Below are 72,089 nucleotides of genomic sequence, written 5' to 3'. Positions count from 1 at the left end.
TTGTGATGGAAAAATATAAATTCACAATTGGACTGAGGAATAGAGCAAGCAAAACCCAAGAGGAAATTTGTAACTTGTTCACTGTTATGTTAATTTTATTCACTGGAATTTGGCAAGAGTTTTATATATAATCTAATTATATATAATCATATATTTTTCTTACAGTGTTCTAAGTATGGTGACTTAATTAAACTCAACTATACTTAGACTGTGTTTATCGGTACTTAAACTGTTATGAAATTTTATCAATTCATGGACAATGTCGGAGGATCTGCTCGGTTTATATTCTGAAGCTTAGCAAGATTGTTATATATGGTTTAACTATAAATATAAATCATTTTTCCATAGTATTATAAGTATAGGGAATTAACTAAAATTTCCTATACTTAGCTTGGATGTAATTGATACTTAAAATCCTATTAGCGATATCAATTCCTGGACTGTGTTGGTGAATGTGATCGCTTAAATTTATTGTAGCAGTTTACATTATTGGATTTGGATTTTGGGCTCTATAATGAATGCCTAACATTTATGAACAGGCATTAAATTTATCTTGTGCATATTCTGAAGTGTGGTTGATGACTATTTAATATTATTTTGTCGACTGTGTTCACTGGAGGATTGTATGTACCGGTATAGGACGGTGACATACTTGGTATGGATTAGTTCGAACACTAAGTTCTACCTAACTTGGATTAAGGTATGGATTAATCATAAAGGTTAAGTCCATCACCTACATATGTCATATCAATTGTGAATTGAATGATCCACTATGGTTTCAGGATGGATTTGTTATACATATATCAGACCACTACACAGATGGATGGTATTATGTATTAGGAGGAGTACAGACTTTATATATATATATATATATTATATGGTGCCGTGGTATGAGTTTGAGTCTCATGACCATGGTTAGGGCGCGTATATCACCTAGGATGAATAACTGGACATAGGTGTTGTTCCCTGGTAGGTCTAGGTACTCATGCCCACCTTAGGGTGCGTATTTGCAAGTTGCCTTCTATTCAGGCTGAGACAAACCTACTGGACTAGCGAGCGTCCTATAGTGTGTACTATATACTTATATAGACTACTCTAATTATTGTTGAGTCTTCCTAGGATGTATCTACGTATCGGATTACTATTTGGATTGTAGTAGGATCAGGACTTGCATGTGGGCCTGACCCACTTTTTTATTTTTCAGGTGTTCATCAGTTCCAGGGTTAAAGCTTGGACGAGCAGAGCAGATACAGACTTCCACTCTACCGATGACGTAGGATTTCTTTCCAGATGTTCGATTTGGATTTATCTTCAGTTTTTACTTTCATTTCAATTTGGAGTTTCAGTAGGGGTCCACTAGAGATGGATTTCCGAATTGTATGGATTGGAGGAGTTTGAATAAGTTGGTTTTAATTAGTTTAAGTTGTGGATTTCTTTTTAATTTAGTATTCTTTCAGTTTTTAACTTTTATTTCTTATTCACTTTGCATTCCGTGTTCGTTTTAAAATACTTTAATTGTTTGATATCCCTCGGGTTTGGGCTCGGACCTGATCAACCCGCGTCTTAGATCCAAGGGGTATCACACTCACCCATGCTGAGAACCCTGTTGTGGGCCATACTGCTGAAGTCCGTCCTGCTGCCCCTGTTATTATGCCATCAAACATCTCGTCCGACACTTCCTCAGAGAGCACTCAGGATGCTGGAAATTCTGAGGATAATGGGGGGCCAGCTAATGCTGTTCTGTCAGAAAAGAGTTTAGGAAAAAGGCCAATGCCTAAGGGCGGTCATGATCAGAGTGACTTCCTACCGACCCGAAGGATCAGGACGGCTTCTTTCAGGGTTACTGAACCATCGCCCCCTGCCCGGTTCTTCATTCCTGAAGGCGAGTCAGCCAGAACCTCTGGTCCAATTCCATCCGTTCTTCCATGGCGACCTTTGCTCAGCCGTGAAGATGGATCAACCATTGGCCCCACTGACTCAATATATAAGGACCCCCTCACCTCATTTGCTTTCTACAAGGGTTTCTGGACCCCCAAAGACCTTGAAATCCAGAATAAGCTATCCTTTGGTGGGATGTTCCAACTGTTCCCGACCGCTGCTATAAAGGTGACTCTTCTTCTACTGAAATATGTTACTTTTCTGTTATGATTCCTTAGTAATTAGTCTGACCTGAATTTCTTTTTCTTCAGGCAGACTCTATTCGGGATGTTCACCTTTCAAAAAACAATTGAAACTTTAAACAAAAAACTTAAGTCTCTCTCTGTGGGCCTTAAAAGGTCTGTTGAAGCAGAGACTCTTCTTGAGGCTAGAGTTGCTGAGTTGGAGTCTAAACTTAGGGACTCAGAGAAGAGAGTTGCTGACCTAAAGGCAGAGAGGACAGTCTGGCAAACGAGAGGGATTCCCTCAGAGTTGAACGGGATTCCTTGAAGACCGAACGGGATTCTCTTCATGATGAAGTTGACATCTTAAAAACTGAGAAGAGTGTGGCTCTGACAGAAAAGGACTCTCTCAAAGCCGAAAAGGGAGACCTTCAGCGCTCATTCATTGCTGAATGGTTGTCGCATGCGAATTCCCAAGAAAAACTTCTAAACGAACGGTCTTCCCTGATGAACATGATCGGCAGAGTCGAAAGGGGTATGAGAGCTCTCCTTGCTCGCTTTACCAGGACCAGTGCCATCCGGTATGCTGAAGGGTACAGAGACGGTTTTGTTGACCGTTCTCCCCCTGAAGGTAAATCAAGTTCTTGTGCTGGTCCTGTTGAACTAAATGCTTCTCTAGACATCCACGCCCCAAACAATTATCAAAATCCACCATGCGACCCAGCTGAGAACATTTTTATTGAATGCATAGAGGTCGCATCTTCAGGAATTGTCCCACCCTTTCATCCCCTGAACATTCTTCCCCTTTCTACCATCGTGCCCTCTTCCTCTGTTGCTGCCGACAGACCTATGCCTGCTGATGGGGTGATTCATCTCGACTCCCCTTCTAAGGATGATAGGGCAGATGAGAATGGAGAAGATCTTGATGGTCCAGAGGAAGATGGTGGCGAGAATGACAAGTTACAGCCTGGAGAAGATCAGAACTGACACCCAATAGCAGGTTTTTTTTTCTTTTTTTTTTTTTTTTTTAAATCTGCATGTATGGTACTACGTACCTTGAGGCCTTTTTGGTTATGAATGATAATGCTTTTGCTCAGCATCACTTTCCTCCTTTGAGTTTTCTATTTTCAGCTTTGCAGTATATTTTCACAAGTGCTTAACGTTCGGCCATGTCACCATTCTGTCCTTTTCTTACTCATTTGTGAGCAAGTGTTTGGCGTTCGGCTTGAAGTGCCAGCTACCACTAACTTGCTGAATGCCTGGCGCTCGACTTGAACGCCTCTTGCCACTTGGCTTTTTTTATTTTTATTTTTATTTTTTGAGCAAATGTTTGGCGTTCGGCTTAAAGTGCCAGCTGCCACTAACTTGCTAAATGCCTGGCGCTCGGCTTGAACGCCTCTTGCCACTTGGCTTTTTTTATTTTTTGAGCAAGTGTTTGGCGTTCGGCTTAAAGTGCCAGCTGCCACTAACTTGTTGAATGCCTGGCGCTTGGCTTGAATGCCTCTTACCACTTGGCTTTTTATTTTTATTTTTTGAGCAAGTGTTTGGCGTTCGGCTTGAAGTGCCAGCTGCCACTAACTTGCTGAATGTCTGGCGCTCGGCTTGAACGTCTCTTGCCACTTGACTTTTTTTTTATTTTTTGGGCAAGTGTTTAGCGTTCGGCTTGAAGTGCCAGCTGCCACTAACTTGCTGAATGCCTGGCGCTCGGCTTAAACACCTCTTGCCACTTGGCTTTTTTTTTATTTTTTGGGCAAGTGTTTGGCGTTCGGCTTGAAGTGCCAGCTGCCACTAACTTGCTGAATGCCTGGCGCTCGGCTTGAACGCCTCTTGCCACTTGGCTTTTTTTTATTTTTTGGGCAAGTGTTTGCTGTTCGGCTTGAAGTGTCAGCTGCCACTAACTTGCTGAATTCCTGGCGCTCGGCTTGAACGCCTCTTGCCACTTGGCTTTTTTTTTTTTTAATTTTTTGAGCAAGTGTTTGGCGTTCGGCTTGAAGTGCCAGCTGCCACTAACTTGCTGAATGCCTGGCGCTCGGCTTGAACGCCTCTTGCCACTTGGCTTTTTTTTTTATTTTTTGGGCAAGTGTTTGGCGTTCGGCTTGAAGTGCCAGCTGCCACTAACTTGCTGAATGCCTAGCGCTCGGCTTGAATGCCTCTTGCCACTTGGCTTTTTTTTTATTTTTATTTTTTGGGCAAGTGTTTGGCGTTCGACTTGAAGTGCCAGCTGCCACTAACTTGCTGAATGCCTAGCGCTCGGCTTGAACTCCTCTTACCACTTGACTTTTTTTTTTTATTTTATTTTTTGAGCAAGTGTTTGGCGTTCGGCTTGAAGTGCCAGCTACCACTAACTTGCTGAACTGGAAGAGTGTAAATTTTTAACAAAGAAGAGACTTTTTATAAAGCATGGAAATTTCATACACTTGCAAGCATGCAATATAGAGCGTACTTATTGCTTGAAATTAAACTCTACTTTTATTGGTAGTACCTTTTCAGACACGTAGCATTCCATGGCTTATTGACCACCCTTCTTGTCATAGTTTCTAGGTTATGCCCCCTTCCCTATGACCTCTGCTATTCTGTACGGACCTTTCCATGAGGAGAACATCTTTTTGACTATTCCCACCTTCCTTTTCAGAACCAGATCGCCAAGAGCGAAACCCCTGTGCCTCACCTTCTTGTTATGGTTATTCACAAGCGTCTGTTGATAAGAGACAAGCCTCACTGCAGCCGCATCCCTTTTTTCTTCCAACAAATCAATATTGAACCTCAGCATTCTATCATTCTGCTCTTGATCCCACGCCAAGCTCCTTACAGTTGGAACCAAATGCTCGACTGGTATCACCGCCTCGGTGCCATAGGCCATAGCGAATGGGCTCTTTCCAGTTGGCCGTCTTGGGGTTGTTCTGTAAGCCTACAAGACGTTCGGTAGCTCATCTAACCATTTACCTTTTTCATTCTCCAGCTTTTTCTTAATACAAGCAAATATTGTCCTGTTTGTGATTTCGGCTTGACCATTAGCCTGGGGATGACTGACTGCTGCTAACTTCTGATTGATTCCATATTCCTCCAGCAGCTCTCTCACTTGCTTGCTATCGAGATTGGTTCCATTGTCCATCACGATTGACCTTGGTACGCCAAAACGACAGATAATATTATTCCAGATGAAACGTCTTACTTGAGTTTGGGTGACACTAAGGTACGGCTCTGCTTCTACCCATTTGGTGAAGTAATCAGTAGCTAGCAGAACGTACTTATTCTGCGATCTTGCAGTCGGCAAAGGGCCAACCACGTCCATCCCCCACTGCGCGAAAGGCCATGGGGTGGCCATTACGTGCAGGTCTTCAAGTGGTTGATGTATCAATGACCCGAACCTCTGGCATTTATCGCATCTTCTAGAGAATTCTTCTGCATCTCGTGCCATGTTTGGCCAGAAGTACCCCTGTGTCATTGCTTTGTGTGCTAAGGATCTTCCTCTGGAATGATTTCCGCATACTCCCTCGTGAATGGTTCGCATAATCTATCTAGCTTCTGTAGGGGTAGCACACTTCAAATATGGACCCGAGAAGGAGCGTCTATACAACTGATCGTGCACAATGGCATACTTTGCTGCGCTGGACCTAATTTTTCTTGCCTCATCCTTACGCTCGGGGAGTGTACCATTACGTATGTAAGCCATGATTGGATCAATCCAGCTCGGCTCATATGGTATAACATTAACATGTTGAGTGCTCGGATTAGGCAGCTCTTCAAAAATGGAAGGTTGGATCAGTATGTCGACCGGGATGACCCTAGCTAAAGTATCTCTAGAACTGGATGCACTACAAGCCAAGCAGTCGGCATCTTCGTTATACTCTCTCGGCAATTGGATAAACCTGATCTGATCAAAGGCTTTCGCCTCACGTAGAACTGCAATTCGGTATGCTTCCATGGTTTCATCATTGGCCCCATAGTCCACATTAACTTGTCGAATGACTAGTTTTGAATCACTATAAGCCATCAGATTCTTGATCTTCAGTTCTTTAGCCAACTTCAGCCCAGCTATCAACGCCTCGTATTCTGCCTCATTGTTGGTCATGTTCAAACACTAGTCTTATCGCTTGGCTCAGCGTAGTTTCTTCTGGTGTTTGCAATTGAATTCCAATCCCGGCCCCCATTTGATTCGAGGAGCCGTCCACGAAGAGCTTCCACCAGGAACAATTATAATCCTCCACCGCATCTTCAGCATCACAGTTAAGTAGGAAATCCGCCACCGCTTGACCTTTGATTGCCGTCCTGGGCTCGTATGTGATATCAAATGAACTCAATTTAATGGCCCACTTAGTCACTCTCCCCGATAGGTCCGGTTTGTGCAGGATCATTCTCAAAGGGAAAGTTGTTAAAACGACGATTGGATGAGATTCAAAATAATGTCTAAGCTTCCTTTTTGCATTGACCAGCGACAAGATCATTCGTTCGGCCCTAGAGTACCTTCTCTCCGGTTCAGACATTGTCTTGCTAACATAAAACACCGGGAACTGCTTGCCCTCTTTGCAACGGATCAGAACGGCACTGGTTGCTATACTGGACACCCCGAGATATAGAAAGAGTTTCTCATTCGGTTCTGGAGCAGACAGAACCGGAGGATTGCGCATGTACTCCTTCAGGCTGGTTAGCGCCTGCCGTTGCTCATCCCCCCAGGTTTGTCTTCTGTGCCCTCGAATTGTATCAAAGAAATATTTACAGCGGTCCGAAAGTTTGGAAATAAATCGGCTCAGTCCGGCTATCCGGCCTGTGAGTGCCTGCACTTCTTTAATTGTCTTTGGCTCTGCATTTCTGATCAAGGCTTCTGCCTGCGCTGGGCTGACCTCAATTCCTCTATGATTGATCACATGTCCCAGGAATTGACCGGAGCTTACACTGAATGAGCATTTGGCTGGATTAAGCTTCATCCCATACTGGCGCAACATATCGAACACATCTTGCAGGTGCGCTAAATGATCGTTCTTCTTCTTACTCTTGACCACCATATCATCAATATAAGCCTCGACAGTGCTGCCCATTTGGCCCTTAAAAATCTTGCTGATCAGCCTCTGATAAGTAGCTTCAGCGTTTTTTAATCCGAATGGCATGACTTTGTAGCAATAAGTCCCTCGTTCAGTAACAAATGAAGTTTTCTCTTCATCAACTGGGTCCATGGGAATTTGATTATAACCGGAATAAGCATCCAGGAAGGTTAACCGCTCATATCCTGTGGTGGCATCTACCATTTGATCAATCCTGGGCAATGGGAAACTATCATTTGGGCAGGCTTTATTCAGGTTAGTGAAGTCGATGCATACTCTCCATTTCCCATTCTTCTTCTGCACTACAACAACGTTAGAGAGCCAGGCCGGGTACTGAACTTCTCTGATGAATCCGGCTTCAAGCAGCCGATCAACCTCCTCAGCTATAATCTGATTTCGTTCTAGAGCAAATCTTCTTTGTTTCTGCTTCACTGGCTTTACATTCGGATCCACATTGAGGGAATGGCAGGATACAACAGGATTTATCCCTGGCATATCTGAATGGCTCCATGCGAATACATCCGCATTCCGAATCAAGAAATTAGTCAACTCTAGTCTCTCTTCTTCAGTGAGTCTGGTTCCTACCCTTGTTGTTCGGTCTGGTTTCTCATGATCAATCTTCACTTCATGAAGGGGTTCTGTGGTCAGAACTGGTGGCTCCTCCCCCCCATCCTTACTGGGAGGAGGGTTCTGTAATTGCTATTTTGGAATGGCTGAACGGATGGGATTTTTTCCTTTTCCAGCAGATTTCAAAGTTACTGAATAACATTCTTTAGCCGCAACCTGGTCCCTGTGTATATCTATCACCTTGGTCCCATCCGGACCCAAATATCGCATCACTTGATGTAAGGTTGAAGGAACGCCCTGAATTCTGTGAATCGATCCTCTGCCCATCAAGAGGTTGTATGATGGATGAATTTCCACTACCATAAAACTTTCAGTCAAAACCCGCTCAGCGGCTTGTACTGTCAATTCCACCATTCCAATGGGTTCCACTCGCTTCCCATCAAATCCGAGCAACAGATTTCCGGTGGGTTTGAGTTTTTCGGGTTCGATCTCCAGTCGGTCGAACGTCACCCTGGGCATGACATTCGCACTACTTCCTAGATCAATCAGGACTCTCCGAACCAGGCATTCTGCAATCGTCAGACTGACGACTAGTGGATCTTCATGAGGAATCTGAACGCGTAGCCTGTCCGTTTTGTCAAACTTTATCGATGTGGACGGGTTCTGCTGGTGCAAAGCATGCACACTACCGATTCTTCTTTTCAGCTGGGCTTGGCGTAACCTCGTTCTGAGCAATTCTTCTGACTCCGTCGTTTGTTCAGGCCGGCCATGAATTGCGTTTATAATCCGGACGGGCTGAGAGTTGTGTTGGTTCGGCCTCTGGTTTCGCTTGATTTGTTTAGTCGGGCGTTTATGCTCTTGCGCCAGACCTTGAACATAGCTTGCAAATTCCCCCTTTGCGATTAGCATCTCTACCTGCCTCCTTAGGTTCCTACATTCGTTAGTCTGATGCCCAAAATCACTATGGAAAGCACAATGTTTAGTCTGATCCCTCTGTTCAAGAGGTTGCCTGATTGGCAGAGGAGGACGAAACTTATCTTTGTTCTCCTGGTATAGCCTTGCTAAGGTGACTCTGAGTGGAGTGACTGATTCCTCCTCCCTAGGCCTCTTCTCCGCCTTCCATGAGGGGTGACGTTGCGGTTGAGCCTGTTTTTGCCGGATCTTGGCTTTGGACTTCTCCTCCGTCGAAATAATTGACGTCTTCCTTGAATTAGCTGCTTCTTCCTCCTCAAGGCGAACAAAACCGTCAGCTCTCTCGTTCAACTCGTCCATTGTCTTTGGCGTATTAACCACCAAGCTGGTGTGAAACGGCGTCCCCCGGTTCATTGCGAGTTTAAATGCTTGGACTGCTGTTGACGGGTGACACTCCATTACCATGCTTTTAACGAGGTTAAACCGGGTGAGAAAAGCTTGGAGCCGCTCATCCTCATGCTGCTTTATTGTGAAAAAGGCTCGATACATCCTTAGCCGGACGCTTATTCCCGTAATACTGGCTTATGAACTTATCGCATAAGTCCTGGAAACTGGCGATTGAGCCTTGAGCCAGATTCTTGAACCAATTGAGAGCTGGTCCAGCCAAGCTCGTAGGGAAACACTTGCACATCAAAGGATCATTATTAGTATTCAAAGCCATTTTCAACTGAATATGGTATATGTGATCGACCGGAACGGTTGTTCCGTCAAACGGAATGAAGATCGGCATGGAAAACTTCTTCGGATTCGGCACGTTCATAATTTCATCAATGAATGGCGATGCGACCGTCCTTGCTGAGGAACGCAATGCTTCGTTTTCTCTTGAAAACCGTGACGGAAATCCTCGATCGGCAGATCTCCTTTCTGAGCTACGGTAATCAACTGTCGCTAATGAAGGTTGGTATGGCGGATCGAACGACCTATCCTCCGCAAATTCACTCCGCCATGGTGACGCAATCCTATGTTCATATGCCGGTGCTTCCTCCCTCATAATCCGTTTGTGATGCGGTTCCAGACGAACAGATCCTTCCCAATCCTCTACTCGGCCGACATTCGGAGGTAGATTACCGATTATACCTTCATCACGACGTGGACCACCACGATTGACATCTTCTGGATCACCTTGACGATCAGCTTCGAACAGTAAAGTTCCCTATCCTTCAGGAGGCGGCCTCGAAATTGCAGGAGCCTCACGATGCTCCATTCCAACTCATAGCTCTGCATTTTCTTTCCTCAAAGCATCGATCATGTTCATTAGCTCATCGAGCTTTGACTGCTGGCCGTTCTCCAAAGAATTCGAGTTCGCCTCTCCGATCATTATTCCAGATCGGAGCAAAGTCATCAACTGCAGGCTTCTTGACCAAATCGGAGTTCCGCTAACGCGCGCACACCAGATCTGAACTTACACTTGCCGAATTCAGTCCACTACTGGCCGGATTCAGTAATCACAACCGCGCGGTTCGCCGGATCAAGCATGGATCTGATCTGCTTGGATCAGACGCCAATTTTCCGAAATCAACCGGAACCTGGACTCGTCAAGACAGATCGTATTATTACCAATTGTCGATTCCCACAGACGGCGCCAATTGAAAGTACAAAGAATTTTTCCCTAATTGTAGAGAGAGAAACTTTACACTCCCAATGATTTTTCAACCTCTTTTCCCTCTCAATCCCCTCTATTTATAGATGGTTATAACCACCACTGAGCTGGACCTATCTTGTTCTCTTTTGGCTGGACTCGACTTCCCTCATTTTAACATGGGCTTCTGAAATGACTTTATGGACCTGGGCCCATACGGCGTGAAATTGCTCCATCCCGTTTGTCCACACCCGACCCGTCCTATGCAATGTGGATCACACCAAACCCGGGTCATTTTGGTGTCCTCACATATGTATAGGTTTTCAGGATTCATGGGAGTTTGATTACTTATCCCCTCTCTGCTGATTTGAGTTATATAGATGTAAATACATGGGCATATGTATTTTGAGTCTTATTGTGTTTGTCAAATCTGTTATTGGTTTGATTACAATGTGCAATACTTTCGGTTTTTGCAAGATGTTTACGGTTCATCACTATATGCAATTTTGTCAGATTCTTTTTGTGAAGTGGCTTAAATTTTCGTTCTTACCTTAATTGGGTACCCTCATCTTTAGTTTATCTGCTATTGTGGCTCTGACTTCTTAGCATGTCACTCCTTTTAGTTACCTATAAGTACTATTTGATCTGAAGTCAACATATCCACAGTATATTGCTTACTTCTGCGGTAATATATTTTTCAGGTGTTTCTGTAATGAGGATTGCCTTAGCTGTTGTATTTGCAGGGACAGCCTTCTTAATGCTTTTATTATTTGCTGCTTATGGAGGCTATGCAAGATTGTCAAAATTGAGACAAGGTACCATTCCGTTTCACCAACATTAGAACATATGTGAAGTGTATCAATTAGTTACATTAATATTTTTCGCGCCTTAGTGTTCTAATTCCTTAATGTTTCCTAACTCTCTAATCTAGGCCAGGACCCAGGTGTCAATTTCATATTACAAGTCCGGCTTGAATTTCAAATACAAAACACTTGAGGAGGCAACGATTATTTTGATCCATCAAGAAAACTAGACCAGGGAGGAACTGGTTCTGTATTCAATGAGGTTAATTTGATCAGTGGCATTGAACACAAGAACCTTGTGAAGCTTTTAGGTTGCATCATTGAAGGACCAGAGAGTCTCTTGGTTTATGAGTATGTCCCCAACAAGAGCCTTGATCAATTCCTTTTCGGTAACTTTCCCCCCCTCCATTATATTGATTTAACTGCAATTCTAAAATTATATCAATTTTTTAATTTCTTGATTTCATAACTACGTAAACAACATGATGAAACACTAATGAAATCATGGTAATAATTCCTTTTTCTCTTATGCAGATAAGAATAAAATTGAAATTCTCAATTGGAACCAGAGGTCTGCTATCATCGTAGGAGTACCTTCATGGAGGTACTCAATAAGAATTATCCACAGGGACATTAAAAGCAGCAATGTTCTTCTTGATGAGAATCTGGCTCCAAAGATTGCTGACTTTGGGCTTGCTCGGTGTTTTGCTGCTGACAAGTCACACCTTAGCACTGGAATTGCAGGGACATTGTAAGTGAAATTTTCTATTCTGTCCTTTTTTCACTTTCTAATCTATGATCTGTTTAACAGAAAAAAGAAAAAAAAAAAAGAAAAGAAAAGAAAAGAAAAAACAATAAGTCCCAACACCTTTAACTGTTTTTTACAGTTCTAGTACTGATAGAACAACAATGCGACATATTCTATGGCTTTTGATCAGAACTAGCTTATATGCACAATGGGATAAATGTAGAGTATGATGATCATCTTATGAATATAAATTACACTTATTAGGGCAGTGATTGTCTTATTTTGGACCTGTGATGGTGATTGTGTTAGGATTGAGTAGGAAAAAAATGCAGGAATAATTCTCATTTTCCCACTAGGCAAGCATTTGATAGAGGACGCGTCTGCATCTATGGTGCTTCTTATCATTTCAGTTTATAATGCAAGGTTTTTGGCGGTGCAAAGGGTACATGGCTCCTGAATATCTTGTTCGAGGACAATTTACAGAGAAAGCTGATGTCTATAGTTTTTGTGTGTTGGTTCTTGAGATTGTGCGTGGTGGGAAGAACAATGCCTTCATAGAGGACTCAAGTTCTCTTCTACAAACAGTAGGATTAAAGTCCCGCTCACACACTAAGCTATTCATTTTAGATTATGCATTCTGTTGTTTGATAATGTGGGATTATTATTATTATTATTATTATTATAATTTTCATTTTGGCCTCAGGTTTGGAAGCTTTACAAGACAAACAGATTGGCTGATTCAGTTGATGCTAGCCTGGAAAATGATTTCCCAGCAAAAGAGGCAGCCAATGTGCTTCAAATTGGAATACTATGCACGCAAGCTTCAGTTTCTCTAAGACCATCTATGGCTAAAGTAGTTCAGATGCTAACTAATAAGGATTGTGAATTTCCTATGCCTAATCAACCTCCTTTTTGAATGCTAGCTTGATTCAGCCTACCGGATCTTACAGCATAAGCAGTTTGGTATCGAACGTATTGACAAAATTTGAAGTGTCCGAGGCCACCACCAATTCTCCAGCATGCATAGCTCATTTGATCCATCAAGAAGTCAATAAAATTGGATCCAATCCCCAAGTCTGAAACAGCCAATTCAAGCTTGACGATATTGATTTTGCAGGCTTGGAAGTTAGAATTTCATGGGCAGAAAAGAGCAATTTGTTTGATAATCTTATTGAAGAATGAAATTTTGTACCAGTTTGTATAGAGGGATAGGAATCTCACAGCCTCATATAGATGATAAAAGCAGACAAATACTGGAAAGTTACAAGTAGCTTTGATTAGGACTATAAATTGAGGCAAGTTTATTTCTTCTATTCTAAATTTGATTGTTAAAATAAAATTAATGTTTCAAGACCAAAAGAAAAAAAGAGTTATAAATGCCAATAAATGGAAGGCTAGTATGGTCTTACATTCTTTATCAATCATTTATTAGATGGTTATAACATCTATAGAAGTGGTATGGAAAAATGATGGTAATAATAAATTATTGTCCCTTGTATGTACAGGCTCTCATGTGGTCTAAAGGAACGGACTTTTCAACAGACAAAAAGTCAATTAAAAAAATTATACTTTATTACTTTATCAAACCTAATCATAGTTAATTTACCATAATTAGTCAATACATTTATTCAATCTCTCTCCCTAATCTCTTCCATCGTTTTTGCAATCTCAACCAGCCATGTCCACACCATCACAGTCACCATCTTGACCACTATCGCCACAACATAACTACCATATACATTCTCCAAGATCGAATCCAGGTCACTATCTATTTCTCTCTCTTCTTTTTGCACTTTGATTTATTTATTTTTATTTTTTATTTTTTTGCTCTCTTTATTTTTTTTACCTTGATGGCCTGACTGTTGCTCTCTTATGTATTTTTTTCCGGCTAGACATTATTCCACACTTCGTGAATAAGCTTTTTTTTTTTTTTTGAATTTCAAAGGATACCAATTTTTTAAGGTTTGTGAATAAGCACAACCTCCAATAATGGAGTCTCAAACAAAAAGCATATATTGATTAATCCTACCATAAAAACAATAAAAAGTCTCTAAATTTGGGTTTTCTGAAACTTCAGGTATTGACTAATTATGATAAATTAACTATAATTAGGTTTGATAAAGTAATAAAGTATAATTTTTCTAATTAACTTTTGATCCGTTACTTTGGACTACATGAGAGCTTGTCTGCTTGTGTGTGTGTATATATATATATATATATTTTATATTAAATTTAATAATATCATATATTTAAAATTAAAAATTAAAAATTGCGTAGAAATTGTACTTACATGTTGTACAACATATTGGAGCAATGATGCGTGTTCGAGGATGTGGATGGATGTGCAGCACATGGCTAATACAGAGGGTGACCATGTTTGAGTTTTCCTTGTAAAAGCGCATATTAGAGAAAATAGGTACCTAATTCTCTTCAAATGCATTAATTCCACCCAAAAGATTGAGAAAACAAAATAATAGGAAAAGAGAGCTTTGAAAGGGAAGTTCAAGTGCCATTCTGTTTTCAGAACTTTCTAGAACTTCTTAGTCCATGAGTTAACCGCAAATTTTAGAAGGGGAGGAGGGTCAATTGTACTTAATCTTATTTTTGGATGAGTAAATTTCTTGTAATTGAAATCTCTAAATCATAATGAAATAATTATACTTTTAAACCATAGTTTAATTTCTGCCCATGATCTATAGGACGCGCACCTTGATAATAGATAAAAATTAAGGATTTAAAATATTATAAAGGGATGAGTTTTACATTTTTCTATCAAATGCTAAAATATAAAATTATTGTACATTTCTATACCTCTAAAAATTGTGTAAGTCTTTGTTGGGTTGAATACGATCCAGAAGAATTATCGGCAAGATCAAGGGGCTAATTATTTTTATTCAAAGTTTGTATCGACTTGATCTTTGATCTGATTATTTAGATGCGTTTGACGTGTTAATTTATAGATTTTGGGTTGTGGTTTTTTTTTATATAATTGTGCTAATTATTATTTGTATTTTTATCAATTATTTGGTTTGAATTTTAACTCGTTTTTATAATTTATTATCACCGTTATGATATGTGTAATCCATGGGTTTGTTATGAAAAACGAGACCTTCTGTGAGCTTGGTTGGACTAACTATTTTCAACCTGATTCGTTGGCCCGTTAGCAGATGGGCCCTCCAATCCAAGAAGGGAGTTGGGCACTAGTCCAATGTGTGTATGTACATTGGAAACAATGTATGTGAATAAATGAGGTGATAACTTAGGTCAATCTTGATTATTTTCCTATTTTTAAAATGAGAACTTGTTTGATTAATTTGGTTGCCTTCAGTTTTATCTTGTGCATATGAGATCCAACATTTTAGTACCTAGTGACTCTTATAATTGTAACACTATGCTGATATTTAGAAAACCCTGCGTTATTGACCGAAGATCATTGAAAATTCGTAACTTTTATTAATCTTAAACAATTAAATGTTCAACATGTTAATTGAAATTATTATGGTAAATCAGGAAATGATCCATTTAATTTCGTATAAGCATACATACATGGCATAATTAGTTACACTATGCATAACTAATTGAAATCTCTTAGTACGGAATATATATATACACATATATATACATATATTATGCTTGTTTACTTAGAAAGTAACAAATTTGTTTGGCGAGAAAATTAACGGAATCTAAATAAAAGATTGCTATCAATTAAAGGTTGCTATTCATTTGGTGCTGGTATTTATAAGTTATATATGTGTGCTTCAAGTTCATATCCCTCATCTTTCTTTTTCTCTTTAGAGTTTTTTACAAAAAAAAAATGTTTCTAGATATCTCTCTACTAAACATCTTTCTAGATTTATCTCTCACATGTAGAATGTTGTAAAGAAAAACAACATTCTACATTTCTCTGTCTAAACTTTTATTCTACGTTTCTCTCTTTAAATTTTGGCTTAATATAATTCAGACTAGATATTATATAATAAGATTATCACTGTCGTCCAAATTATATTCAATTCAATTCATCAAAACCATAACTAATATTTTGAAATCAACCAAATTACAACTACAAATTAATTTAATCGAATATATACCTCCAAATAGCAAATCAATTAAAGAAATTTAAAATTTATTTAATTGAGATTGTATTTAATCGAAAACATAGCTCTAGATAGCAAATCAACTGGGAACTAAGTGAACAGCAAACCAACAAGGACGGACAATCAAGACTTTCTAATGGTAGAGTTGGTAAGACTTTCTAATGCTAGAGTAATGCCAGAGTTGGTAGGTTCTAATGCAAGAATACAATATATTTGGGCTGGCAGAGGACGGTTGAGTGTACGCGCTTTCGGTGTACGTGTCTGTAAAAAAAAATTCTCTGATTTACCCAAAAATGCTAAACGTATTTTGTATTAGTAATTTTTATTTTTCTCAATTTAGTTCAGCGTATAATAGAATTTTAATTTAAACTAACAAATAAGTCTATAGTGTGCTACTGTGTATAACACTAATAAGATTTAGAATTAATTTCATTTAAAAAAAGGTTTGGCCAAATATCACATTCAAATAAGTTTCGAAAATTACTATCACCCATATTCCAAATATTTGTTCTGTTTTTTACTAACACTCCAACCGTCAAATACAAAGCTCTGACACCATGTAAATTAACTAAAATACCCTTTGACTTTGTCAAAAGGGTTCTTTAACTTACAAAATTAAATTAAAAGACTAAATTATCCTTACAATTTACAATTATATTCAATTATACAGTCCATCATTGTTACCCTTTTTGTCTCTCTTTCCATTATCATAAACAAAACAAGAAAAAACTAAAACTCATCTTTGTTTGCTTTTATGAAATAAATTCATTAGTGTCTTTTATGTAATTGGTGTTTCTCTTTCTATAGAACTAGTAGTGAACCCAACAACCTTCTCAAATTCTTCGTCCTCAACCAGGGTTCCAACAAATTCACGTATCGAAACCATTATACACATGTTTATATAAATTGACACATTCTTTTTTCATTTGTTTGTGAAGATATACAGATATATGATAATATGCAACCGCGAATCATATATATATATATATATATACACACACAGATTTAACCCATATACATCCGGATATATAGTTTACATACGATTATTTAATTAATTTCACATTCCCAATGGTTTCCAAAGTGATTTGGGTTTGGTTTTGGGTTTGCAATAATGATGAGGACATGAATTGGGTGCAATAATCTATAGGAGTATAGGTAGTATCAATGAAAAACAACAGTTTGGAAATAAGTAGAGGAGTGGAATTGGAGCACTAGGTGCTAGAAAATTAAGTGATTTGGATACTCCTCTCCTTCTTCATTTGAATCCACACACACACATATATATAACTGTGTGTATGTATATATAGATAAAGGAGAGGTTGTGGAGATCAGACAGCGAGGCACGATGTCGCGAAGAGAGAAGAAGATGAAGGCGTCACCGTCGAGGATCTGATACCAGAGGTCCAAGGTAGCAATGGCGTTGGAGAAGAAATGTCGTTCGATCACAACCTCTAGGTTTGGTAGTGGTCAGTAGTTGTTCGTGGTTGAGAGAGAGGGAAATTTTGGCTGCTAACTGTGGGGGTTGGGGATGACGGTGGTAGTAGCTGTAACGACCGATCCGGAACGTTACCCGGGTCCTTACCCGAACCCGAGGTCAACTAGATCACACCATTAACTTTCTCGAGTTTTTAACCATTATACAAAGTAGTTCAAGGTTCCAAAATGTCCCAAGCCAAGCCTACAAGGAGGTCCAAACAATACAGGTTAAAAAGGGACTGTCAGCCGACTGATGGCCCATGGTCGGCCGGTTGACAAGGCAGGATCGGTCGACCGACAAGCAAGATCGGTCGGCCGAAACGATGGTGAGGAAAAAGGCTCTCAGGATTTTCACTGTACAGGCGTTTCGGTCGACTGACGATGAGTTTCGGTCGGCCGAACCTGGGGTTTCGGTCGACTGATGGGGAGGATCAGCCGGCCGAAACATGGCATCTGAACCCTAATGCTTACTGGAATGGCATTCAAGCTGTGCTTAATGCATACAAAACCCACAATGAACCTGTCATGGACTCAAACTCCGAATTCACGGCAAATACTCATCATTATACAAGAGTAGATGTCACTAAATTTGCCAACAAGATAACGTTGTTCTTCCATTCAACACGGCAATTACATGATTTTCATTTCACATCAAAATGTAGTCAAATGTCTTAATTAAATTACATGACCATGAATTTACAAAAAAGTGGAAAATATACAAAAGGCATAAGATAAACTCCTAGTCATCCTCATGCTTGTGGAAGGTCCTCATCTACTACGTCTTTTTCGGTTCCTGAAAAATATTAAATAATGGGGTGAGCATAAAGTTCAGTAGGTAACGCCTAAGGCACACCCCTTGCAACCCCATGAATCCAAACAAAGAATAGAGTAATGGGAGATAGGGATCATACAATGCCGGGATAATATTGCATAACAATCAGTCTCAAGTATACACAGTATGATGCAATGGAATGCAATGCGCACCAATGTCACTCCCCATTTCCATTGTTCAAAACCATCACTTTCAAACGGTTAATATAACCCGCCCTTTGGTGACCCCGCAGCGACACGAAAGAAGAATTGGCTAGTGTCCCTGACCTTTGGTACCCCCGCGGCGTCATTTTGGGCCCAGCTAGCTCAACCATGCTAGAGCAATCTTGAGAGCATCGAATTTGAATATTTGGAGAAAATTTAGTTCAAAATTTTAACTAAATTTCCTTTGATTTGGTGGTCGAAGCATGTGTGTTTTTCTTCAATTTGTGGTCCAAAAATGGCACTTATGTGTGTTTGTTTTGTTTTCGGTTTTTTATTTTTTATTGTTTAATTATTTGCATAGATGTGTGCAAGTTTCTGTTACTACCATGGTTTTCATATAGTTTTGCATGTTAGAAATTGATCATGACGGAGCTGGATCTACTGGTTCTTGTCTTTAATGGTTCAATAATTAGATGGGATAAGTATGTTCCATTCTTATGCATGCATGTTATTTTGGTTGGTTGAGCCATTTTGGAAGTTCTTTTAGGCATTTTCACAATCAGCTTCTAGTTGAATAGTTTATGCTAGATTTCTTTCTTATATATTCATATTGTGTTGGTTGCTCGAGCCAATCTGGAAGTTCTTTTACGAATTTTAGCAGTCATCTGCTGGTTTAATAGACCATACTGTTAAACCCTTGTACTATGCTTTTGTCTACCCGTTGCAACTTTCAAAATAAGAAAGTCCTCTTAGTTGGATATGAATATCTATTTCACTGTCCAATTAAAGGTTATTGGTTGCTGGCATCTTTTTTAAGTTGAGTGGGAAAAACACAGGAGATCTAAAGAAATTGGAATGTATATATATGTGTGTGTGTGTGTTGTTACCTGTTTGATGGTTATGCATGTCTTTTGTCTTTTATATTGGTAATGGTATAATAGTAGTCTTCTCTAGTTATTTTGGTTTGAGATGGTTTGAAAAACTCTATTGAAACTGCCTATTTACATGCCCTTTTGAATGGTATAAAAAACTATGCACACTATCACTTATGGGAGCATTCGAAGCTGTTCAACTAATTTTTATTTTCATTGGGTCATTTTTTTACTGTCTATATTACATCCTCTGATCTTTTGCAGGGCCCAAGATGCATCTTTTGCTGGGCCGAAGATGAGCATTGCAGTCTTTGTATATTTATGTAATGATGGTTGAACTGTGGAGTCAGGTGGAAAGGATGGTAAAAGGGGGCCATATTTTGGTTTTGGAAAACATAAAATTGAAAGCAAGAAGGTTCATGAGATACTAAAAGCAGTCTGAGAGAAAAATATTTGAGGAGAACAGAAGCTCAAATGCTTTGAGCACAAGTCAAAGTGACTGTAGTGTTTTAGATCGAACGCGTACCCCAGCTGATAAATTGAGCCCTTTCTCTTTACCCTCTCGATGTCCGCCTCCAATTGTTCGCCAGTTCTGGAAAGCTGGGGATTATGAGATAGGACGGGGTTCTAAAGCTCCAATACAAAGTATGAAGCTGTCGATTTTCTTATCTGAATACATACCTCGTTCCCTTTTCTTTTTCTTTTTTTCAATATGTGAATAGTTTACTTGCATTCCGCATGGGTCAATATACGCAGCCTGAATTGGCAGGAGGTCTATGTATTTTTTTTTTTTTTAAGCATGTGCTGTCATGTACTAAAATTTTCTTTATGGGCTTCCAGTTGGATGGTCAAGACCGATCCAATGTGTTTGTTGGAGTTTTACCAAGAAGCTAATGTAATTGAGCTTCAAAAGTGACAGTGAGAGAAACATTTGATACACTACAAGGATTTGAACTGGAAATTGTGATAAAGTAACTAAAGTAAATGTATTTAGAATTATAATTGTCTGCCCTCATATCTAAACAATTGTTTTGAAGAGAAGTTTATTTCACAATTTGGTATCAGATGGGAAGAATCATTTAAGCGTTCATCCTATGTTCCTCCACTCAAATGCTACATCACATAAATGGGCATTTGGAGTTATATTTCTTGTATCTATTTCGTTTGGTTCACTATATTCTACTTTTTATAGAACGAAATGGTGTGACTTATATCTCAAGTTTAATCCAATCTTCTGTATCACTGTTTTTATTGCTTCTCAATCGCAGCTATAGCAGAGTTACTTGACAATGCAATTGATGAGGTGAATTCCTATTTACTTCTTGCCCTCTCTGTTTTTGTTGTTGAAATTTTAGATTTTGAACATGTCAGAAGCCATTAGCTAGGTCTATAAATCACATTAAAACATGACACTGTTGTATATTCTTTCTACAAGTATGAAAAAAAAAAAAATGTTATTTTATCTAGAACACGAGAAGTTATTTCCTTTCAGGTTAAGATCTTCTTCTGAACTTGCGCATTGGATAATTTCAGACACATGCATCTTTTTTTTTTTTTTGCATGTGTGTGGGTGTGGGGGTTCGCTTAGTCACCGCCTTATGTTTCTCTGTTGATGATATTGTTAGATGTTAGTGGTCTATGTTTGTGATTTGATTCTTGCTTTGTGTATTCTATAACTATCCATTTATGTTTGCCGTTGCAATAGATACCAAATGGGGCTACTTCTGTTGTTGTAGACAAGATTACCAATCCACGGGATGGGAGTCCAGCTTTGCTCATTCGAGGTAGTTATGTATTTAAATCATGTTTGACTGTTGAAACTTGAAATCAGTTGTTGAGGTTAAACTGGTTAAAATTTTCTATTATATTTGTTTATCATAAACTGATAAGGATACAAATAGATTTCTGTTTACCCGAAACCTTATGCTTTTAAACAAGATGATGGTGGTGGAATGGATCCGGAAACGCTGAGGCGTTGGCATGAGCTTTGGATTTTCAGACAAGAAATTGATATCCACCATCGGACAGTGTATGAATATTATTCTGACCTTTTCACCTTTTCCCTGCTTTCCTTTCTTCGCATGCTAAGCGGTTGGCTTCAGATGGAAATGGGTTCAAGACAAGCTCTATGAGACTTGGAGCAGATGTTATCGTCTTTACCTGTCACTCAAAGAAGAGGTTTGACCACAAGACACAAACTTCTTTATCTATATTTGAAATTGGTCATATTATCAACTTACTCACTCCCCTCCCCCTGGATTATCAACTTATGCACTTTATCTCTGTTTGCTATATGTGAATTTGGTCATATTATCAACTTACTCACTCCCCTCCCTCTGGATTATCAACTTATGCTCTTTATCTCTGTTTGCTGAGTTCCCCTAATTAATTTAGTTGTCAAAGGATATCTGGTGACACTAAATTATATTAATAGAAAATGAAATGCATATTAAATCTTCAAATTAGACCTCTAAGAATTTGTGAATATTGTGATAGTTAATTTATTATATTCCCATTTAACTTGGAATCATACATAACATACCTTGGGTTGGGTCCAAACTTTATGAGCCTTGAGGGCTTTATATGGAATTTCATTTTTGGTGTTCATATATATACATATATATATTTGAATTTTGGTTTCTCTAAGCATAGGTATATTCCAAAGTGTAATTGAAATGGAAGGACTCTACCACCTTGCTCCGGCATTCATCTTGAAACATAATGCATCCTCAACCAATTCAGTATGGGTGGATTTATCATATATTCTTGAAGTATTTGATTATGTATTTGACTGTTTCTGCTCTTATTTACATCAGTCTTGTGTTTGTGATTAGGACACTAAGTCGAAGTGTCGGGCTTCTCTCTTATACGTTTTTGAGAGAAACAGGCCATGACAGAATAGTTGTACCAATGGTGAGTCATCTTTGGTACCTTTCCTTTGGAATTCTTTTAGGGAAAATTACCACTAAGTCTTAATTTTTCCTTTAAAAGACCTATAAGTTTTATAAAGTTTAAAAAAAACCATTAAGTCCTATTTTCAATTCTTTTTCCATATAAGTTTTTAAGCTCTCAGTCTTCCATTCATACCTTCTTAGATTAGATTTAAATTTTAAAATTCCTCTGGAGATTTTAATGAAGGAATTGGAGGGCTTAAATTTTATTTCAAATTGCACTTATGGATGTGTCATTTCATAAACTATTATCTGTGAAGAAGTGGATACAGAAGCGTTTATGTGCTTGTTACGGCTGTCGACTTCCATCGTTGCATCTCCATCATCACTACCATCATCTCCACCACCTTGCCACCATCAGCATTGCTACTTCGACCGTAACTGCCTCACTGCTATTGGCACTGTATCAATGCCACCACCCTGAGTGCTATATCATTAGCATCACTATCTCCACCAACAATAATTACGGCCATGCCATCAGTAAAGCCACCACTTCCACCTTATCAATTCTTGTCACCACTATTGTAACCATCTTAGAGGATTAACATCATTGTTTCCATCCCCACCAAAACCTCACAAAATTATCTTATAGTTTTAACAGCTTTGCAATTACCACCACCACCACCTTAATCCCATGAATTTATCTGAACATGAAATTTTGAACAGAATGAATACTTGTATCATTCATTTCAGTTTCCTCTAGAAAATTTCAAATTCTTCATCCAGCCACACCTATAGAAGAAGGTTGTCATATGATTTTAATTGTACACCCTTTTGCACAACCACTATTCAGCAAATTTTCCACGAAAGCGGTGATCAAACTTAAGTTTCATTGCTCTTAAAATTGAAAGTAGCCCCATTAAACAATAATATGCAGCACAAAATGTATTGAGAAATCAATATTTTATCTGTAGTAGAAACAAACCAACCCCCCATGCCACCCAAGAAGAAAAAAAAATCCTGAAAAAGGTGAAGCAATTTCTTTGCCAACATTGCATCCTCCACATTTCTCTGAATTGAGAAGTAGGTAAATCTTCTCAAAATGTAAAAAAAACCATCTTCCACTACTGTACCAATTTTCTATAGAAAGACATCTCTTTGTATGAAACTTGACATAACTTTCTGTGATGTATTTCATTTTTTCCCAGAATATTGCAAAAAATTGGTTTGATTAATGAGGGTCATCACCTAGTCACATACCATTCTGAAGAGATACCCTTTTTATAGTGCACAGACTAATTTCTTTACCTTTGTATAAAATTATCAAAGCCCACCATAATTGCACTCCATACCCTTTTTATAGTGCACAGACTAATTTCTTTACCTTTGTATAAAATTATCAAAGCCCACCATAATTGCACTCCAGTCCACCACACTAATAGGTCCTCTGCACTGCATTGCGCTACCTATTATCACTCTCACATCCACACTTCATATGCATCTCTCTCTCTCTCTCTCTCTCTCTCTCTCTCTCTCTCTCTATCTCTCTCTCAGTACTCACTTCTCTAAGGATCCTATTAATCACACCCCCCATTGCCCACCTAGAGAAAAGAAAAAGAAAGTGTTAGTAGTCACAAGTAGACTCATTTGCTGGGTAAAAAGAAGCAGACTCATTTTCTCCCTAAAAAGAAAACTCAAATATGACAGACACGTGCACACGCTCACACACGCTTTCTACTCATTTCATATTCTTATGTAAAACAAAAGGCACTTATTAACTTCGTATGGGATGTCCAATGCTCCTTCATATAAAGTTGTTATTTGACAAGGTATTTTGGAATGATTGGTGATTTGTGTTACTTCTAGTATGTACATAGACTAATTTATTACTGTTAAATGGAGGACCGTTTATGTTATTAGCTATGATTTCTATGAGAAATATTCTAATTATGGTGTTGTAGGGTGATATGCAGGTTGTTGTGGTTCATGATTGCTTTGATTTTTCTCCCACATTTTCAAGATGATTGTGTTTTTTTTTTTGTTTTTTTTTTTTTTATTCTTATTAATTCAATGGACAGTTTGATGATATAGGACAGCAAGGAACAAAAATTGTTGTTTACAATCTTTGGTTAAATGACGATGGAGATATAGAACTGGACTTTAATGTTGATGCTGAGGTATCTCTTTCCGTCTTTTTGCTTTCATTTCCTTCTGAAATACTACATCTTTTAAGTCCTGCTTATTGGATTGTCTATTTCTAATCTTACTCTTGCAGGATATTCATATCAGGGCAGACCCAAAATTAATTCGGAAAGGTCGACCTCCAAGGCCAGTTTTTGACCAGCACATAGCTAATCTTTACCGCAATTCTCTCCGTGTAAGTTTATAGTATTCTACAAAGTTGATATGCCAAAAGATCTCTCCTTGCACAGGGTTAAGTTCTTTTTCATGGTCCACAGGTATATATATACATGCTGTATTTTCGGCTACCTGAAAGCTTCAAAATAATTTGGTGTGGGTGAGTTGTTGAGCATCATAATATTGCCAATGATCTCAATTATCATCAATTCATAGTATATAAGCCACAAGTTGGTGGGAGTGGGAGTATGGAGGTTCGTATAAGGTTGCATATTTATGGTCCATCCTAGTTGTCACTTATTGCATTTTTTAATAAATATCGAATGATATGTGTGGAAAAGTAACCCTAATCAATGATATTTGGCAGGAATTTGACATAGGTATATACGTGTAAATAGAAATTGGTGCCTTGGAATGGGAATTACTTAGTTTAACTTAGTTTTTCTCAAATTCCAATTCCAATTCCGAGGCACCAATTTCATGCTACCGAACATGGCAAGTGTTTTCTTGTTGGCTATGTAATAAGCTTCCCCTCTTCTTGTTGGCAGTGCTTAACTTGCATTTTTATTTTCATGGGCAGCCCTTTTGGCGTGTGGTCAATAGAGACGACAGTTGCGCAAGGGGAGTTGTCGGTGAGTATGACTAATTCTCACTTCACTGTCTCTTATTACATCGAGATTCTGTTTGATGTTGCAATATATCTGGATTGTGGTGAATAGTAAGTGAATGATGTAATAGTATTTTTTTAGGTGTTCTGGAAGCAAATTTTATTGAGTCTACTCACAATAAGCAAGATTTTTAGAAGACTTCCCTTTTTCAAAAGCTTGAAACTCGTTTAAGGGATATGACAGTGGAATACTGGTAAGCTACACGTTACACACTTAGTTCTTGTGGATATTGATGAGTACCGTAGGAGGTCAAATTGGATCGAAATTTCTTCAATTTCATGGAAAAAGTTGAACAAATGATGTTATTCAAACTTCTACAAAATGTAACAATTATTTATAAATTTAAGAAACATGTGTTGAGTTCCTTTCAGGCTTGGATATGATGTGTGGACATTGAAGATACTGCTAAATCTTACGCTCTTAGTTCCTGTAGTTATTGATGAGTACTGATCACACTCCTATTGATTATTGAGCACTTCCTCTTTTTCAATGTGTTTGTGTTGATCTTGGGCCTCTTCACTTAGGCTGGTTGTTCATTTGTAACAATGTGTTTTGCTTTTGGGCTATTTGGGCTCTGGCTTGGTTGTTCTCTTGTTAGCAATGGGCTAACTGCTGAACTTCATTGTAATTTCCTTCTTGATTTATAAATTAACTTTACCTTTCAAAAAAAAAAAAAGTCAAAATTGGATCGGAATTTCTTCAATTTCATGGAAAAAGTTGAACAAATGGTCTTATTCAAACTTCTACAAAATCTAACAATTATTTATAAATTTAAGAAACATGTGCTGAGTTCCTTTCAGACTTGGATATGATGTGTTGACATTGAAGATACAGCCCATAGGCATTTTATACATATCACTATCAAATACAACTGCTGAAACTATGATGCTAAAAAAAAGTTGTCACCATTCAAATCCTGAAGGAAGGGTGAGAAAGTCAAATGTTGACGAAATATTTTAACAGTTCAAAGATAAAGCCATTTGAATCATTAGCTACATACAGCATTTGGAATATCTATTTTCTTTAAATTACACTTTGAGAATTTATATTTTTAAGCTTAGAAAGCCGGGTGTTATTTTTGTAGAAATTTTGTGTCACTAATTTTTTTGTTGCAATTGTAGTGTTGATGCAGGCAGAATTTCAAATTCTGCAAGTGGAATTTGTGTTTTTCTGAAAATTTCCATCCATATTACTGATGCAGGCAGAATTTGGAATTCTGCCTGCATCAAGTGTTAATCCTTAAAAATACTTGTTTGAACTAAGAATTGAACTGGGTATAACTGAACTTCACTTTTTTTCTTTTTCTTTTTCAGTTCATGTATTTTATGATCTTTATATTATGTTTGCTAGCTCATAAGATTCATAAACTTTCTGTTATTCCTTTTTCATCTTGATGAGTATGACTTTTTCTGCGCTTTCTTCTTAGAGTTGCATATTATATGTGGTGCATTTCTCTGCTTAATCTTGGTAGGAAATTCCACTGTGGACTAATTGGTTATCAGCAAGTTAAGAAAGCTTCTCCAGTGTCGGTGTGTTCCCAGAAACCACTTCCTTCAAGAGCCCATATGAAGAGGAAGGAACAAGCTTCTGCAATGGAACTTGAACATGCAACAAGGCCCACAGGATCAGGGTCGTATGCAACTGATACCCTGCACATTGGAGTCGAACAGGTATGTTAAAATATGCCCATCAAAATTTTAATCAACCATGGAATGTCATCTAATGCTTGACTAAATAATATTTATGTATTGATCATATACAAAGGGAAATGTTTTGATCGGCTCACACTTCTAATCACTTTATTATATCCCAATGAATTATGCATTGTTTGCTGTGATTGCCACTATAAAATGCATGCTCAAACAGCTATATCAGTACTTGTGTCATATGCTTATTAGGGAGCTGATTATTTTAATCTTAAGAACATCTGTGTGCATCAATCGACTCTACCTTATCTCTTTAGCAGTCAGTATGCATGTTGAAAGCGGAGTCAATGTCACTAATTTTTGTCATGTTTTGTCTTGTAGATTGCCTGTAGTACTGAACTTCCGTTGCATGATGAAGAAACTAGTTACCTAATGCGAGAAAATGAGCGACTCTCGTCGATCTGTTCTTGGGGCCAATACGTTCCCGGAAGTCTACCTCAACTTACCTGCCAACGAGGGATTCAAACGACATTTGAACTTTCCTACCTAGGCCTAATTTGGACTTGTTTGACTTTGGGCTAGCCTTAGCCAAGGGTCCTAGTCCAATGCGTTTGCATGTGCTTGCCATAGTTTCTGTTTTAGCGGTTAATTCCTTGGTCCAAGTCCTTGCTTTGACAAAATGCACCTGCAACTTCAAATTAATACTCAAGTTGAGAGGGGTGGTACAAGTTCACCCAGAGATTAGTATGATGTATGATACGTAATTCACATCAAGTTCCCAGCTGAGATAAATTTTGTTTATTGCCTGTACGCTTCTAGAAATGCTTAGCTACATTTATATAAAATTCTTGGTCCCGCCTCACTCGATTGAACTCTTCCTCATTTAAGAATTTTGTGGACAAAACCATTTTTTAAGTATCCATTGTTTTGTGGATTCCTCATTCATATCTTTTTCAGGTTAATGGGACTGGAGAGAAGGGAGACAGAACTTAAGCTAAAGGTAAATCATTTCTGTTTTTAAAAACTTTGGGAAACAGGTCTTTTCAGATATTTGTCCTTAGGCACTCCCCTTCTCTAAGTTCTTGCTTCTATAAAATGCGTGGGTCTTTGTCAATCAAATTGTGAAAACATAAACATATTCAACTCTGAAAGTCTGACCTGCTTAGGGAGGAAAACTATGACTCGTAGCTTTTTAGTCAAAAATTAATCTTCAACTTTGGTGCAGGTGCAACAACTTAGAAGTGAACTAGGAGATACCCAGCTCGAGTATAAAAGGCTATATACTGGCTGAATTAGAATCGACGGACACAATCAAGACGGAGAAAAATGTAGGCGGATGATTTGTTTAAATTTTCTCGGCTGTTGTTCATAACCCGAGGTATAGTTCGCAGCCTCCTTAGTGTTTTTGGTTGAAGTAGATGGTAAAGCAGGTTGTAGCATGTCAAAGAATGTAGTTAGCTTTCTGACCTCTAAATGACAGGAACTGTAAATTACATTAATGTTTGGGACACAGTTCCACTTTTATAAAGGCTAATATTTCCGACTTTTCTCACTCTCAAGTCTTAACCTAACTCTAGGGTTTTAAGATTCTTAGGTATGGAAAACTTGAAATAAAACCATTTTTACATTCCATTATTTGGCTGACACTCGAACCACAAGCAGGTATTAAGACTTATACATGAACGACGAACAATTTAGCTTATAATAAAGATTGTAGTATTTCATTCATTGAGATTCTGATACATTTGGGAAAAGCATATGGATCACAATGTGAACCATTGCAGCATCTTACTCGGTTTCTGTTACCGATTTACAATCCGGTGATTGCGGTCCTCTTTGGGGAAAGTCTTCGGGTGTCAATGGTAGGATATTTGGATGCCAATATCCGTGTGTTTTCGGTGAAAATTGTTGTGCATGTTACGTTTGATTATTTGTTAGTTGATTACATTAAAATTTATTCTGTAATCTTATTTTTGTCTTACTAATGAACTACAATAAACACTGTTTTCTTTTAGATTTAATTTTTTTGAAATCTCTTTTAATTATTTTATTATACGTGAAAAGAAAAGAAGGAAGAAAGGTGCATGGCCAGAGGGGGGAAAACAAAGTAGAGTATCTCTTAGAAAGAAGGAAAAGGAGTCCAAAGAAGAGTAGGTTTCAATGGTTGAAAATTTGTTGTTTCAATTGTTAATGTAATTAAGCTATTTAGTTGGTAAAAGAATTTAAATGTAAAGATTTAAGTTGATATAGGAAAAAATCTGTAAATTTTGAGAATTGAAGGGGTTGAATGAAATAAATAAGAAGTATATATTTATGAAGAGACACTTGTCACATATGCTCCTAGAATGCCATGTGTCATTATGCATGGGGAGATGGTTGTCACGTGAGAGTCGTTGACCTTGACTAATCCACCACTACAAATATATACAGTACTACGTATGTTATAACGTGTAAAAGAAAAGAAAAAAAAAAAAGAAAAGAAAAGATCAGGAGGACGAGGAGGGCGGCATTCCAAGGCAAGTAGACCAGGGCCGGCTCCATCCTTAGGCAGCTTAGGCGATCGCGTATGGCTCCAGCCAATAGAAAAGTTCAAAAATTTTAAAAAAAATTTATATTAAGTTCTACTATAATTATTTTTTAATATTATTAAACTCTAATAAATATAAAAAAATTATATTAGATCTCAAATATTTATATCTTAAAATAATTTTGTTATTTATTCACCATTCGTTTCGATTTTATATTAGGTTTCAAATATTTATATTCTAAAATAATTTATTTTTTATCTTTTTTATCTCTCCTTATTCATTTCGATTTTATATTAGGTCTCAAATATTTATATTCTCATTTAACTTCTTCTTTTTTCTCTTTTCTCTCTCCTCCCTCTTTATGTTGAACTCTAATTGATACATAAATTTAATATTACCCTCCAAAGATTTACTTCCTTATATGACTTTTTTTCTCTCTTTTTTCTATTCTCATTCACTTTTTACAATAAAACCAATATAGAAATTTAATTTTAGGCCCTAAAAATTTGTATCATTAAATTTTTTTTTTCCCTCTTTCTTTCTCTCTCATTCATATTTTTTACAGCAGCACTAAAAACATTTTGGGTAAGATACACCAACAGTAAAATATTAAATATCTATTTAATGTTGTTTGGAAAAATGACGAAATTTTTTCATTATTTATTTTATTTTTTATTATGTTTTATGTTTTTCTTTTGGATAAGTCTCCTCCTCTCACTCTTATTACAAGTTTACAGTTATTATAAACACATTTTTATTTTATTGAAAATTTGTAGAAGTATTGGATTTGGGTTTTTTAAATCAGGTTAAATGGTTCTTTTTCTTTAATTATTTTTTAATTTTATTAACTTTTGTTATTATAAATTTGGGTGTATATATATTTGTATATTTTGTTTTTGAATTATGACTAATTTTATTTATATTATTAAAAAGGCTACTTTTTTTTTTCGCCTAACGCAAATTAAATTGTTAAAAAGGCCACTTTTTATTTTTTTGCCTAAGGCTCAAATTAGATTGAGCCGCCCTGAGGTTGACTGTACCTTATATCTAATTTTTATTATATTTTATGTGGTAGGTATAGAATCAAGCATGAGACTAGGTATATCATGCATATATATGTGTGTGTGTGTGAACATAAATATGCAAGTTGATATTCCCCTTTATGTTGTCATATATGATTGTAACTTGTCTATTAAAACTTCTAGTTAATAATAGTAATACATACTTGATATGATTCTTGTTGATCGGAATTGCAAATCTAAAACTGTTCAAAAAAATTACATTATATTTACATACACATACCGATCTATACACGCGCATGCACAACATGAGATCACTCAAGCACATTCTTTAGTATAATAAGATTGAAAGAATGTCGAACGGTAGATATATATGTATATATGTGTTTGGTAGAATGTAGATGAAATTTGGAAAACTGCATCTGTAACCCATGTCCAAGCAATGGTTTTCCGGTGTGAAATTCGGCTAATTTATGGGATGAGGGCTTCAATTTGGGGACGTGACAGCTAAAATTATCAAAATTCTTATGGAATAGTTTCGTCACATGCAAGTTATGGAATTGAGTTATCCAAGTATTTTATTTGGCATGAAAGTGGTGGATCAAAATCATTAGACTTTGAATTAGTTCCATGTGCCGAAAATATGAAATGAACGTCGACTTAGAGCTAAAATTTTCATATTTTGATTTGGTATCTTTCCTTGGAATTTTGTGATATACTAAAGTTCATTGATTAGGACTTTATTGGACTTAAAAAAGTTGAGTCCAGCTTTCAAATTTCAAGTTTTAACAGCCTCCTTAAAAAGCACCATCTGATTCTTTGATTGATCATGTTATTTTCACACACTTTTTTTTTTTTTTTTTTTTTTTCAGTATTCAAAGAACCATCAACCAGTTAAGCCCATTCAAGTTTTTGTTTTTTTTTTAGTCTCCGTTTGTTTGAGCGAAATATATTTTCTATGTAACATTTTTTCATGTTCACAGAAAATATTTTTGGTGTCCGTCTTCCAAACAATTTTTTAACTAAAATTATAATTCTTATTTGAGTCATTGATTATTTAATTTTTCTCTTACTATCGATTTGGTTCAATTATTTTTATAACAATAATAATTATTTGACAAGAAATATAAAAAAATAATCAATTGATTTTTGAAAAAATATAAAGAAATCGAAACAAACCTCTCTATCATCGAATGCAATGAGTGAAAAAAAATTTTCTCTCCACTTTACGAATTATTTTTTAAGGTTTTAGAAAGTAATACTACAAGTTAATCACTAAGCCAATAATGATTACAAATAATAATAATAATAATAATAATAAAGACAAATTGAAGAAACCAAAAATAGAAAAGTGTATAATTGTTGTTAAAGAAGAGATTTGCCTCGTGCTTTATTGGCTCTTCTCTTAACAATTTTTTGTATTTGGTCACTATAACACATGTAAAAGAGTCATTTTCTTTTTTTCTCTAAATTTTTTTTTTGGCCCGTATATAACTCTTCTATGTACTTGATTGACGTTTTTTTATGCCATATGCTTTGTTGAGGAGATTAGAGTGAAATTGGTAAGTCCAGAAAATGACTTTTGGAGAACTAATTGATAAGTTGTTTTACTTAAGTTTTGGGAAATTATTTTTCTCTTTGAATTTGAAAATACCAAACACTAAAAAATACAAAAAATATTTTTCAAATGTTATATATATATCTATATTTGTGTGGGGTCCACAATGGATTAATTCATCCATGATGACACCCTTGGCATGGAGAGAAAGATTACAAATGTCTTACAGATACAATGAAGCTTCATTTGGAGCCTATAAATAGCCTATCAATATCAAACACTAGAAAATACAAAAAAATATTTTATGGACCCTTACTGTTAAAAAATTTGCACTTTATCATTTTCCTTCTATTTTTTGGAAATCCAAAAAGCCTATAATTAAGGAACTAGACCTACATCACGTTTTCAACATTCTGGGCACAAGTAGACATTTTACTTTCAAAACGTGCTTTGTTTTTTTAGCAATTTAGTAAAAGATATTACCAAAATTTATGAAACGTGTTTTGTTTTGTAGCAATTTAGTAAAGATAATATCAAAATTTGACATGGGATCGGTGTGTAAATATCAGTACACCCTATTACAATAACATGATAAAAAAAATAAAAAAATAGCCATAATATCTTTACACCCTATTGCTTCATTTTATCACTGAATATTTTAAGTTTCATTGCCCTATCCTTCCACAATTTACATTTGATTTATTTATTTATTTAAATTTCAATGGTAACATTAAACAAGTAGAATTTAAATCAATTGCTGAAATAAGTCAAAATCCATTAATATATATATATATATATATATATATATATATTTCAAATGACATATATATTGAGTACTTCATTAATAATGAACCAAAAATACTACTACTACAGGTCTAAAAAGATTTATGAGGCCTGGCCCACAAACGGTTATTCTTGGAAGAACCGGACTCCAAATCATTTTTCAAATCAATTTTATCTTTTGGCTCGTAAATATTGGTTTTTTTTTTTTTTTATGTGTTTGGGCTCTTAATTTACTTTTCATTTTCTTCTTCATACGCTACGGTACCAGAGCCTACTGTTTTGCCCTCCAAAAGTTGAGCAGGGTTTCTGGATTTGAGGTGACAAGATCTTCCTTCTTCTAAAAGTCGATGACCTTTCTAATTTTTTTAATATGCAGTAATTTTTAATTATTATTTTTTTGTTGATTTAATTATTTGCATAGATTTGTGCAAGTTTTTATGAGTACAATGGTTTTCATTTGGATTGATGGAAACTCTAGTTTTGGGATCTCCATGCTCAGCTGTTTTGTCTATTTTCAGCTGTCTCGTATGGGGCATTGCTATGTGTGTGTGTTTCTGTGTGTGTATGTGAATTGAATTTGAAGTGTCTAGAGTGGTCTTAGTTTGCATGTTAGAAACTGATCACTTTTGGACTTCAAAGTTTCAATAACTAGCTGGGTATAAGTACATTACCTTCTTATTTATGCATTTTGTTTTTGTTGGTTGAGCTAATTTGGAAGTTCTTTTAGGAATTTTCACAAACAGCTTCTATTTTAATAGTTTAACCTAGATTACCTTCTTATGTATGCATTTTGTGATGGTTGGTGGAGCCAATTTGGAAGTTCTGGTTTAATGGCCCATACTGTTAGGCCCTTACTATGCTTTTGTCTGCTACCCATTGGAGAAAGCCCTTAGTTGGATATGAAGGATGTGAATTTCTATTTCGCCATTGGTAATTGCTGGCATCTCTTTTGATTTGTGTTGGGAAAACACGTGAAATCTAGAGAAATTGGGAAAACACTTTAAATCTTGATATTGCTAATGGTAAAGCACTAATGGGTGTGTGTGTTTGCTTAACCTTTTTAAAAAATAAAAAACAGTGATCTTTTCTAGTTACGTTGGTTTCAGATGGTTGAAAAGCCGTCTGGTGAAAGTAGATGTACATGTTCTTTGATTGATAGAGATTTCATGTGCAACCTTTTGATATATAGCTCCTGTAGAAGATCTTATGTTCATTTTAACTTATGGGAGCATTTGAACCTGTTCAACTAGTTTTGCTTCGTGATTCACAGCAGTGTTCTTTTCATGGATTCATTTTCTTACTGTCTATATCGTATCCTCTAATCTTTTGCTTATTTTATTTCTTTTGCAGTGCCCAAGATGAGCACTGTAGACTTCATAGATTTATGTAGTGATGATGAGATTGTGGAGTCAGGTGGGAAGGATTGTAAAAGGGGACCAGATTTTGATCTTGGAACACATGAAACTGAAACCAAGAAGGTTCGTCGGAAATACAAAAAGCAGTCAGAGCGAAAAATATTTGAGGAGATTAGAAGTTCAAATTCTTTGAGCACAAGTGAAAGTGACTCCAGTGTTTTAGATCGAGCGTGTGCCCCAGCTGATGAATCGAGCCCTTTATCTTTACCCTCTCGGTGTCTGCCTCCAATTTGTCGCCAGTTCTGGAAAGCTGGGAACTATGAGATAGAACAGGGTTTTAAAGCTCCAATACAAAGTATGAAGCTGTCGAATTTCATACCAGGATACGTTCTTTCGTGTGTGTTTCCTTTTCGTGTAACATGTCAATAGTTTAGTTGCATTCCACATGGGTCAATATAGGCAGTCTGAATTTGTGGGTGGTCTATGTGTTTTGTCTTTAAGCATGTGATGTCATGTACTTAATTTTTCAGTTTGAGCTTCCATTTGGATGGTCAAGATGGATCCAATGTGTTTATTGGAGTTTTACCAAGAAGCTAATGTAATTGAGCTTCAAAAGTGACAGTGAGAAAAAGAATAGGTACACTATACAAGGATTTGTACTGGAAAGTGTGATAAAGCAACTAAAGTAGATGTATTACGAATTATAAATGTCTGCACTCTAATACTAAAGTAGATGTATTAAGAAGTTTATTTCACAATTTGATATCAGATGGGAAGAATCGTTTAAGCGTTCACCCTATGTTCCTCCACTCAAATGCCACATCACATAAATGGGCCTTTGGAGGTATATTTCCTGTATCTATTTCATTTGGTTATATTCTAGTTTTTATGTAACAAAATGGTGTGGCTTCTTCATTTTATATCTGAAATTTAATCCAATCTTCTGTATCACTGTTTTTATTGCTTCTCAATTGCAGCTATAGCAGAGTTGCTTGACAATGCAGTTGATGAGGTGAATTCTTATTTATTTTCGTTGTCCTATTTTTGTTAATTTTTTTATATTTTGAACATGTCAAAAGAAGCCATTAGCTAGAAGAATATACAATGCAGTAGATACTATTGTATATTCTTTCTACAAATATAAAAAAGTGATTTTATCTAGAACACGAGAATTTTTTTAAAACCTTTCAATTTAAGATGTCCTTTTGGACTTGCACCATTGGATAATTGCAAACACACATGCACATGTTTTGTGGGGTGGGGGAGAGGCACCACCTTATGTTTCTTTATTGATGATATTATTATATATTGGTGGTCTATGTTTGTGATTTTATTCTTGCTATGCATATTTTAAAACTATTCATTCATGTTTGCCATTGTAATAGATACCAAATGGGGCTACTTTTGTTGTTATAGACGAGATTACCAACCCACGGGATGGGAGTCCAGCTTTGCTTATTCAAGGTAGTTATGTATTCGAATCTTGTTTGACTATTGAAATCAGTTGTTGAGGTTAAACTGGAAAATGTTTTCTATTATGTTTGCTCATCGCAAAATGATTAGGATACAATTACTCATTTTGACTTCTGTTTACCTGAAACCTTCTGCTTTAAAACAAAGATGATGGTGGTGGAATGGATCCAGAAGCGCTAAGGCGTTGTATGAGCTTTGGATTTTCAGACAAGAACTTGATATCCACCATCGGACAGTGTATGGATATTATTCTGGCCATTTTCACCTTTTCCCTCATTTCCTTTCTTCTCATACTAATTGGTTGACTGTAGCTTTTCAGATGGAAATGGGTTCAAGACAAGTTCTATGAGACTTGGAGCAGATGTTATCGTCTTTACATGTCACTCAAAGAAGAGGTTTGACCCCATGGGAACTTTTTTTTATCTATATGTGAAATTCCTGGATTATCAATTTATGCACTTTATCTTTGTTTGCCCAGTTCCCCTAATTAATTCAGTTATCAAAGGACAGCTGGTGACACTATATTATATTGACAGAAAATGAAATTTGGTATTAAATCTTCAAATTGGACCTCTAGGCATTTGTGAATATGGTGATAGTTTATTACATTCCCATTTTTCTTGGAAGCATATATAACATACCTTGTGTTGGGTTGTAACTTATGAGCGTTGAGGGTTTATTATATGTAATTTTTATGGGTGGTCATATATATATATATATATATCTTTATTTATATATATCTGAATTTTGGTTTCCCTAAGCATATGTATATTCCAAAGTGTAATTATTAATTGAAATGGAAGTACTTTACTACCCTGCTCCGGCATTCATCTTGAAACATGATGTTTCCTCAACCAATTCAGTATAGGTATGTATTTTGACTCTATGTGCTCTTATTTACATCAGTTTTGTGTTCATGATTAGGATGCTAAGTCAAAGTATCGGACTCCTCTCTTATACCTTTTTGAGACAAACAGGCCATGGCAAAATAGTTGTACCAATGGTGAGTTGGACATCTTGGTACCTTTAATTTTGAATTCTTTCCGGGGAAATTACCAGTCAGTGTTATAAAGTTTCAATAGATACATTAAGTCCTATTTTTTAATTTCTTTTCCATACAAGTTTTAAAGCTCTCAGTCTTCCATTTATACCTTCTCATTCTACAGGTTTTAAAGCTCTAAATTTTGCAATTATAACTTTTGTGCAAAAATGGATTTGTTTTGTAAAGTGTTCTTTTTAACCATTGAAACACGCTTAACATTTTCTTCGGAATTGAATTTTTTTTTTTTTTTGTCAATTTATAAATTTTAACTATTCAAAAGCTTTTAAATAAAAAATAATATTACTATTTTAGAGAATAGAATGAAATATATAATTACAAAGTATAAAGTCCATGTAAAGTTGGAAGTTTGAGACATTTAGAACTAATTCGGAAACATTTATCAAAAAGTAGGAAATAATGGTATATTGTTGACAGGACTTTGTACATTAGAAGGAAAAAATAGGACTTATGAAAATTTTCTAATCTTTTATCGTCTATTCTTTAGGCAAATTCTAGATGCAGGTATCCATGTTAACTGTTGTTAGGTGTACATGTTACTGTAGATGGTTGATACACATCTGGCATACTTGCTGATGCCAGAAAACCACATTGGATAATGGCAAATTTGATAAAAGCGCATGCAATCATAAATTGAGGCTTTGGCTTAGTTTATTACCTGGTCAGGAGTCTTGTGACTGTTCATTTTGGCTGTTTGAGAAACTGAAAATTCAGCCAGCCAATGGGGATCTTTCCCTTATCCTGATTAGGATCTAGCTCTGTGTCCAGGTTCATTACTTTAGAGTTTAGACAAAATCCTTAAAATAGTATTACAACTTTGTTTTCTTGCATACAGAATTTTCTAAAATTTGATTTAAATATCGCTCAAATTATAATGATTGGGCTGTTAGTTTTTCTTTGATCAACCCAACTTTTGGTACTCAATTTAGTTTTTACCCCCTTTTAATTAATACAGGTGGATTATGAGTTCAATGCATCAACTAGAAAGTTCAAGCCCATGCTTCCTCATGGTAAAGAGAATTTTTCATCTAACCTGTCGATTCTGTTGCAGTGGTCTCCATATTTAACAGAAGAAACACTGCTAAAGCAAGTAAGCTTATAACATAATAAAAATACTACTAAAATTACTTTTTAAAGCTTCTCATTTGCATGCTGCTTTTGCTTTATAATTGAGATATTTTGGAATAATTTAGCCTCTGCTTAACAACAAGAAGTAAAAGAGAACGAAAAATTGTTACACCCTAAAAAAGTATAATATATGTGTTAGGAGAATAATTATAGGAGTGATTTAAGCCCTTAAATCACTAATTGACAGAATGTTAATGTTGCCATACTTGGGCAACAAGAAGTTGCAATATTTATATTTGCCTTTCTGTGTAATTCATTTATTACAAGTCTTCCCCAATTCACCTATAAATAGAGGTGGTTATCATAAACAAAATCAAGAGAGAATGTAATGAAAGAGATGTAGCCCTTTGAGTTTTGTGTGTCGTGGATGTAAGCTCTAGTGGCTAAACCATGTTATATTCTTTTGTTCTTCATGTTTTAATTTCTCTTTTCAATTTTTTTATATCTTTCAACAGTATGCTTGGCTAAGGTTTTACATTTTTGTGTGTATGGTTTGGTAGAGAATAATGGGGCTTTATGGATGTTCAGTGGAAATAAATCACTTAGTCTTGTTTTGGTAACATTTGATGTGTTATATGGACATATCAATTCTTCACTATAGTTAAAACTGTCAAATGAAAACAAAGTGATTTATTTATGAAGAAAAGTAAAAAAGAAAACACTTCATTTATTGAAATCCATAAATTGCCCTTATATTAAGCAACAGTTTAGATCTTTCTCATAATTGAATAGCATTATATTATACCACAAAATCAAATGGGTGGACCTATGTGCAAATACGGTATAAAACGCTAGAGAGATTATTTCCCCCTATCCGGAAGTTACCTTTTTCTTTCCTTGGTCCGGCTTGCCTTCTCTCTTCTGGTAAGCCTCTCCTGTTCTCTTGGTAAGGAAAGGACGCCTTACTATTTAGTCCACTCAAGTATAAAATATTAGAATAAAGAGGCATATATTTCTCAAGAAATGTTGGGAAAATAACTTAAGCATGCTGCAAAAGAAATGTGCATCCTAAACAATGACATAAATAGTAAATTATTCAATTCTAAAGTTATGAATTCGGATTTCTCAGAGTTCTCCTATCACATCTTTGCAAAAGCCTCAAAGAAGATAAGGAGTCACTCTCCAAATTAAAAGATCCAACAGTTTGGCAACTCAAAAGAGATCCGCTTGCGGGAAAGATTATTCTAAAAGCCAATCAAAAGTTGCTCAAGAGGGGGAAAAAATGCTACAGCCTACAATAATTGAATTTCTAAATCCTTTCTGGAGATTTGAATGAAGGAATTGGAGGGCTTAAATTTTATTTCAAATTGCACCTGTGGACTGTGTCATTTCATAAACTATTAGCTGTGAAGGATTGGATAGTGGAAGCGTATATGCGCTTGTCGCCACTTCCAACTTCCATTGTTGCACCTCCATTATCACTACCATTGTCTCCCCCACCATGCCACTGTCAGCATTGCTACTTCGACTGTAAGTGCCTCACCACCATTGGCATTGTATGAACACCACCACCCTCAGTGCTACATCATTGGCATCACTGTCTCCACCAACAATAATTACTGACATGCCATCAATACAGCCACCACTTTCACCTTATCAATTCTCATCGCCACTATTTTAACCACCTTATAGGATTAACATCATTGTTGTTGTTGCCATCCTGACCAAATTAACAGCAGTTTGCGGCACAAAATTTATTAATTAATTAAAAAAAATTATACTTACCAATTAAAAAAATTTCTGTAGTAGAAATGAATCAACCCCCCAACCCCATCAAAGAAGAAAAAAATGCTGAAAAAGGTGAAGTCATTTCTTTTCCAGCATTGCATCCTCCATATTTCTTGGAATTTAAAAGTGGGTAAATCTTCTCAAAATGGAAAAACCAACTCTAGGGTCCCAACACCATCATCCACCACTTTACCAATCTTCTATATAAAGACATCTCTTTGCATGAAACTTGACATAACTTTCTGTGATGTATTTCCTCCTTTTCCCAAAATATTGTAAATTTTTGGCTTGATTCATGCGAGGGGGCATCACCAAATTGCACGCCATTCTGAAGAGAGACCCTTTGTAGGCGCTCATACTTATTTATTTACCTTTAAATAAATTTATCAAAGCCTTCCATAATTGCATTCCAGTTCACCACACTACTAAAAGGTCCTCTGCACTGCATTGCACTACCTATTATCACTCTCACATCCACACTTCATAGACATCTCTCTCTCTCCTCTCAGTACTCACTTCTCTAAGGATCCTACTAATCACGGCCCCCATTTTGCCTACCTAGAGAAAAGTAAAATGAAAGTGTTAGCAGTCACAAGTAGACTCGTTTGCTGTAAAAAGAAGCAGACTCATTTTCTCCCTAAAAAGAAAACGTCAAATATGACATATACGGGCACGCGTGCGCACACAAGCACACACCATTTACTTATTTCATATTCTTATGTAAAACAAAAGGCACTTGTTAACTTTGTATGGGATGTCCAATGCTCCTTAAAAATCATATAAAATTGTTATTTGACCAAGGTATATTGGAATGACTGGTGATTTGTGTTAATTCTAGTATGTACATAGACTAATTTATTACTGTTAAATGGAAGACCGGTTATGTTATTAGCTATGATTTCTATGAGAAATATTCTAATTATATGGTGTTGTAGGGTGATACACAACCTATTGTGCGTTTTTTCATTCTTATTAATTTCAGTGGACAGTTTGATGATATAGGGCAGCATGGAACAAAAATTGTTATTTACAATCTTTGGTTAAATGATGATGGGGATTTAGAACTGGATTTTAATGTTGATGCCGAGGTATCTTTCCATCTTTTTGCTTTCATTTCCTTCTGAAATATCTTTTTAAGTCATGCTTATTGGATCGGCTATTTCTAATCATACTCTTGCAGGATATTCATATCAGTGTAGGCCCAAAAGTAATTCAGAAAGGTCACCATCCAAAACCAGTTTTTGACCATCACATAGCTAATCTTTACCGCTATTCTCTCCGCGTATGTTTATAATTTACCATACAAAGTTTATATGCCAAAAGATCTCTCCTTGCACAGAGTTAGGTAAAGTTATTTTTCATGGTCCACAGGTATATATATCCATTCTGTATCTACGGCTACCTGAAAGCTTCAAAATAATTTTGCGTGGACGAGTTGTCGAGCATCATAATATTGCCAATGATCTCAAGTTTTTTGATTTCATATTATATAAGCCTCGAGTTGGTGGGAGTATGGAGGTTCGTATAAGATTGCATATTTATGGCCCATCCTAGTTGTCACTTGCAGTTTTTGAAAAAATGGGAAAGTAACCATTCTCAATGATACTTGGCAGGAATCTGACATAGGTATATATGAGTAAATAGATTAATAATTATTCTGTAGTGTTTTCTTGTTGACTCTAGAGATCGAATTTTGGAGAGAATTGATCTATGTAATATGCTTCCCTTCTCTCTTTTCGTATATGTTAGTAGCCTTCACCATGCCTCTTGATTTCATTTTTCAGGCAGCAGTTGTCACCACTATAGGATTTTTAAAGGATGCTCCACATGTTGATATCCATGGGTTCAATATCTACCATAAGAACCGTCTAATATTGGTGAGACTTATTGTCTTTTAACTTAAAAATATTTTTTAGTATTTGACATTGTCATTGCATTATAATAACTTCTATTTACTATACAAGTTCAGAAGTTGAAATTAAAGCTAAGAAAGCACAAAATGGTTGAACTAGTTAATTCTTTTAATTAGATACAGAATCTCCCTGCAGAAGATGTCCTATCAGATTTATATGTTACATGATTGTCGTTCATTGAAATTCTTCTTTTATGTATCAAGCAGGATGTTTCACGAGTAAATTGAACATAATGCTCTAATAGGTTTCATATTCTCATTGTATACATTCTTTGACTTATATAACAGCATATTCTTCTGCGAATACTCTAATATGTTCTTTTTGGGGTTGTTCTGAACTTCTTGCATTGTTGTGCTTAACTTTCATTTTTATGTTCTTGGGCAGCCCTTTTGGCATGTGGTCAATAAAACCAACCGTCATGGAAGAGGAGTTGTTGGTGAGTATGATTAATCCTCCCTTCACTATCTCTTATTACTTCAAAATTCTGTTTTGAAGTTGCAATATATCTGGATTGTAGTGAATAGTAAGTGAATGGTGTAATTGTATTTTGGTAGGTGTTCTGGAAGCAAATTTTATTGAGCCTATTCACAGTAAGCAAGATTTTGAGAAGACACCCCTTTTTCAAAAGCTTGAAACTCGTTTAAGGGAAATGACAATGGAATACTGGTAAGCTACACGTTACTCACTTAGCTCTTGTGGATATTAATGAGTACCGTAGGAAGTCAAATTGGATCGGAATTTCTTCAATTTCAAGGAAAAAGTTGAACAAATGATCTTATTCAAACTCGTACAAAATCTAACAATTATTTATAAATTTAAGAAACAGGTGTTGAGTTCCTTTCAGGCTTGGATATTATGTGTTGACATTGAAGATACTGCCCTTAGGCATTTAATACGTATCATAATCAATCTAATACTACTGCTGAAACTATGGAGACAATTTTTTTTTTTTTGACCTCTCAAATCCTGAAGGGAGGGTGAGATTAGACATTATTTTGTAAATTTGTAATTTTAAGATTAAAATGCCAACTGTTACTTTTGTAGAAATATTTTGTTGTTACTAATTTTCAACCCTTGGGCTGCTTGTGAGCTCTGAAGAGAACTTCACTTAAATTCATGTATTTTATGATCTTTATATTATGTTAGCTAGCTCTTGTTGAATTCATTCATAAGATTCATAAGCTTTCTGTTTTTCCTTTTTCATCTTGATGAGTATGAATTTTTCTGTACTTGATTCTTGTAGTTGCATATTATTAATTAGTGTGTTAGTTTCTCTGCTTAATCTTGGTAGGGAATGCTATTGTGAATTTATCGGTTATCAGCGTAAGAAGAAATCTTCTCCAGTGTCGGTGCCTTCCCAGCATGGTAAGCTTTGAATCAACAATGCTTTCTTGGTTGGCTTCTCTGATTAGAATTGCTTGAAGTTTCTGTTGCTGGAACCAATTATCGGTGAGTGTGGACTGTGGGCTGAAACTTGGAAAATTCCTTATTGATCCATATTATATAGACTTGCAATTTACGAGCAGGACTAAATATGAAGAGGAAGGAACAAGCTTCTGCAATGGAACTTGAACATGCAAAAAGGCCATCAGGATCAGGGTCCTATGCAGCTGATACCCTGCACATTGGAGTCGAAAAGGTTTGTTAAAATATGCTTATCAAAATTTTAATCAACCATGGGAATGCCATCTAATGTTTGACTAAAGAAATTTATATGTATTGATCCATACAAATGGAAATGTTTTGATCTGCTTACACTTCTAGTCTTTTTAATTACATCTCACTGAATTATTTATTTGTTTGCTGCGATTACCACTAGAAAATGCATGTTCAAACAGCTATATCAAATACTTTTATCATATGGTTATTGGAGAGTTGGTTTTGTTCAATTGTTGGTTCAAAATGTTTATGAGAACCATCTGATATATCAGTTATAAACTTTTGGCTGTTTTATTCTTTTTATGTGCGGCTTTCATTTGTAACTAGTTAACCTCCTCCTCTGTGCCTCTTGGGATGTCCCTTGGAATATTTGATGGTGTACAAGATATATTAGGACCTTGTTTCTCAAACATGTCTATTCCTTTTTCTTGCATTAATATGTACTTCTGCAAGGTGGGGAGTAATTTATTTTAACTAAGACATCTGCTTGGAAAATTCTCTTTTCATCAACTCTACCTTCTCTCTTCAGTAGTCAGTATACATGTTGAAAGAGGAGTCATTGTCACTAATTATTGTTGTGTTTGTCTTGTAGCTTGCCAGTAGTAATGAGCTTCAGTTGAATGATAAAGAAACTATCCTAATGCAAGCAAATGAGAAACTCCATTTACGGTAAGTACAGCGCAGATTTACTTTATTTGGTTATGAAGTTTGCACTGGATCTGGTTTGGCTACTCTCATCACTTTGTTCTTGTTTAACTCAGCATACCCTCTGCTATTGCCAAGTCAATACGAGAATAGGCGGCCTCATTATATTACAGAATCCACTTAGTTGAATGACAATGCCATGTGGCAAAAAGTCAAGATAAAGGGATACAATAATTGAGGATCTAGGTCCCAAGCGAAGCACCCTGACCGTGAATGCACTCTTTATAAACAGTTTGGCAAACCTCAACTTGGGGCCAATACGTTCCGGGAAATCAACCTGAAACTGACCTGCCAATGAGGGATCCAAACGACATTTGAAGTTTTGAACTTTCCTACCTTTGCCTAATTTGGACTTGTTTGACTTTTGGCTAGCCTAAGCCAAGGCTCCTAGTCTAATGTGTTCGCATGTGCTTAGACGTTTGTTCATGTTTTAGCCAGATAATTCCTAGGTCCAAGTCCTTGCTTTGACAAAATACTCCTGCAACTTCAAATTAATACTTGAGTTGGGAGGGTGAACTTTTAATTAGATTAGTATGATCTATGATTTGTAATTCGCATTCAGTTCCCACCAGTCTCTCTATCCAGTTTGCACAGTTTGACCTTCACTGGCCAAGCTTGCCCCGACTTGCACTGCTACATCACCTGAAAGTATATTTCAGTTATTGCTTGTAGTTCACTTCTAGAAATGCTTAGCTACATTTATATAAAATTCACAGTCTCATTAAGTTGCCCCACACCTCACTCGATTGAACTCTTACTCATTTAAGGATTTTGTGAACAAAACCATTTCTTAAGCATCCATTGTTCTGTGGATTTCTCATTTTTATCTTTTCCAGGTTAATGGGATCGGAGCAAAGGGAGAAAGAACTTAAGCTAAAGGTACATCATTAATTTTATATGGCATAAATTATAACAACTTGCAAATGTAAGAAATTTGCATGACACTGTGATGTTCTGGAGTTTTTTATGGTCTACACAAATTCTTCAACTATACTCCGTTTTGAAATCATCCGGCCTGTACAAAGTTCTGATTGCATGAGAAGATGTACGTCCATTACTCGGTTTTATCCAAAGCTAAAAGATATGTTGACAAAATTTCTGTTTTTAGAAACTTAGGGAAACAGGTCTTTTATGTGTGTCCTTAGGCACTACCCTTCTCTATGTTATTGCATCTATAAAATGCCTGGGTCTTTTGTCAACCAAATTGTGAAAACAGAAACATATTCAACTCTGACCTGCTTAGGGAGGAAAACTATATTCCTAAAAAATTACTCTTCGACTTTGTTGCAGGTGGAACAACTTAGAAGTGAACTTGCAGATAAAAAGCTCGAGTATTCGAGAATGTTGGCTGAATTAGAATCGATTGACACAATGAAGATGGAGAAAAATGATAGGAACTGTAAATTACATTCATTTTTGGGACACACTTCCACTTTTATAACGGGCTAGTTTCTCCAATTTTCTCCCTCTTAACCTAACTATATAGGGTTTAAGATTCTTATGCATGGAAAACCGAAAATAGAACCATTTTTACATTCCATTATTTGGCTAACACTCGAACCACAAGCAAGTATTAGGACTTGTACATGAAAAACCTACAATTAGCATCCAATAAAGATTGTATTACATTACATTCATTGGGACTCTGATACCAATTTGAATCATTGCACCGTCTTACTTGGTTTCTGGGAAAGTCTTTGGGTGTCAATGAGATGATATTTGGCTGCCAATATCCGGGTGTTGCTGGTGAAATTTTAGTGCATGTTACGGTTTTTGAAATCGTTTTTGATTATTTCATTTCACGTGGTCTGCTTTACGTTCTAAAATATGTTCTAAATTTTTCGTAAACGAAGAGGTGGGACGAGGGAAAAATTCTTGTCAATCACAATCCGTCACAATCCGACACATTCGAGTAAAATTTTTAAATAAAGTTATAATTTTGTCGGTTGTGATTGATGTCGGACTCTGATTTACTAGTAGTTTTGTATGATGTCGAGTGACGAGTTGTCTTCAAATTTAGTTTTGTATGACTCATTAATTTCAGATCATGTCAAATTTTCTTCACGATTTGTCTTCAAACTTAGTTTTGTAACTCATTAATTTCAGATCATGTCAAAATTTCTTCAGAGACTCTAATTTACTAATAGTTTTGTATGGGAGTATGACGTGGTGTGACGAGTTTTCTTCAAACTGAAACAAAACTCGGCATATTCTCGAGTGACCAAATTTTGAAATGCTTGAACAATAAACTATCAAAATCATTTGAAAAGATTGGACCCAACCCTAAATTATTAAAGCGCAAAGAGTCATTCATGCATAAAGTTCCAAAATAGAAGCAAAAAATATCTCAACCGACTTAGAAACCATATGTCTCTTGACCAAAAAAACCCTGTACTGTTCACCAGCTACCATTTGGGCCCATAAGAGACCTCCACCAGCAAACTTATGGGCAAACCTAGCGAGAAACCATTCCCACATGACAATAAGAGAATTATGAGAAAAGTTATGGCTAGAAAACAAATGATTTTGTCGTCTTGTGTAACCATTATGATCTTCAAGACAAAAAAAAAAAAACCCATGTTTTTTGTGAGGACCATTTCTAATGAGATAAATCATATTTTGGACGCAAGCATAAACATCCATAATCAGAGTATCATCTCCACACATCGTATATCTCCATCTCAATCATGATCTTTTGATTTTACCTACGGGATGGACAAGCATTATAGGTACATGTGGTGTACATTTTTTTTTTTTTTCGGTTTCTTTCAAAGGATATATCACACTTTAGGGTGAGACATTAGGGTCTGAGTTCTCACCCATTAAGTCATATTTGTGTACTTTCATAAAAATTGTTTACGTACCTAAAGGCTCAAATCTAAGACTTAACAGGTATTTCGGTTTGAGTTCTAACTCATTAAGTCATTGTTTACGTACCCAAAGGCTCAAATCTAAGACTTGATAGGTATTAGGGTTTGAGTTCTAACTCATTAAGTCAGCTCTCATAATATGAAAGTAAGAACACATGTAAAGTGTGAGAGTTTAAGAGGGCTATTCATTGTGAATAATTACCTGATTTAAATTGGGATAAAAATTAGTAATTGGGGGTATGTTGGGCATGCCATGTTGGAATCCGTCAACATTGAATAATCGACCCACCTGAGTCACCTATTGCGTCATGATGTTTTTGAAGGATATACAAACAACCTATTCATGGAAAGAAAATAACATGTTTGTGTTTGTCCCATGTAGATAATGACATTGCTTTATGTCTTATCAATATATATCAACTCATGGTTTTGTTTTATTTATTTATTTTAATAAACAGTTTTATTTCCAAAAAAAATATCTTGTATAGTAAGTGTGTGTGGCACGGTGTTACCCAGCATGTCATAGCTGTCACCTCCACTATAAACATCCATGTGTTCTTACTAATTTGAACACCGTTGCATCAATACGCATTACATAAATTCAATTCAAAAATACGCATTCAATGAATTCAATTCAATTATATTCTCCGCTGTAATTAAAACATGGAAGCATCCTCGAAGACCCAATTCGCCTTCTCTCTCCCGGTGGATTCCGATCACAAGGCCACCGTATTCCGGCCATTCTCCCTGTCGTCGCCGCACATGCGAGCCTTCCACCTCGCATGGCTCTCTCTCTTCTCCTGCTACTTCTCCACCTTCTCTATCCCACCACTCCTCGCCGTCATCCGCGAGGACCTCCACCTCACCGCCACCGACATTGGCCACGCCGGCATTGCCTCCTTCGTTGGCTCCATCTTCTCCCGCCTAGCCATGGGCCCTGCATGTGACCTCGTCGGACCCCGCATCGCCTCCGCCTCTCTCTCTCTCCTCACCGCCCCAATAATCCTCTCAACGTCCCTCATCTCATCACCCCTCTCCTTCATCATCGTTCGCTTCCTCGTCGGCCTCTCGCTGGCCAACTTCGTCGCCAACCAGTTCTGGATGAGCTCCATGTTCTCCGGCAACATCGTGGGCCGCGCCAACGGCGTGGCAGCAGGGTGGGCCAACGTTGGCGCCGGAGTCACCCAGCTCGTAATGCCACTCATTTTCTCTCTCATCGCCACCACCTTCAACGTACCATCTTCCACTGCATGGCGTCTCGCCTTCATCGTCCCGGCGATATTCCAAGCTGTAACAGCAGTCATGGTGTTGTTCCTCGGCCAAGACTTGCCGGACGGGAACTATAAACGGTCACGAAAACTCGGAAATAACTCAAGAGACAACGCTCTCGGAGTTCTGATTAATGGGCTTAAGAATTACAGAGGGTGGATATTGGGTTTGTTGTATGGTTATAGCTTTGGAGTTGAGCTAACAACTGATAATATCGTAGCGCAGTACTTTTACGATAGGTTTCACGTGAAGATTCAGACGGCGGGGGCGATTGCGGCGAGCTTCGGGTTGGCGAATATCGTGTCGAGGCCGGCGGGAGGGGTGGTTTCCGACGAGATGGGGAGGAGGTTTGGGATGAGGGGGAGGCTGTGGGGCTTGTGGGTGGTGCAGACCGTGGCGGGTTTGTTGTGTGTGTTACTCGGGCGAGTCAACTCGCTGTGGGGTTCCATAGGTGTGATGTGTGGGTTCTCTGTGTTCGTTCAAGCCGCTGCTGGCCTTGCGTTTGGCGTGGTTCCATTCGTTTCCAAAAGGTACGTTTGGTAGCCTTTTAATTTCAAACCAATGAGGTGCTCAACACAACCTTTTTTTAAAGTAACTCGACGAAAAGTGAAAATTGGGAGGCATGGGATATTTTGTTTTTGCTGCCCTTGCCGAACAGACCATAAACCCGTGTCTTTTAGCTATCGATTGGCGATTCAAATTAATCATTGTGAGTTGAATAACTTAAGAGGATAATAATTAATCAGATAAATCAATTTCATTTCATTTCATTTCGTAACACTTGGATTCACCCACGTTTATCAAGAACATTGTACTGTTGTCTTCAGAAGGAAGACACATTGTCTGAAAAGGACCAATCCTTGTGGTGACAGGGACAGTGGGCTCCACAATTGATCTGATTCAGTAAGGTAACACACTGCTCTACTGCATCAACCGACAGCGATGCTCACACGTGTGGATGTTCCACACGTGTAAGCAATCAAGATAGTATGCTAATTTTAAAACTGTAATTAGTGGAATTAAAAAATAATAATTCAAAGAATTGAATTAAAATATACATAAATTCTAAAACTGTAATTAGTGGAATTAAAAAATAATAATTCAAAGAATTAAATTAAAATATACATAAATTCTATGTAGCCGAACACAATTATACAATTCAAAAATCATTTGTAAAAAAATAAATTTTTATATTTAATCCACTCAATCTTTTATTTTTATTTATGTATTAATTATTATAAGTATTACATTTTTTTTTAACTAGTATAATTACAATATGTGGATGGTATGCAGGTCCTTGGGAGTAATTTCAGGGATGGCAGGGAGTGGTGGGACAATAGGGGCAGTGGTGTCACAAGAGTTGTTCTTTTCCGGGTCGAATAATTTCTCAACCCAAACAGGCATTTCTCTCATGGGCCTAACGATGATTGTCTGTACCCTCTCAGCCACACTGATCTACTTTCCTCAATGGGGTGGCATGTTCTGTGGCCCATCCATCAACCCAGACTCCATGAATGAAGAAGATTACCACCTTCTCCAATAAAATTCTGATATGAAGGGTCAATATATATATATATATATATATATTACTCCTAGTTCATAGGTAATGTTAAGGTGAGAGTAATTGATTACCTCATGATGTAAATTTTGTCATATCAACAACTCTGCTTAATTATTTGAAATGCATAGGATTGGACTGTTTATATGGGAGCAATTTTACATTGGGGGCAAACCAGTACTATGTAATTATAATTTGAATTTTTTAAAATCAATTGCAATTTTATTTTATTTATAAAATAGTTATAGTACATATATCTTAAGAAATCCAAAAATTGGAAGAAAAAAAAAATGCAACCTAAATCACTTTATTTTTTAAAAAAAATTGTTTCAATTTTTGAAATAATGTTTTGAGTGCTTTGATTTTGCACTGAAAAATATATATCATTATTACCCTGATAAAAGGTTAAGAAACAAAATAACTTTAACTAAAATAAATATTTTATAAGTTTTAAGAAAATAAAATTATTACTTTAGCAACTTATACAAGTAGTCATACAAACTGTCATTTAGCATGTGATATTTAAAAGTATTAGTATATATTTGTAGAGAAGGACTATAATAAGAATGAGTATATATCTTTCAAAAGTATGGTTTAATTTTAAAATTAATTTAAGGTGTTTAGAAGGGTTTCTATAAAACTTAAATTATCTGTTTATTATTTGTTTTTTTAATAAAAGAAAATTTAATTAGATAAGAAAATATATAAAGAAAATAAATAATTTACTCTTTCTAATTAGACAAGGAAATATATAAAAAATATAAATAATTTAGTCTATTTAGTCTCCACATCTTTTCTAATTTTATAAATATTAGATAAATAATTTTCTAGTATATAAATAAAATATTAGTAAATTTTAATAAAAAATAGCCCACTTATCAATAATTTTCCTATTATAAATTTCAATTAAAAATTCAATTTTTATCTCATTTACTGTGATACCCCCTAATTTCGGAACACGAGTTGATCAAATTCGCGCACAAAATCAGGGGAATATCAAAACAATTAAAGTATTTCAAATAAGTACAGAGTACAAAATGAAATAAAAAGAATAAATAATAAAACTAATAAATAAAAATTAATTAATGATTCTTCAACAATTACAACTCGAGAATCACATAACTCAGGGATCCCTTAAAACATTATCCAATAATTCAATACTACTTAAAAAAATACACAGGATGAATAGATAAATGACAGTCTCCCAGCTGCGGATCCTCAATCTCGAGACTGGAACCTCTAATAACTTGAAAAATAAATCATAGGTTAAACCCTACGAGCAAGTTCTCTTTACCAAACCTCTGAAAACCAATAAGTAAATCATCTCTAATTAAATATACACATAAGACTTTAGGGTTAAAGGTTGACACGTTAGAAAAATAAGAGAAGTGGAGAGAGAAGAGGATGAGGTTGACAAAGAGAAAGCCGAATTAAAGAAAGAAGACGCTGGAATTGGAAGAAACAATTAAAATTTGAAGCGTCGGTTTCGTTTCGAAACCTTCAGGCAAGTTCTTTTCTAACTCTCCTCTTAGGACCCATAAGTTTTTCATCTTGAATATCAAGGCTTTAATTAAATTATTAATTAAAATTATGATTAGAACGGATTTAATCAAAAGTATTAAGTTAATTTTATTTGATTAAATTAAGGTTAAATTGTAGTACTAAAAGTATGATTTATTATTATTTTATTTTTTTAGCATTGTTGGATTTTAATTATATATATAGGTTGTATATATTAAAAACAACTGTTATGTTTGATCTGTGACCCAAGAAGGTTATTTAGGGTTTATAGAATTTCTGAAAATTTTCTGTAATTTTCTAAAATTTTCTGGTATTTTTCTATAATTTTTAGGAATTTATTATGTTTAATTTTGTATTTTATTTGGTAACTATATATATATATATATATATATATATATATATATACCACTTCTGTAGAGCTTCTGTAGAAAGCGGTGGCGCCTTCATTAAGGGATGTGATCTGGTGTGGCGCGGCATACAAGCTTTCAGTGCGCCCACATCTGGACCATAGATTGGTCCTGATTTATCATAGTAGGATTCTGTATTTGCATGTGCATAGGAATAAGGTACATACGCTGATCTGAGCCCTTGGTTTATTTTAGTATAAGTGAGTTGATCCAGTGTGCTAGAGATCATGGAAACTAGGTGCGCATGTGAATCTGAACCATGGATTAGCTTTGGTCAACAAAAGATTGATCTGGTGTGGGTGCATACATATGAGTTCAAGTGAGCAAATCTGGTGTGGGTGCATTTGTGTGAGCTCAAGTGAGCTAATCCAGTGTGGGCGCGCTCACAGTTGTGTTTGAGCTCGGCCAATTATTTTGCCTATTTGTGACATAAAATTAAAACGGTCATAACTTAGTCATCTTAAATCGAAATTGGGTTATTCTTGAGCTCAAATTTAAGAATTTTTCGTTCTCTTTCCAATGGTACCAATTTCATTATCAGATTCCCATCATACTATGAAGTATTTTACGTTTTAGGGAGACAATATCGAAAAATTATTTACCGAGATGGAGTTTTTATGGGAAACTATTTCTGACGATATTTAGCAGCATTTAAATTGCGTAAATATAATTAAATTAATATATTGTTATGGAATGAAGTGTGTGAATATATATATATATATGTGTGTGTGTGTGTGTGTGTACACACACACACACATATATATATATATTGATATGATTTAAATAATCAAAAATTATTATGGATGATATTATACATATTTATATATTATAAAATATATGTGTATGTATATATATATCAATTAAGATGATTATTAATATTATTCTTATTTGATATATCTGGAGAGGTTGGTTAGCAAATTTGTGATATGCTTATAATCTGCAGGAGATGTTTACGTATGAATTAACTTACTATTATGTTTAAAGTTGATACATAATTAAGTAGTAGGCATGGATGAGTTGTCATAGGTGTAAATATAGTGCCTAAGTATTTGTATAAATAAAATACATACATAGGAAGTATGGATGAGTTGTTAGTTTAAAAGTATATACTTCTGGAGGCATGGTTGAATTGCCAATGTATAAATAAATATACTTATGAAGGCATGGTTGAATTGTCAAAGTATAAATATATATACTTGAGGAGGAATGGTTGAGTTGCCAATATATAAATAAATATATTCATAATGGCATGGTTGAATTGTTAAAGTATAATTAAATTGCTATGTGTATTAGATGATTAAAATTCATCAATAGATACTGTATGTATAAGTTGGATTAGGATTAGATATTCTTAAATTAGAATAATGACATGTTAGTGTATTATTTTATATATATTAATAAAATAATATTGGTAAAGACATGAATGATTTGTTAAAGTCTAGGTATTAACTATATGGTTTAAATAATTAAATTCATTATTGACTTTTGGATTGAATATAATTTTTCTTGAATTATATTTTAGCATTTAAATGATTAAAAAATTATTCAAAATAGAGTTAAGGTTGAAGGGGTTTTTCTTTAAAAGAGAATGAGTTTTGAATTGGTTTAAATATGATTATGTTTTAATCATGGTTTAATGGTTTTGAAAATTAATGAAACTATTAAGGGATGTGAATGTTATACTGTATATAACTATTTATACATATGTGTATCATTGTTTATTAAACTTAAAACTTTATTAATTTTAAGTTTAATAAAGTTAAACTTAAATGATACACATATTTAAATTTAATAAACTTAAACTTAAATTTTAAGTTTATTAATTTTATTAACTATTTATTTATATAACTAATAAAGTTTTAAGTTTAATAAACAATGATACACATGTGTATAAATAGTTATATACAGTATAACCTTCATATCCCTTAATAGTTTCATTAATTTTCAAAACTATTAAACCATGATTAAAACATAATCATACTTAAACCAATTCAAAACCATTAAACCATGATTAAAACATAATCATACTTAAACCAATTCAAAACTCATTCTCTTTTAAAGAGAAACCCCTTCAACCTTAACTCCATTTTAAATAATTATTTAATTATTTAAATACTGAAATATAATTCAAGAAAAATTATATTCAATCCAAGAGCCAATAATGAATTTAATTATTTAAACCATATAGCCAATACCTAATCTTTGATAAATCATTCATGTCTCTACCAATATTATTTTATTAACATATATAAAATAATACACTAACATATCACTACTAAATTATTCTAATTTAAGAATATCTAATCCTCATCCAACTTATACATACAGTATCCATTGATGAATTTTAATCATCTAATACACATAGCAATTTAATTATACTTTAACAATTCAACCATGTCATTATGAATATATTTATTTATATATTGGCAACTCAACCATGCCTCCTCAGGTATATATATTTATACTTTGGCATCCATAAGTATATTTATTTATACATTGGCAATTCAACCATGCCTGCATAAGTATATATCCATACTTCCTATGTATGTATTTTATTTATACAAATACATAGACACTATATTTACACCTATGACAACTCATCCATGTCGACTAGTTAACTATATATCAACTTTAAACATAATAGTAAGCTAATTCATACGTAAACATCTCCTGCAGATTATAAGCATATCACAAATTTGCTAATCAACCTCTCCAAATATATCAAATAAGAATAATAATAATAATAATAATCATCTTAATTGATATATATATACATGCACATATATTATATAATATATAAATATGTATAATACCATCCATAATAATTTTTTATTATTTAAATCATATCAATATATATATATATATATATATATATATATATATATATATATATATATAATTATTTATATATGTATACATATGGTTTAATTTAATTATATATATATATATATTCACACACTTACTTCCATAACAATATATTAATTTAATTATACTACGTTACTAAATATCGTCAGAAATAGTTTCCCATAAAAACTCCATCTCGGTAAATAATTTTCCGATACTGTCTCCCTAAAACGTAAATACCTCCTAATATGATGGGAATCTGATAATGAAATTGGTACCATTGAAAAGAGGACGAAAAATCCTTAAATTTGAGCTCAAGAATGACCCAATTTTGATTTAAGATGACTAAGTTATGACCGTTTTAATTTTATGTCACAAACAGGCAAAATAATTGGCCGAGCTCAAACACAACTGTGAGCGCGCCCACACTGGATTAGCTCACTTGAGCTCACACAAATGCACCCACACCAGATTAGCTCACTTGAGCTCACATGTATGCACCCACACCAGATTAATCTTTTGTTGACCAAACCTAATCCATGGTCCAGATTCACATGCGCACCTAGTTTCCATGATCTATAGCACACTGGATCAACTCACTTATACTAAAATAAACCAAGGGCTCAGATCAGCGTATGTACCTAATTCCTATGCACATGCAAATACAGAATCCTACTCTGATAAATCAGGGCCAATCTATGGTACAGATGTGGGAGCACTGAAAGCTTGTATGCCGCGCCACACTGGATCACATCCCTTACGGCGGCTTTCTACAGAAGCTCTACCGTTATATATATATATATATATAATTACCAAATAAAATACAAAATTAAACATAATAAATTCTTAAAAATTATAGAAAAATACCAGAAAATTCTAGAAAATTACAGAAAATTTTCAGAAATTCTATAAACCCTAAATAACCTTCTTGGGTCACAGATTAAATATAACAGTTGTTTTAAATATATATAACCTATATATATAATTAAAATCCAATAATTCTAAAAAAATAAAATAATAATAAATCATACTTTTAGTACTACAATTTAACCTTAATTTAATCAAATAAAATTAACTTAATACTTTTGATTAAATCCGTTCTAACCATAATTGAAATTAATAATTTAATTAAAGCCTTGATATTCAAAATGAAAAACTTATGGGTCCTAAGAGGAGAGTTAAAAAAGAGCTTGTCTGAAGGTTTCGAAACGAAACCGACGCTTCAAGTTTTAATTCTTCTTTCTTTAATCCGGCTTCCTCTTTATCAGCCTCCTCCTCTTCTGTCCCCACTTCTCTTTTTTTTCTAACGTTTCAACGTTTAAACCTAAAGCCTTATGTGTATATTTATACACATAAAAATTCCAATCCTATTCCAACTAGGACTCTCAAATCAAATAATAATCTTTAAATAATATATATCTATAAACATATATTATATTACATGTATATATATATACCTTCTATAATTAACCCATTGGTTAATTAAATTATATATACCTACATATATCAATAAATATATATCTATATATCTATATCTTTTCATAACAATTATTAATTAATTATATTTATAATTAAAACAAAAATGATCATTTAAATAATTAAATAACCATGGGCCTTTATTAATTAACCCAATAAGGCTTCATACAAGCTCAAGACTACATATTTTGGTCTAACTTCCCTTAAGCCCAAATCCAATTAATTTAAATAAACCAAATAATTAAATAAATACTTAAAAAATAAAAAATAAAATAAAAAAAGTAAAAACTAATTACACTAAGCACATAAACAAAATAATAAATTACAACCAAATCACACCATACCAATAAAATCAACACGCCAACAATTCATTCAACAATTAAGCACACACACAACAATCATCATATTAATAATTCACAAAATATAAATAAAATAAAATAATTAATCTAAGCACTCAATAAAATAAATCAATTAAAAATTAAAATAAACGCAAGTAATTCAAATTAAATCAAATAAATAATTTAAAAATAAAATAAAAGTAATTAATTTCAATTAATAAATACTTTAAAATATCGGGGTATTATTTTAGAATTTATAATTATTTAATTACTTTTTTTAAATATTGATGTTCCATACAATTTTACTAATATATATATATATATATATATATATATATATATTACTTATTTATTTAGAAAAAAGAATTAAGATTATTATTTGGTCACCTAGTTACCAAAAAAAAAAAAAATTTGTTGGTCACCGACTTATTTTATTAATTGCCAACAGATTCCCAAACATCATCAATACTTGAACAGCGTATAGTATTTGTAGGGAGGTCTGGTCCTCAACTCGTCTTCGCAGTTGGAAACCCTAGATATATTGGTATTGCGCCAACTGAAGGAGAAGAACGACGATCGATGGCAACGTTCGGACGATTGTTAGAATCTGAAAGTATGAAGACCCAAAAACTACGACTGAAGATCTTTGGATCAAAGTCGCCGCCGTTGTCTCTGCGGAAGAAAAAGGTCGAAAAAACTATCTATCTTCGTGGTTGTCCCGACAATCATCACCCAATTCGTCCCAGTTGGTACGTTGTTAAACTATCTATTCCGTGATAGCAATCAAACCGGTCGCGAAGAAGACGCCGATTTCATGGGAGAGCCGCTGTCTTGTTCTCGGCTCCACCGTGTACAGTATCGGCGGTTTACTATACTCTCGTAATATCGGCTGTTTTCTATACTCTCGTAATGTCTGTACGGCCGAGGCTGGCAACTGTTTCGCGAGACGATGGAAGGAAGTAGCTCCGATGAATGCTAGGAGGTCGTGCGCGGAGGCTGTGGTTGTTGATGGCAAGATCTATGTCTTCGGCGGTCTCAAAACCACCTATCGTGGTCACGGATTGGCACAGAATCGACAGATTGAAGATGAGGAAGGTCCGGTGGGTGAGGTTTTCGACCCGAGCAAGAATGCATGGGAGCCTATTAGTGAACCTCCAGCGCGCCAAATTATGTGTTTTGTAGCTTATGATGAACATGAACATGATAATGGCGATGGTTCGAAAAGGATTATATTGTGTTCTAAGTTCTAACTACAACCTCCTCCTTGCCTATGACGTGAGATGTGATTCTTGGGAAATACTAGACCCTCAATTTCACACATATCACCGGAAAAAGAGCCGGCCGGTGTTGATTGACCATACTTTGTACTGGATTTGGGTTGGTGAAGATGGAGATGGAGATGGTGGCATAATTGCCTATGATTTGGAACTCAAACGGTGGAGCCAAGGTTCTATCAAAGGTTTGAATTCTCGTATCTATGAATCGTATTCTTATGGTCATGATCTGCCCATATTTTTCCATTTCTATGGGGATTTCTTCAACTTGATTTGGCTTGACAACATTACGCACACAGAACCCATAATGAACACAAAAAACTGTGAGGATCGAGAATTCCGTTCAATTATTCATTGTATTACAATACGAGTTTCTATACGACTTGATAAGGTGAAACACAAATTTCTTATTAAAGGTTATGCTCTCTCCACTGAGAGGTATTTACTTGACAGTCAAATGATTAGCATGGATAGTGTAGTGTTGTAATTCTTAAATTCCCTTTTTTTTCCACACTTATTGTGCAAGCAGACAAATCTCTTAAATTTGTTGATAATCTATTTCCTTTTGGTTTTGAAGATTATGAACTTTAATATTTACTAATTTTTTATTTTTTAGGTTGATAATTTTGGTTTAGCTAATGCTTTCAGTGCTACTTTATTTTTCACTAGATTTTTTTTATTATGTTTAAACATGACAAGTAATTGTATATTTCACTTTATGATGTTGATGATGATGTTTTTTAGGGACAATGCTTGTATCCAAATTCAGGTTGGACAACTTGCTGACGTGAGAGTTCTAACACATAGTACAAAATGGAAAGTAAAATTTAGATGGGCGCCATTGCCCATCTATTCGGGTTTAACCAATTTCTCTTCTCAGTCCTCGCTCTCCATCTTAATCTATCCCTCAGCGGTCGCTTTTCTCCTTCCTCTTCCCCTGGTGGTTGCCCTCTCTTAATAATCCATCACCACCATCATCTCCAGTACAGCTAGTTCATGATTCGGAATGATCATGCATCATCATCATCATCATCATCAATAAATCCACTACCACCATCTGCGGCAGCCCACCACACCCAACTCTTCTTCCATTTCATCCCAATCCCAATCGAGTGCAGGTACTAATACTACACCAAATGATACACTTCATTCAACACACTAAGCCCACCCTAGAATTTCTAATGTAACGAGGAGTAAATGATTTATTACAAAAAGCTTACATTCACGAGACACGTCAGTGATATATATCTTTTATTATAATAATCTCTTTTCATGTTCATATGTTCTATTATAATAATCTCTTAATAAGTCCAATAATGTAATGAGGAGAAGATGATTTATTACAAAAAGCTCTAGCATTTCTTTCCATCCAAAAGAAATAGATTGCGGCAAAAAGAAATAACTTATGAACTAAGAAGTCGTATGAGATCCAATTGTAGTACCAAAGAACATGACCAGTCCATGTACGTGCTAGGAAATATGTAGAACCCAACAACATTCGGAATGAAATCCTATATGACTTTGCTGAATTTACAATTGAAGAAGAGATGATTAGGGTTTTTTTTTTTTTTGAAAGATTACCTCATTGGTTTTGTGTCCAGAGTATAGAGTCTTCTTCTAACTGCAAGTCAGACAATGAAACCATGATTTTTTTTTTTTGAAAGGAAATTCAATTTATGGGGTGAACAAATTGCTTTTCGACTACTAAAAGGGGCAAAAAGGTCCTTTGTTACTTGCTCACTCCTACCGGTGACATGATTATCCCCACTCCCCTTCTTGAGAGTCCATGGGCAAGTTGTTCAGCATGCTAGTTTGCTCCACGCAACCTTTTCTTTTTTTTTTTTAATTTTTTCAAAGTGACCTGATACTCGTTTCTTTTAAAAGAAAGGATCGATTATGCAACGAGGTAGCCATGCCAACAACTTATCGAAAGGAGCCGGCCGTTGAATTCATGCTCGGACTTTGGAAGAGAACATACATGCTCGGCCATTGAAGACATGATACTATACACATTAGGTACCTCGTCCTTGTGGATGGATATTACAGTGCTCACCTATGAGGCTCATTTGGCTTTTAGGCGTTATGTACGGTTTTGGTCAATACCAAAACAACAGTTTTGTTGAGGCCGGAGTGTTTTGGGCACATATCATGTTTGGTAACGAAAATTAATTTGTTTTGGAAAATTCAGAAATTTGTTTTAATTCTTCTGTTACAGTACCAAAACATACAATATTACTAATTTAGTAAAAATATGATATGTTATGAACTATTCCAAACTAATATCAACCGTCTCAAACATGATATGTGCCCAATTTGAATATCAATATCAAAAATCCAATGTTATAACACTTAACAAACAGGCCGTGTGTATATATATATAAATATATATGTATGTATATATGATTTGAAATATCTACAAATAATATAGTAATTCATTATTATAGCTTTGCAACAAATAATGTGATGGTAGTGCGGATGTCATTAAATTGATGAGAAGATTACACTATTGATAATAGAGTCATTTGTCATTAAATTCATTATAAGATTACACTATTGACAATAGAGCCATTTTGGCTCTAAAAATTACAACAAAAGTAGGCATAGCAAAACCTTAAATTTTTTTGTCACTGAATGTAGCCAATTTACAATGAATTTGGATGACAGACCTTCCTCTTCCTTTTTTTCAAATTTTTTTTCTTCAGTTAAATGGGTGTCCATGGAACTTCAAGGAGGGGAGAGAAACAAGAAAACATGCATAAAAGAAACAAACAATGTCTTTCTATGAAGCCACTAAAAACTACCAGCAGAATTCGATCTCAACCTTAAAAAAACAACCCTAACAGAGAACAACAAACAAATATTCAAACAAAAAGAAGAAAAGTGGTATCTCAATCTATCATTGTGGATGACTCCCTTGCTGATAGGGTATGTGCAAATACTCATGACACTAGCCAATTGTGCCCACATGAATTAGAGCAGGCCTGCACCAAGCGGTTGTGAAGGTCTGAGTCACTTGAAATGAGCTGAAGATTTGAGCTCCTCCTTAACTTGATGGAAGCAAGTCTTGCTCTGCTATATGATTTGTTTGGCTCATGTGCAACTTATGTTATTCTGCAGCCAAACAATATTAGATAAATTTGTCCGATCAATGATTTGACTTTACTGTATTTTTTATATTATTTATTATTATTACTTTTCTTTTCTTTTTTTTCTTTTTTTTTTTTTTTTTTTTGCAATAAATGACAACATTCTATTTGTATTTGATATTAATAAAGACTAAGAACTTGATCTCGGACTGGACCCGTACCAATTTGGACTGTATATCAATTTTTTTTTTAAATAAAGATTTACAGTTCAAAAGTAGGACAACTTAATTTGAATGATTTAGGTGGTTGGGGATTGATATCATTCCTCACATAAAATTAGTGGGATGCATCCGGTGTAGTGTAAAATTTTAAAAATTAAAAAAAAAACAAAAATTAATATTTACTTGTGATATATTAATCTGAAACTCTCAATTTATCTTAACACACAAAAACTCAAATATAATTTGTCCTCAACATGAATTCCTATCAGATGGGTCTTGCTTAGTAATGAATGCTAAATTCCACAAGTTCCTGATTCAGAAACTCGTTCAGGTAGCCTCACTCTGTTCTTATGGATTGAGAGAAATTCTAAATTTTTTTTGTAAATCAAGTACTATATCATTTTGTTTTTTTATTTTTGTTTTTATTTTTTAATTTATGTTCTCATGTGTTCCATCAATTTATTTATTTATTTTTAAAAAAAGTAAATTGAATTTATAAATAAGGGAGCCTGTACAGCCCATAAAATAGGCCCAGGCTTGAAGTAAGCCTGGCAAATAAGAGCAACATGGTATGAACAAAAGAGCCCAGCCCAACAAATCCGTCAATGGCTCTAACAAATCGGTATCAACATGATCTAAAACAAACCCCCACCGCCCCCCCCCCCCCCCCCCCCCCCGCAGCGGCGTAACTTTGGGTATATATACACACACACACACACAACTCTTTCAAGAATTAAAAAATACTGTAAAAAATGACTTTTTGGCTGTTACCATTAAAAACACACCTTTAAAAAAATTATCCTTTGTTGATTTCCAAAATGCCCTTCTCTTTTGTATATAAATCTAAAAATTAAAGAATATAATAGTAATTTTACATTAACTAAAATTTTATTTTTTTAATTGCAGTATTGGCATTTTAATATTTTTATCACCCTCTTAACGGCGAATTGATGGGAGATCCTTATTTGCCCCTATAATAAATGTTAGGAGTTTTCAGAATCTATAGCTGGTTATATGAATTATATGCATACGTACTACATGGGACGTTAAATGCTCCCGAGCCTATTCACGACCCGTGCAAGGGCAAATTCAAAAATTGTCAATAAAATGGGCTAATATTTTTTTGAGTGGACTAACAGTAGTAATAAATTTTTATTTTTAGGCTTAGACTAAAATTAGTTGTAATAAATTTTTTTTGTACGGGTGGGCAAACCCACTCCTATCCGCCAATGGATCCGTGGATGGGCGTTCGAACTTCATCCAACCCAAATTCAGGTTACTCCTAAATTTAGTTCGGTTATATATATATATATACACACACACGAACAATGATATAGAGGAGTCCTCTCAACTATTCTTTCCAGTCATAAAACCCTAAAAGCATAAGATATTATAGATATTGCGGCTTAAAGAGATCAAAGAGAATGACAACATTCGGACGATTGTTGGAATCTGAAAATATGAAGACCAAAAAACTACGACCGAAACTCTTCGGATCAAATTCGCCGCGGTTGTATCTACTGAAGAAGAAGGAAAAAACTGTCTGTCTTCGTGCGGGTTTCCGACCACGTTGGACAACTTGGACCAACTGGTACGTATTTAAACTATCGAGCAAGGACCACATTACTACTCCTCGCCGGAGAAGGAATCGAAAAGTCTCATCACCGTCACCGTCGTCGGGGCAAAAAACCCGAAAGGGTTCGGTCACAGCAATCAAACCGGTGGCGAAGACGGCGTTGGTCGAGTCGCTGTCTTGCTCTCGGCTCCACCATGTACAGTATAGGCGGTTGCCTCGACATAATCCAAAAGCAATACTGTCCCAATGTCCGTGCCAAGAACGCCAACAGTATCACCACACGATGGACGCAAATTGCTCCGATGAAGGAAAGTAGGTCTAACCCCGAGGCGGTGGCGGTTGATGGCAAGAACTATGTCTTTGGCGGTCTCAAACTCACCCATACCGGTTGGGAACCGCCATCGATCGAGGAAGGTCTGGTGGGTGAGATTTTCGACCCGAGCAAGAATGCATGGGAGCCTATTAGTCAACCTCCAGTGCACCATAATCCATCTAATTATAGGCCATGTGCAAGTCTATTTGCAGTGTATAATCATCATCATGATTACGGCGATGGTTCGAAAAGGATTCTATTGAGTACTCCGTTTGACCTCCTTGCCTACGACATGAGATGTGATTCTTGGGAAATAGTGGAGTCTGCAAATTTTTCCATCTCTGGCCCCATGAACATGAGAAGACGTCGCCCTGTGTTGGTTGACAATACTTTGTACTGGATTTGGGTGAGTGAATATGGATATGGTGGCTTATATGCCTACGATTTGGAACTCAACTCTCGTTTCTATCACTCCTATGCTGACTGCAAGTATCTGCAATCATCTTCAAAACCAAAATTAAAAAAATAGTTACTACCCTACACAATCGATGCAGCACACTGCCCTGTCAAGTATATATATTTAACTTTATTGTGTTGATATGATAGTATTTTATTATTTTACTTCTCCTAGGTGACTGAACAGTCGCAAACTAGCCTTTTGAGCAAGTAATTAAAACAAATTCTTATGGTAATAAGAACATAGAGTCTAGATCCTCCCAAATTCATTTGTCAAAGAAAACAATTTTTTACATTTAGTCTATTCAAAATTTATTTTAAACTGGTGCAAGTTACTAATGTTATGCCTAAACTAATTGACATTGTAATTAGGATAATTTATTTATTTATTTATTTATTTTTTACCTTAAGGGAAGTAGAAATTCATTGAATGGAAAATATGATTGTTTAAATAGGCTGACTTAGTATCTTACAAACAGAAGTGAATATGACCAAGTCAGCGCCAAATCAGCACCATGTGTACGAGAATATATTATTAAACAATTTAATTTTAGCTTTTGACTGAAATTAAAATAAAATTAAACTCACTTAAAACAATTCAACAAAAATTAAAATATGTATTACAAGGATGAACAAGTCATATAATTATGGATTATTAGGATTATACCTTAAAAATATATCCAAATAATTGGATTCTCAAATATTCTCTAAATCGAAAATTTCGAACTCTAGTTGTGTAGGATTGTGTAGGATTCGATCGAATTGAACAACTTCAATTCTTGGACCACAACCTAAAAATCTTACTCCCCTAACCTTAAATTCTAAAGAATATGATTGAACCAAAAAAAAAATTGGCTAAAGTTTTTTTTTTTTTTTCCTTGCTAATAGGATATATTCCATGTTCTTCCCCTTTTTTATCTTTTATTTTTTTTTCCCTTTTCTCACCTCTCTCCTTATATATACACAAATATGTGCCAAGGCAATCAAAACAAAATTAGCAAATCTAATATATATATATATATATATATATATATATATATATATATATATATATATTTCTCTGCATTATTTTCCTGTAGTTCTTCTGTTTTGGGTCGTTTTCTTGAATTTTTATTCTTTTTTAGGATTTTCATTCATTCTTTCTTTTGAGGATGTTAAAATTTCAACCAACTGGGACCCATGAAAGTCAATTCATTAAATAATACTCCCTCCATCACAAAATAAGTGTCATACTTTCTTTTTTTGTCTATCCCAAAATAAGTATTTACTTTCCTTTTTTTAACAATATATTTCACATTCTTTCATATATGCACTTTGATTTTTAAATTTCAAAGCTAAATATTATTCTAAACTTAAAATAGCAATTTAGTAACTTTATAAGGAGACAATGCATATTCCACATGTCCCCTTAAAAACTTACTCCCTAAACTTGACACTCAAATTGAGACGGAGGGAGTAGATATGTTGTATACAAAAATTATATATTAGAAGTTTGGTAAATATAAATTTAACTCAACCGTCAAGTTAGCTTTTTTACCTTTCGCTGGACCAATCCAGTAAGTATCGAGAGTAATTCAAGAGGATTTTTTTTCTAAACAAACCATCTCAAAGGGGAGCAAGAAAAGGAATTACAAATAAAGAGAACCATAGTGAGAACAAATACTCTCACTCTCTGTATATATAAGGATGTATATGTATATCTATATAAGAATCCTTTGTTTGGAATAAATTCTTGAGATCATGATATGATTATTTATATATATACACCAATCTTTTTATTTGGAATTAATTCTTGAGATAATGACGACAAAGCCATTAATAATTCCCTTGCAATTCTCTATGTAGTGATCGATAGCCTGTTAGTAAATGTCTGGTCATCAGTGGTTATCAATCTTTTGTAATCAATGGAATACGAAAAACCAACATGCTATTTAGGGACCATATAATTTGAGATTTTAGGTCACAAAAGATATAATTTGAGATTTTAGAGGAAAAATATAAAAATTGCATATTAATATTAAACAATAGTTATTTATGTTTATTTAAAAAACATCATCCTTGCTTTCTTTTTGAGATGCAATGTTACAGATTTTTGGATTGGAGTTTAGTTTTTTCTTTTTTCTTTTTTCTTTTTCTTTTTATTTTTATTTTTTTTCAATATAGTATAATATCACCAGTCCAGTAGATAATTAGATAGATACTCAATAAGTAATACAACTGGTGTAGTGATAGAGGAGAAAAAAAACATATTCAATGAGGGGAGGGGAGAGAAAATAAAAAGTTATTCAATAATAAAAAAAATTCCCGGCCTTTACTATTGGTTGTTGTCCAATAATATAAAGGAATAAAAATTCTAATGAAATACGAGTATAGTATTTAAAAAATTAAAAAAATTGAGGCTTTCTATTGGTTAGGGCCTTAGACGGAAATTAATTTATTTTGTAAGGATATACCATTAATTGATTTTAAATAGAAATACAATATATGCATACATATAGTATGGTCCAATTATAAATAAATGCATGTATATTCTTTAAAGTAAAAAATATAAAAAGGTAATAAATAAATAAAATGAATGCGGATTGATCCAAAACAAATAGAGAAGCGAAGCTATCTATAAAAACAACACTTTGCTTTCACTGACATCATCCAGTCTTCTCTTAACCCATATATTCCAATACAGTCTAATATTAGTGCAATGAAGCTAGAGTTTGTTTCTCTCCCCGAAATTCACATTTCTTACCACCATATTTGTTATACTATCAATCCAATGCTTTGTGATGGCACAAGATTTGATAGCCTCAACATGCAAGGCAACGCCAAACGTTCGACTCTGTGTCTCAACCCTGCGATCAAACCCTAAAGCGCCAATTCAGATGTTGGAGGCCTGGCCATCCTTATGGTCGATGCCACGAAGGCGAAGGCGACTCAGACGCTGCAACAGATCAAGAAGCTTAAAGGGTCCACCCCACACTTGCAGAAAGCCATTAATGCGTGCACTTTTGCTTACAAGATGATTTTAGAAGTTGACATTCCAGAAGCTTATGAGGCTTTGCCTGGTAATCCCAAGTTTGGTGAAGATGGTATGTCTGATTGCGTCGTGGAGGCCCAAACTTGCGCGAATAGCTTGAAGCTGTTCAATTCGCCGGCCACTGGTATGAACCAAGTTGTGCATGACCTCTCTGCTGTGGCCACCTCCATAATTAGGATGTTGTTGTGAGGGGTTGGCCGGTGTATTCGTGGACGTTTTTATCATCCTCTAAAATAAATAAATAAATCTTTTTTCTTTAGCTTCCTCCTTTTGTTATGGACTAAGTTTTTGATGCTCATACTGTTGCTTGAGTTTTTTTTTGTTCTTTCCAAACTTTATTTTTTTCCATTTTGATGGATGAGTAGCAGAGATTCAATAAGTTAAAGCGGTTGCCCCAACCATGATTTGCTTGTGTGTCAGTGAAAATTATTTTCTAACACATTTAGGAAATCTAGAACAAATGTGTTAGAAATTGAATTTAAGTATCTTAAAATCTCTTTTAAATATTATTATTTTTAGTTTCAATGCACTTTTGTGTTTAATGCATGCATGGTCATTTAAAAAAATTGAGAGGGATGAGACTATGAGTTGATCATCTTTTGATAAAAAAAGGAGTAATTTTTATTTATTTATTATTATAACTCTTCAGTGGTATTTGTGTAATTCCCTTGATACTGGAATCACTTGTACGTTGGTACTGTATGATTATACTGGATACCAGTGTACCTGGTATTGTAATTCCATCTCATTTATGTTTTTATTGTTTTAATGACTGTAAAATACCTAGGGAAAAGAGAATAAATACTATAAAATAACAAGCTGGTTCATCGTCTCAAACGGTCTTCTTAGTTTGTGGTGAGAGTTTGTTGCTGTAATCGAATTTTCTGCCACATTAAGAACAAAATAAAGAAAAACAAATAGAGATGTGACTTAATTTTGGATTCTATAAATTCAAATGATTATGGTGTTGTAAATAATTTTGTGATGGGAGACAACGAGGATGTTGAACACAGAATATACAGTAAGTAGTTGTCCGCAAGCATCTAAGGCAGGCTGTGTAAGAATTTTGGGTCAACATTGATTATTACTTTGATTTAATTTAAAGAAAATCTTTTGATAATTGAAACCAAATAATGAATTAGCAAATACCTTTATAAATTTTGAATTATGACATACTTTGTCACCTGTACTTGTCTTGAAATATGGATAAAAATAAGTACAATCATCTGATAAATTTCTTAATAAAAGGAATCTTATCAAACATTATTTCAATATACAGTCCTGGTCCCACTTTCACACATAATCTCACTTCGGTTAGTCTAATCTCACGCTCGCGTATACGCTCAATATGGTTAGTCTAACCCATTGAACAGGAAGAGGGTAGAAGCCCAAAGCGTATTGGGATCACCGACTTCCACATATATGTTTAATCTAAGTATATTTTGTTTGTCTTATTTATGTTTAAGGTTTTTCATTTCAGTTTACAGGCTTTTGATGGACATTACTGTACAAATGTTTTTGGGATCTAAACGAACTTAATTGAACTGTTTACCTTTGCAACAAATAATGAGATGATGATGAAGAACGCCTGGGGATGTTCAATAGGAGAGACACCATGCAGGGATCCAAATACTCCTAAAATGGACAAATATAAAAATAAAAAATAAAAATATGGGATTATTACATATAAATGAGGTTAGGGCTCCATATTTACTAAGAGGCTGAGTCAAGGTCAAGTATTTCTCTAAAATGTGTTTGACCCAAAAGCTGAGGTGGCACATGAAAAAATACTGTTTATAATGTGTGTTACCTAAAATGCCCTTCTTCCTATTTTATGTGTTGCCTAAAATACCCTTTTCTATAATGACCTAATTGCAAGCCCTAAAGCGCCTCTTTCATATTCCATTCGTGCAAGCAGCCCTCAGTCTTCCCCTTTCTCTGTAAAACGATCAACAAACCCCTAACCCTAACATTCCATTCGTGCAAGCAGACTTTTTTAGAGAGGGTTTTCAAAGAATCCCCAATTCATTCTTATCCCTTTTTCATAGAGTTTGAGGGTGAGGGAGAGCACATTTTTAGAGGGAATGTATCGATTTTTAAGAAGAATTCCCTAATCACAAGTTGTTTGTGCTAATTTCAACCCATTCAAGAGAGCGCCATCACTGCCAAACACTGCAAAATGACGAACTATCAGTGAGTTATAATTTTTTCCAATTTTGATTTATGAGTAATTTGTCTCTTCAGTTAATATTTTGTTTTTTTTTTTTTTTTTTTTTTTTTTTTTTGACTCTTGAATCTTGAAGAAGCCTACCGTAATGGGATTGTCAAAGAGGTTGATCACGATCACGTAGACAACAGTACTCGTGAGGTAATTTAAATTATTCTCCTAATTAGGTTTTTGGGAAATTCAAGTGCCTTATTTCTAATTTTTTTAACCAAACGGCCTTTATGTCCTAAATGGATTATATTGCAGAATTCTCTGCTGTCTTACTACTCGTTCTGTGTCGACTCATCACCTTATAAGTCTTCACCCATGCTTGGTGCTTTCAGTACTGGTGAGGTAGGTTAAATTATTATATTTATGCCTTAATTGTTTACTTTCACTCTTAGGTTTTGGGGAAATTCAAGTGCGCCTTATTTCTATTTTTTTAACCCACTTTCCATGAGATTTGTTCCGTGTGCATCCTATCTCCTTTAAGCCTTTATGTCTGGTATAAATTCTTGAATGGGCTATATTGCAGACTTCTCTGGTGTCTTATTACTCACCCTGCGTGGACTCATCACCTGAGAAGTCTTCACTCATGCTTACTGATACATTTGCTTTCCTTTGTTGTGTTATTTATAATTTTCCTAAAAGCAACTTAGTGATAGAATGGAATTAACATGGTGAAAAACTGAAAAAAAATAATATTAGTTCTTGTTGTCTTCTTTGTTTGTGTGTGTGTCATCACACTCTAAAGCCTGCATATCTGTAGTAGAATATGTGTTGTGACTTTGCTTTCCTTTGTTACTATCTCAATCCATGTTAAGTTTTATCTTGTCCTTCACTTTGCATTGTCTTCAATGTGGACCATGTCACTTTTGTCGCGTATGTAGTTATTTTTTTTTTCTAGTTGCATATGTAGTTATTGGTAACCAACTTAACCATTTTTTTATTTTATTTTATCTTATTCCCAATGTGTGTTGCTTCATTTGTCTCAACTCTCATGAAAGCATTGACAGGAAAGAAAAACCATCTGAAAATTGTATTTATTCCTAATTTTATTCATTCTTGTGTTAGCATGCATTTTCTCAATATTTGCATTTCTCCACACTCCATCTATGAACATGTTTGTTAATCACCCCTTATTCCATCCTATAAATTATGTATGGCTTATATAATAATTTTTTTAGTTTTAAAGGTATACGTCAACTACACATAAAAAAGCACTCCCCCAATTAATGTATCTTGTTTTAAATTCTGTAAGGAATGTCATCTTCAATTTGTCCTTCTATATGAACAATAAAGCCTAGGTAATGAAATTATTCGCATTTTAGTATCTAATAATTTTCAAATTTTGCTTTATCTTCATTTGTATTCCTAGTTTAAGTAAATTTACATTACAAAAATTTAGTTCTATTTTCTAGAATTTCTTTCAATACCTATAATTAGATTGTCCCTACATTAGTTCCATCAATCAAAATAATAGCACCAGTACATGGTATGTTTTAAGTAATTTCAGCTTAATGTATATTTTCAGTTCATACATAACTAAGACAAAAGATAACGTCTCCATGCTGATCCATGATGTAAAGTTATAGTAATTAGAAAGTCACTTGTTTTCCCCCCATATTTTCTCATTATAGTCACAATTCCATTATATGTGTCTTTTATATGTTAATATGTGCTATTTATTACTTTTTCCCTTTTCTAAGATACGTCATGTTACATTTCTTAAGACCCTATCACCAACTTCCAAGAAATCTTTAAAAATCATAGAAAGATCTTTCTTATTCTAGCTAAAGCTTTCTATTAGTCTTTCCACTAGCTAAACCATTTCCATTGTTGACCTTCTTAGCATAAAGCCACATCTGATTAGCACATCATTCACTCCCTAATCACTTACAATATTTTTGACAACTACCTACACCACCAGAATATCACTTCTCCATTTCTGGTTAAAACCCCATCACCATGGCCACCATCCACCATCCTAATTGTTTGCTAACAACTCCATTAAAACTCACCACTCTGACATCTGTAGATAACCATCAGTTCATCACAATCAACCTTACTGAAACCTAATTGCATAACTGTCATTGTCTATCCCATATTCACACCATGACAATCAAATTCACTTCCATAACCCCCCCACCTCCATTACCACCTCTCTCTAAAATTTCTTTTTTCCCCCCTTTCTCCAAAATTTCCATTTTCCTTTTCTAAGTTCTCTAAAATTGTTACTCTCTTCCTATTGAGATGTTCTCTAGACTCTTTTATTCTCTCTCTAAAATATCAGCAATTATGTCAAAATACGTCTATCCTCTTATTCTCTATTTAAAAGTCAGTACCTTCTACTGAAATTTATTGTGATACTTCGTTCTCTTTAAAATATTTGTTTCTCTAAAATTCTAGCAACTCCCTCCAAATCTTTTGACAACTTTTTCTCACTTTAACATTTTATTACTATCTCGGTAAAATTACAAAAATTCTCTTGATTCTTCTTAAATTTTTCAGGATAGCTCTTACTTTTTCAGGTATTGTTGTAATTGGCTCTTGACTCTGGTATTGTTGCAATTAGAGACATCATAGAGCATTCCTTGGCAGATTATCCTGTTAATTTAAGTTTTTCATGCGTTTCACCTATCTTTTAGCTTGTTTACAGCCTACGAAATGGCTGATCTCATACTTAAAAAAGTCTCCTTATAGTGGGCAGTCTAAGCTTTCACCATGTCACGTGACCCATTTTTTCCATTAAATTATATATATATATATATATATATATATATATATATATATATATATAAAGTAGCATTTTGAATACTAAAGAGTTGAACTATCACAAAAATATACTAGGCCACGTAGAAATTCCCACATGTTGAAGAACCAGTTGGCTGGTGATTGTCCCTTCCACTTCCAGAACCTTTTCTCCTTTTGCTGATCGAAATACAGAAAGGAGAGATGACCCTGATTGGGTCTTCAATTTTCTTATCGCCCTTTAAGAAAGATAAAAAAATTAATATTTAGAAGTTGGATTTGATGTGACCTTATTTATAAATTCATGATAAGATAAATTATTTAAGCTTGAAACTTGAACGAAGACTCAAGAAAACGTCATCAGAATATCTCCCATCAGTTAACTGGACTCATGTACACTTATTTTGTGAAAGTAACATGTATGTGTGAGATTTGTCAAACCACCAAATTACAAATTCTGAGTTTCAATAAGAGTATATCCAAAGAAAATAAGGGTTGAAGTAGTTTTCAGTTTAGCATACATTTGCCAGTTTGAAGAGAGCCTTGCATTCCTAAGCATGCTAACTCCATTTTCTTTCTTTAATTCTTTGTTTCTGATGCACACTTTCTTATTTCTTTACACTTAGAATAGCCTTCCTTAATTTATAATTATAGTAATATAAAATCTAAAACATGTAGTTCCTATTTTGCAGCAGAACTACTGCATAAGACTCAGCTTAAATGAAGACTTGACATTTAAATTTGAATATCTGTGTCATGATTATTTTTAAAATTATTATTATTCAAAGTTTCGAATTGTCTGTTTTTATATTGCTTTTGTTCCTTATTATTATTATACAATGCCGTAATACCTTAATTTTTATTATATGTGACAGTCACAGAGGCAAAGTGGTTCTTTTGTTTCAACTACACACAGAGACAGAAAGAATGCATGTCCATCAAATACACAAAAAAGAGGACTTTCACTAGGACCACACAAAGGAAAAAAGCCACAAATTGGTTTACCACAGAACAAGGAAATACATACTTGTATTTGCCCAATTGAGAGCTAGAGGAAGTGGGATAGGAGGATCTCAGAATCCAAAAAGTACTTAAAATGATGTGGTATATGGGACATTTGTAATGTTAAACAGTGTCATTTTTTTTGCTGGTATTTTGCAATTTGTTGCTGTTAGCTATTTTCTAAGTTTTAAAGA

General features: G+C 35.0%; 2 protein-coding genes and 2 pseudogenes across 6 annotated transcripts; all 4 read left to right on the top strand.

The window, feature by feature from the left end:
- Window positions 1-17,637: 17,637 nt before the first annotated feature.
- Window positions 17,638-28,078, top strand: LOC132267557 (protein MICRORCHIDIA 6-like; annotated as a pseudogene).
- A 4,697-nt stretch (window positions 28,079-32,775) lies between these two features.
- On the top strand, window positions 32,776-45,389 carry LOC132315748 (protein MICRORCHIDIA 6-like). Of its 4 annotated transcripts, XM_059814141.1 has the most exons (20): window positions 32,776-32,992; window positions 34,026-34,385; window positions 34,800-34,874; window positions 35,008-35,042; window positions 35,416-35,494; window positions 35,651-35,740; window positions 35,823-35,898; window positions 36,428-36,506; window positions 37,519-37,653; window positions 40,409-40,507; window positions 40,600-40,701; window positions 40,791-40,937; window positions 41,204-41,296; window positions 41,717-41,768; window positions 41,887-41,998; window positions 42,624-42,697; window positions 42,859-42,971; window positions 43,584-43,660; window positions 44,533-44,575; window positions 44,987-45,389. In XM_059814141.1, the coding sequence occupies exons 2-20, from the start codon at window positions 34,034-34,036 to the stop codon at window positions 45,143-45,145; spliced, it is 1,992 nt and encodes a 663-aa protein (XP_059670124.1). In that variant the 5' UTR covers window positions 32,776-32,992; window positions 34,026-34,033; the 3' UTR covers window positions 45,146-45,389. The 4 variants fall into 4 exon arrangements, 2 of the variants coding, with proteins under 2 accessions (XP_059670124.1, XP_059670125.1); XM_059814142.1 differs by lacking the exon at window positions 32,776-32,992 and having other exon boundaries at window positions 34,280-34,667; XR_009483838.1 differs by lacking the exons at window positions 44,533-44,575; window positions 44,987-45,389 and having other exon boundaries at window positions 42,840-42,971; window positions 43,584-43,651.
- A 1,688-nt stretch (window positions 45,390-47,077) lies between these two features.
- Window positions 47,078-49,517, top strand: LOC132315747 (high affinity nitrate transporter 2.7). Of its 2 annotated transcripts, none has more exons than XM_059814139.1 (2): window positions 47,078-48,365; window positions 48,663-49,047. In XM_059814139.1, the coding sequence occupies exons 1-2, from the start codon at window positions 47,230-47,232 to the stop codon at window positions 48,727-48,729; spliced, it is 1,203 nt and encodes a 400-aa protein (XP_059670122.1). In that variant the 5' UTR covers window positions 47,078-47,229; the 3' UTR covers window positions 48,730-49,047. The 2 variants fall into 2 exon arrangements, with proteins under 2 accessions (XP_059670122.1, XP_059670121.1); XM_059814138.1 differs by lacking the exon at window positions 48,663-49,047 and adding an exon at window positions 49,129-49,517 and having other exon boundaries at window positions 47,088-48,365.
- A 16,168-nt stretch (window positions 49,518-65,685) lies between these two features.
- Window positions 65,686-66,470, top strand: LOC132267556 (cell wall / vacuolar inhibitor of fructosidase 1-like; annotated as a pseudogene).
- Window positions 66,471-72,089: the final 5,619 nt, after the last annotated feature.

This window comes from Cornus florida, unplaced genomic scaffold, assembly GCF_030987335.1.
Source record: "Cornus florida cultivar Cherokee Brave unplaced genomic scaffold, ASM3098733v1 CherokeeBrave_3.0.0_Hap2_Chr07, whole genome shotgun sequence".
Classification (NCBI taxonomy): domain Eukaryota; kingdom Viridiplantae; phylum Streptophyta; class Magnoliopsida; order Cornales; family Cornaceae; genus Cornus; species Cornus florida.
Note: the sequence above shows the minus strand (reverse complement) of the source record. Positions and strands in the feature narration are given on the sequence as shown.

Excerpts from the sequence above, each read along its gene's own strand:
- LOC132315748 (XM_059814141.1), top strand. The coding sequence starts at position 34,034 with ATGAGCACTGTAGACTTCATAGATTTATGTAGTGATGATGAGATTGTG. Across the intron at positions 40,702-40,790 it reads TTTACCGCTATTCTCTCCGC|GTATATATATCCATTCTGTA; the intron begins GTATGTTTATAA and ends CATGGTCCACAG. Across the intron at positions 43,661-44,532 it reads AATGAGAAACTCCATTTACG|GTTAATGGGATCGGAGCAAA; the intron begins GTAAGTACAGCG and ends TATCTTTTCCAG.
- LOC132315747 (XM_059814138.1), top strand. The coding sequence starts at position 47,230 with ATGGAAGCATCCTCGAAGACCCAATTCGCCTTCTCTCTCCCGGTGGAT. Across the intron at positions 48,366-49,128 it reads GTTCCATTCGTTTCCAAAAG|GTCCTTGGGAGTAATTTCAG; the intron begins GTACGTTTGGTA and ends GATGGTATGCAG.